Consider the following 72,089-nt stretch of genomic DNA (forward strand, 5'->3'; position numbering starts at 1 on the left):
CAGGTGTACCAGGTTCTTATATGTAGCTTCATTTGATAAAACTCTACCTGTAGAGATAGTTCTCACTCTTCCTTCACTGTTCCTCATGTTGTCGGCCCGGTAGAGATAGTCCCCGCTCTTCCTTCACTGTTCCTCATGCTACCGGTCTAAATTCCCGATTTGGACATCCTGACCTAGCATTAACTGATTAGCGGCCTCTAACAGTTATAGCCCATCTGGTGAATGACATACCCCCTTGACTTCTGACTGTCACGTCCCCTTGACTTCTGACTGTCACGTCCCCTTGACTTCTGACTACCACATCCTCATTACTTCTGACTGTTACATCCCCTTGACTTTTGACTGCTACGTCCCCTTAACTTCTGACTGCCCTGACTTCTGACTACCCCATCCCTTTGACTTCTAACTGCCACGTACCCTTGATTTCTGACCGTTACATTCTCTGAATCAGACCCTACCATTATGCACCGTATCACTCATGTATATGTGAACCCTTACTTTCAGTCCAATATTAACTTGACTCTGGAAGGGATCACACCGACGTCCTCTGACACTTATTGACTAGTAAGATTCAGACGCTTGACTAGTATAAAGTAGGATTCGGATGCTTGACTAGATGGATGGACACAGTGAATTTCAACCTACTTGTAAAAGCAGTGCTCCCACCTCTCACATTAGGATGATAGAATCAACTGATCTTGTATAGACCCACCATCCTAATATAAGAAATAAGGGCACTATCTATATATAAATAAGATCGAACCAGCACGGTGGACACAACCACAACACCGGAAGAGCAATCCACTAAAATTACAGCGGTCTCTAATTTCATCGAACAAATGTTAGAAGCATTTGTGATCGTACGACACAAATGAGACTCTGGCACTGTGACAAATATGAGATGAGATCAATGTTGATTTTGGCCACTAGAAACTTAACATGCTTCATTGATAAAAAAAAAAAAATATATAGGATCGCGCGGATGGAGGAGCTAAGGGCTCAGCTCGCGCCTGGCCACTTGCCTTGACTCAACCACGTTGCGCTCGTGCGAGTCGCACACCTGCGTGCTAAACCGGCAACGGAACCGACTCCTGTCACGTCGCTGCCGACGTCGCTCGCGTTCCTCCCTCTCAACCCCCGGCGCCCCCTCGCTGTCACTATCCAGTTTCGCCAAATCCTTCTTCATGCTCGAGCACTCCCGCTCAAGCTCCTGCACTCGGTTCCGCATGCTGTCCATGTCCAGCCGCAGCACTTGGTTCTCACGCATAGCCGCCCGCCACACGCCGCCCTCTTCTCCGCTCCCCCTGTTCCCTGCCGCCACTGCTGACGCCTCTGTCGGTGCCGCGGCCTCTTCCATCTCGTCCTCTTCCGGCGCCAGCAGCGTCCCTGCAATCACCCTCCGGAGCTGCAGCTGCTCGAAGAAGAGCACCTGCACCACCGCCCGCAAGGGCAGCCGCTCGTTCTGCGCCGCGTGCATGCATGCCTCCAGCGTCAGCTTCCGGTAGTCCATCACGCCGCACAGCCTCTCCTTCTCTTCCTCCTTCATCCGCAGGTGTGTCTGCCCAGGGGGTTAAACGGCGAATCAACATGGAAGAAGAAAACAAACAGAAAACGCTTGATTTTTTTTTAAAAAAAATTATTTTACCTTGAGATAGATGTCGATGGCGCGATAAAGGCCGTCGTGGTAAACTCGGGCTTCGTCCGGGAGTGCAACCGCCAGGTCGCACAATTTGTCCACCTTAAGATTCGCGTCGGATGCTATCTCTGCCAGGTACGCATCCACTAGCTTCCCGACAAGCTTAAGCAAACCGGTCTGAGACGCCCTTTCCGCCACCGCCGCAGCCCTTTCCGCCTCTTCCCCTTCCTCTTTGCCATGTGGTGCGCCTCGCTCGGCCTCTATGCCGGCAAGGTAGTAGCGGAGGATCCGTTCGACGCAGTCAACGTCATATAGCGTCTCGGCCAGGTAGGAATAACTTGGGATCAGGAGGTCGTCCAGCGTCGCCATCTCCAGCTGCGACGCAATTTTGCGCTCGAGAGCAGTTCGCGCGGTCTCGGAGGCGCGGAGAATGTGGGCGGTACGGAGGAGGCCGAAGAGGAACTTTGTGGCGGAGGCGGAGGCGGAGGAGGCCGTCGCCGCCGAGTTCTTTCCCACAGGAAGGTTGGCGATCACCGTCTCCAATAGCTCCCGCTGCTCCGTTTCGGACGCGACCGGCGCAGAGGAGTGCCTACGCCTGGAGCGGGACAGCCCCGGGATGGACAGCTGAGCGTAGGAGATTAGGGATCCTTCGATGGCATCGGAGTTCAGTTCGCGCGTCTTCATTGCAGCGATCACGCGCTTATACATCGGGAGGCTCAGGATCGCAAGATCCTCCAACCAGGAACCGGCACCGGCGGCGAAAGAGGATGACCGGGGCCCATTTCTCCGGCGGAGCATCCCAGTTTCTATCCCGTTCCAGAGGATCTGTTCGCCGCTGCCACTGCCCACGCGGAACCCTTCGTTGGCAGACCATCCGAAGAGGGAGTTCGTGTCCACGGCAGATGCGCCGGCCGCGATGGCGTCGACGCACTGTTGTGTGATGCCAATGTCGTCGGCGAGCGGAAGGATATCCTCACACGACTTGAGGGTTTTGATGGCCAGACGGATGCTGGGCAGCACGGTTTGAGCGATGAACTTCTGTGTCCGAGCGACGAGGTTGTCCTCGAACAATTCTTCGGTCATCTCGAGGTACTCCGCTGCACAGCGGAGTGGCGCCACGTTCCAAGGGTTGAGGTCGACCTTCACGCCGTAGCAGAACTTGGCAGCCATCTCGAATGCTTCACAACTGGCCGGGAAATCCTCAAGTGTGATGTGTCGATGAGCCTCCGCCTCCTCTTCCCCTTCTTCTTCTTCCTCCTCCTCGATCTCTACTCCTTCATCGCCCTCTCGCGGCTCCCCTGCTTTAACTCCTTCGTTCTGCCTTCTTCTCGGGGTCTTTTTAGGGTTCTCCTCCATCTCCGTGATCAGCCGCTGAATCCTCCCACTCCTCGCCATCAAAGGAAACTGTTCGAAGGAATGAAAACTAAAACTTTTTCTAGCAAAATTCTCAACCAATTCAACAAACAACCAAGTCGAGGATCACCTTATGGAGATGGAAACTCATTCCATCTACTTCGATCGCGATGTCACTCGGCAATCCAGTGGTGAAACAGTACCTACAAAGACCAACATTTCTTTTTCATTCCAACCAAAACAAGAAATAGAAAAGAGAAATCGCAATGGAGCACAAAATTCACCAAGCCTGTCCCTTGGAACCGGGTTCCTCCTTCCCCATCGCCGCCTCTCTCCTTCTGCCTAACCAGGCCCCTACTCCGAGAGCTGCAGCTTAAATCCCTAATTTCCCCCGAGCGTCGGATCCGAAGACCGTCAGAGGCAAATTCCTGCGTCCGGAAGTGGCATCTCTTTCGACGTTTGTTTCCACTCCGCCATCGTCTTGTCCGCTAACGCGACGGGCTGGTTCGACAAGGGCCGATCGACAAGGATGGGTTTTAAAGCAGGGAACAAAAGATAAAGGCGAGAATGAGCAGTGCGCATCAAAAGCCTGCTTCCTTCCGCCTGGGACAAGCACGCTCTGCTTGGCCATTAAAGTACGGTATGCAAGCGAGCCCCTCTGAGGCTGAGCGGGGCTCAATAATTAACTTGCAACGACAATAATGGTGGTAAATCCCTAACCAATAGGGAACAACAATAATACCAGCGAAGGTGGCTGCAGTCACGCAGTTTATTTTAATCTATCTCCCACGCAACTCGACTCCACGATCTCCACCTCTTCAAGTCCGAGTCATGAGATTTTTGAGGTCTCGCAGTTCAGGCTCATCAATTCCCCCCAGCTACCTCCGTTTCAGAGTGCATTCCGCCATTAATGCAGAAGCCTCGGACGCTGCATGCATTCACTCCACAAACACCATGTCTGCTATTTTTCTACAAAATGCCGCGTGGTTCATTATTACGATCCATTCTGGCGAATGCTCTTTGGATCGGAACGGATGCTCTCCTTAAATTGCAGTGATGCTAATAAATGGTTTGTTAAATAATTGTGTGTTATGGATCGTCAATAAAGTTAAAATTCTTTTTTTTTTAAAAAAAATGTCTTTTTTGTTTATTAGTTTCTCCGACAATTTTTTTTCTTTGCTACTATTCTTTTAAGGAAGAAAAAAATCTTGACGCCCAATCTTTCATAACAAGCATTTAGGTTTGTCTTTGGAACTAGAAAACATGGTTACAATGTTTAGCAAGATAATAGGGTGGTTTTAGTTTATCTCAAGCTTACTAATCTTGTTAATTGAAATTTGCAAAGGAATGACCTATTAGGTTTCAACACCATTGTGCCTAATTTTCATTGGTTGTTATTAGTATGTGTATATATGTTTAACCTCTCCTATAGAAATTAAATTATTTGGGAATAAAAATGGTCGGTGTGCATGTAGTTTATATGAATATTATTACTCAAGTAAGGCAGCCCTTTATTAGATTTAATTTGACCAAACTTTTAATTTTTTAAATGATCCGAGCTACCATGTATAATGTGTGTTGTTTCCTTTACTAGTTGTCTTGTACCACGGAGCTTTATAATAGGGGTAATCTTTTAATCAAATTTTCTAGAACGATCCTTTTATTAAGAGACTTTCTAATTTTTATAAAGAAATATCTACTTTAAATTCAGAGGGTGTTTATAAATTAATATTAGAAATTGAGTTGTGTAATCTAAAGATATATAACCAGAAAGTCATATTGATCCGGTGGTGAAGGAGGGGTCCGGCTGTACAGTGGTTAATGATACGTGGAAGTTAAAGTCAAGATGGTCAGCCCAAGGGTTTTACCGATCGGAGGGGTCACCTAGCCGATCGGCTTGGATAGTGCCCGGGCCGGCGCGAAAACATTTCGACCGCAGGTCGGGTTTCCAATGCTCATGGGTTCTCGTATAAAAGAGCCGATACGCCGAGCCGCTTTGTCCGCTCAGCTGAGTTACGAGCAACCACGGCTGCATGCCAGTTCGAGTATATGACCGAGCGGCTTTCTCGCTCGGCCCAGTATGTTTTTCACTCCGCCTAGTAACGAACAAGAGACACAAAAGAGGACAAAATGGGCAGCTGGCGATATCCTTCTCGAGACATGCGTCACCGACGGACAGCATGGTCAGCGGTCGGACCGGACAGAAGATCGTACGGTGGAAGTTTCCACTATCATGTCAAAGATATGATCGGACGGTTGCGGTATAGCGTCAGACACACTTTTCTGACACGTCCCTTCTGAGGTATGTTTTGGGAAGCGTGCACACCTCGAAGAGTGTGCACGTGCCTCCCCGGGATCCTATATAAGGGCCCCTAGACTTCAACGGAGGTATGCAATATTCTTCACTATAGCTACAATCTCGTTACTTTGCTTCTGCTTCATCTCACCATTGTCTGACTTGAGCGTCGGAGAGTCGTCGCCGGGAACCCCTTCCCGGCTCAGCTTTATTGCAGGTTCGCTGAAGGCCCACGTCGTCTTATAGGTCATCCGAAGGCAACAGAGAGCGCAACGTCCCCAGCATCCATCGACTCAACTCTCGGACAGGATCAAATTGGCGCCGTCTGTGGGAAGTCGCACGCCCGGCAGCTCAGGATCCACGCAGTTGGATGCAGTCATGAAAGGCCACAGGGGCCCGAGGTCAACTTCGGGCCCAGAGACTTAGAAGGGGTTGAAGTGTCGCACGACGACGCCCTCATCATCCGAGCGGTAATAGCAAATTATACTATTCACCGCATATTCATTGATATAGATAGTTCGGTCAACATTATTTTCAAGAAGCCGAGCTGCTTCCAATGACAACTCCGTTATATGGATTCACCGGCAATGAGGTTATGCCGGTCGGCCAGACCCGGTTGGCTATATCGCTAGGCGAGGAGCCGCTTCGGAGGACGCAGACCACAAACTTCATCGTGGTCGATGCCCCCTCCGCCTACAATGTGATATTAGGGTGACCGGCTCTCAACGAGTTCCGAGCAGTCGTCTCGACCTTTTGTCAGAAGATCAAGTTTCCCGTGGAGGACAAGGTGGGGGAGGTCCGAGGAGATCAGCTTGCCGCCCGGCGATGTTATGTGGAGATGGTCCGAGCAGAGTCAGGGTCTGCTCGGAAAGCGCCGCGCCTGGAGGTAAACACCATAACCGAAAAGCCTCCAACTTTAGTTTATGAAGAGAAAGAGGAGGTGCAGATCCAGGCTGGCCGACGGGATGCCACCACGTTCGTTGCATCCGACCTGGAAGCAAGCCAGAAGGAAGAATTGATTAGATGTCTGCGGCTCAACCACGACGTCTTTGCGTGGTTAACCCACGAGCTACCGGGCATCTCGTCGAGCGTCGCGCAGCACGAACTCCATATCCGGCGGGGCGCTCGCCCGGTAAGGCAGAGGAAGAGGGACTTCAGTGCCGAATAGAACGTCATCATCAGGGTAGAAGTCGAGAAGCTCCTGGAGTCCGACCATATACGGGAGGTGCAATTCCCGAGTTGCCTCGCGAATGTGGTGCTGGTCTCCAAGCCTGGTAACAAGTGGAGGGTCTGCATTGACTTTCGGGATCTGAATAAGGCGTGCCCAAAAGACTTTTACCCTCTGCCCCAAAACGACCAAATGGTGGACTCGACCGCTGAATGCGAGCTAATATGCATGCTGGATGCCTATCAGGGATACCACCAAGTGCCACTCACCCAGGACGATCAGGAGAAAGTGAGCTTCATTACGGCGGCCGGCACCTACTACTACAACGTGATGTCATTCGGACTGAAAAATGTCGGTGCCACATATTAGCGGCTCATGAACAAGGTGTTCCGAAAGCAGATCGGACGGAACCTCGAGGTATATGTTGATGATATACTCATTAAATCACTCTGAGCGACTGACCTTTGTGCAAATATAGAGGAAACCTTCCAGACGTTGAGGACGTACGGTGTCAAGTTGAACTCTTAGAAGTGTCTGTTCAGAGTGAAAAGTGGATGCTTCTTGGGCTACATTGTCACCGAGTGGGGCATAGAGGCGAAGCCCAGCAAAGTAAAGGCATTATAGGACATGTCGCCCCCCAGAAATTTGAAGGAAGTACAACGCCTTACCGGTCGGATATGTCCTTGTCGCGGTTCATCTCCAAAACGGCCTATCAGAGCCTGTCTTTTTTCAAGATCCTGCGCCGAGCCACCAAATTCCAGTGGGACAGAGAATGTGATCAAGCGTTCGAAGAATTGAAGGTTTATCTAAACTCTTTACATGTATTAACTAAGCCAACTACTGGCGAGCCACTCCGCGTCTACTTATCCTCGACTAAGCATGTTGTTGGTGTTGGTTGCTACTCGGAAAGCCTATAGGTTCCACTGTACAAAAATTTTGTACAAAGGTCTGAACCTTTTCCTAGCTACCATGTGTTCTTTTAAATTAAATTTTGGATCTCCTGCGGAACTTAACACGTTTGATCCAAAACTTAATCTATTTGTTCTTTTAGGTTTTGACTTGGATCTCCTGCGGAACTTAACACGTTCGACCCAAGTCTCCTTAAGTTATTAATTCCATTAAATATTAATTTCCATAAAAGGTTCCCAGTACTGACGTGGCGAGGCACATGGCCTTCTTGGATATGGGAGCAACCACCACCGACTAGACAAAACCTTTAATAGAAAGCTAATATTTAATTTCCTAAAATAACTTTAGGTTAACCAAAGAGAACAATCAAATCACAAGGAAAAGAAAGAAACAAAAGAACACAACTTCGAAAAAACATATTCGAAATACTAGAACGTAAGCCTCTTGTATTTGGTATTATTTCCATAAATAACTAGCATGATGCGGAAATAGAAATTACTAGTTATACCTTGTAGAAAAACCTCTTGATCTTCTACCGTATTCCTCTTCTAACCTTGGACGTTGTGTGGGCAACAATCTTCCAAGATGAGAAACCACCAACCACCTTCTTCTTCTCCAAGCAAGGTTCGGCCACAAAAGAAAAGCTTCACCAAGGAGAAAAACCAAAATACTAACCAAGCTCCAAGAGATGCTAGCTTTCTCTCCTTCTTCTTCTTCTTCTCCAAGTAGTATCCGGCCACCACAAGAGCTCCAAGGAGGGGAGAGAGGTTCGGCCACCACAAGAGGAAGAGAGGGAGAGGATGGACCGGCCACCACAAGGAACAAGAGAGGGAGAGGAATAATAGATGTTGTGTCTTGAGAAGGCACCCTCACCTTTTATATTCCTTGGCCTAGGTAAATTAGGAAATAAATTTTCCTTAATTTCCTTGACATGATTTAATTGAGAGAAATAAAATAAAATTTCCCTAATTAATTTGTGATGGCCGGCCACATCATTGGAAGGCAAATAGGACAAGTTTCAATCAACAATTAAAACTTCCTAATTTGTTTCCGGAAATTTTAAAAAATAAAATTTCTCTTTAAAATCTCTTCATGGTTAATAAAAGGAAATTTCTATAATTTTAATTTTATCAATCATGTGGATAATTTTAAAAAGAAAATAAAATATCTTACCAATCTACAAATTAGGAAAGAGATCTAATCTCTTTCTTAATCTTTTGTAGATCTTTTACAAGAGAGATATTTTAATTTTAATTCTCTTTAATAAATTATTTCTTCCACATAATAAAAACTAAAATTAAAATCCCTTTTTAATTTTATTTGGCCGGCCCTACTAGCTTGGGTTCAAGCTAGGGCCGGCCACCCCAAAATATACCTAGGCCGGCCCTAGCTTGTTCCCAAGCTAGCTTGGCCGGCCCCCATTGGGTGGGTATAGAAGGTGGGTATAGGTGGGTATAGAACTATAAATAAGAGGCTACGATAGGGACCGAGAGGAGGAATTGGTTTTGGTCTCCCGATAAAATTAAGCATCCCGTGTTCGCCCCGAACACACAACTTAACTTTATCAATGATAATTCATTCCACTAGAGAACTATCATTGAACTACCGCACCAATCCCAAATTACATTTTTGGGCTCCTTCTTATTATGAGTGTGTTAGTCTCCCTGTGTTTAAGATATCGAACGTCCACTAATTAAGTGAGTTACTGACAACTCATTTAATTAATATCTAAGTCCAAGAGTAGTACCACTCAACCTTATTATCATGTCGGACTAAGTCCACCTGCAGGGTTTAACATGACAATCTTTATGAGCTCCTCTTGAGGACATTATCAACCTAGTATCACTAGGACACGCTTCCTTCTATAATCAACAACACACACTATGAGTGATACCATTTCCCAATTTATCGGGTTTATTGATTCATCGAACTAAATCTCACCCATTGATAAATTAAAGAAATAAATATCAAACATATGTGCTTGTTATTATATTAGGATTAAGAGCACACACTTCCATAATAACTGAGGTCTTTGTTCCTTTATAAAGTCAGTATAAAAGGAACGACCTCAAATGGTCCTACTCAATACACTCTGAGTGTACTAGTGTAATTATATAGTCAAGATAAGCTAATACCTAATTACACTACGACCTTCTAATGGTTTGTTCCTTTCCATTCTGGTCGTGAGCTACTGTTTATAATTTATAAGGTACTGATAACATCATCTTCTGTATGTGACACCACATACTATGTTATCTACAATATAAATTAAATGAACAACTACAAACAAATGTAGATAATTAGACCAAATGTGATTCTTTATTCATAATGAATGTTTACAAAGCTTAGGCTTTCAGTATACACTCCAACAGTTGGCTCGGCATTAGTACGGCAAGACGACGAAGAGCAGCCTGTGTATTTTCTGAGTCACATTCTAAAGGATGCCGAGTCCTGATACACTGGTCTAGAAAAGCTTGCCTTTACGTTAGTCCTCACCGCTCGAAGGCTCCGGCCATATTTCCTAGCGCACACGATAATCGTCATGACGAACAGTCCTCTAGGAAGAGTTCTCCTTAACCCGGAGGCGTCCGAGCGGTTGATTAAGTGGACAACTGAGCTCGGTGAATTCGATATCCAGTATCAGCCCCGCACGGCAATCAAGGCGCAATCCTTGGCAGATTTCGTCACCGAAGTGCATAATCTCGAGTCCGAATCTTTATGGAAAGTATTTGTGGACGAGTCCTCCACTCCGCTCGGGAGCGGTATTGGTATTTTATTGATTTCTCCCTAAGAAGAACGGGTGCAACTGTCCGTCCGGTTGGATTATCGGGCAACCAATAATGAAGCAGAATATGAAGCCCTCATCGCTGGATTGAAGGCTGCTCGGCATGTAGGAGCAAGCCGAGTGATGATCTACTCAGATTCTCAGCTTGCTGCTTTGCAACTCTCAGGAACTTTCGAGATAAACAATGCAAGACTCAAGCTCTACGTGGAGGCCTTCAAAAAGCTCAAGGCCAACTTCAGCGATGTGGTCATACAAAAGATCCCTCGAGCGGAGAACCAGGCGGCGGATGAGTTGGCTAAGCTTGCAAGTTCGATATCTCCGATCGTCATACAACAACCGATTGAGCAGGTATCATTAGTGGCTCGCATTGATAGGATGGAGGGCCTCACGTTCCCGAGTGACTGGAGAACAGCCATAGTGGAATTTTTACGATCGGGAGCTACGCCGTCCGATCCAGAAGAGATTCAGTTGCTAAGGAAGAGAGCGGGTCGGTTCACCCTCATCGGGGATCAGCTCTACAAGAAGGTGTTCTCCCGGGCGTTACTCAAGTGTGTCAACTCGGAGGACGCAGAGTATATACTAAAGGAAGTGCATCAAGGATCTTGCGGAGGTCATCCGGGCAGCCGCTCGTTGGCGAGAAAGATTCTGCTGGCCGGGTACTTTTGGCCGACTCTCCAGGAAGATGTTGCTCGGACTGTCACTACCTGCCTGTCCTGTCAAAGATATCATAACTTCTCCCATCGGCCAATGGAGGAAATGAAGGCGTCCACAATGTCCTGCCCGTTCGACCAGTGGGGCATGGATATTGTGGGACCTTTCCCTATGGCGACCGGGCAGCGGAAGTTTTTACTCGTGGCGGTGGAATATTTCTCCAAATGGGTCGAGGCCGAGCCATTGGCAAAAATAACCGAGCAGATGGTCAAGAAGTTCATTTGGCAGCACATAATATGTCGGTTCGGCATTCCACGTGGCTCGTGTCCGACAATGGGCGGCAGTTTGCCGGCCAGCATCTTCGAGAATGGTGTGAGGGGTACGACATTCAGCAGCACTTCACCTCCGTGACCTACTTGCAAAGCAACGGACAAGTCAAAATCACCAATCGGGAGATCCTTCGGATTCTTCGAGTTCGGCTCGACCATGTCGGAGGCAACTGGGTGGACGAGCTCCCAGGCGTATTATGGGCGATCCACAAGACCCCTAAGGAGGGAACGGGGGTCACGCCTTTCCACTTGGTATACGGAGGGGAGGCTGTCATTCCTGTGGAGGTCGGAATAGAATCCGATTGGGTGCAATAGTACGACGCGGATAACGCTGGGCGGAGGCAGCTGGAGCTGGACTTGATAGATATGGCGCGAGCCAAAGCAGCCGTCCGGCTATTGGCGTACCAACAAAGAATGAAGCAGAATTACAGCAGACGAGTAATTCCCAGAGTGTTCCAGGTCGACGACCTAGTATGGATGAAAGTCGGTCGGCGACGTAAGCAAGCTGGAGGCTCCCTGGGCTGGACCCTTCAGGATCATCGAAAAGTTCCGATCGGGCACCTATTACCTTGAAGATGAAGACGGACGGTGGCTAGAATGACCATGGAGCGCTAACCATCTCCAGTCATACCGAGATGGGTGAAAGGTGCCCCAATTTAATTCATTATGTGTACTTTCCGTTCTTTGGCACCTTTAAATACAGGAATGAAATCAAGAAACAAGATACCAAGTCAGCGCTGAACGACCAAGCTCCATTTACCCGTCGAGCGACGATGTTAAACGCCAGAGTCAGACCGGCGACTATAAACCTCCCGGCCTAAAGACCGTCGAGCGGCGACGTTAAACGCCAGAGTCGGACCGGCGACTATAAACCTCCCAGCCTGAAGACCGTCGGGCGGCGACGTTAAATGCCAGAGTCGGGCTGACGACTATAAACCTCCCGGCCTGAAGACCGTCGAGCGGCGACATTAAACGCCAGAGTCAGACCGACGACTATAAACTGCCCGGCCTGAAGACCGTTGAGCGACGACGTCCGACCGGCGACTATAAACCCCCCGACCGGGTTGAAACCATAAATCCCAAGGACAAGGAGGGAACCATGACCTACTGGCACGACACCCGTTCGAGCCACTCGATTATCTTCGCTGACTAGAGAAAACAAGCAAACAAGAGCAAAAAGTAGAGTTCCATTGAAAATACGATTCGCTGGCCAAACAACCGAATTACAACAACACTTAAACCTCACTCGAGAAAGTTAAAGAGATGTTTAGGCATGTTGCTAAGGAGTGCGGCATGTTCCCGGACGAGGATGGTCAGGGACTCCGGGAGGTGACCCTTGGCCTTCAGATAATCCGTCATGGCAGTAATGGCCAGCTCAAAAGCGAGGACGAGCCGGTCGCAAACCTTCTGAACGAATTCGTCCGAGCGAATGTAGTTCTGCATCATTACAGCGAAGCGGCTCGTCTCAACCTCTTGGTACTCTTTGAAAGCAGCATGAGAGGCCTCGAGAGCCTCCTGAAGGGCCTTCATTTCATCCTTGAGAGCTGTCACCTCCGCCGAGTGGCCTTTTTTCTCAGCATCCTGCAGGTCGGTCAACTCCTTCACCCGTTGCTCCAGAGCTCGAGCTTCCACGTTCTTGGCGTCTAGATCGACGATGGCACGATTCTTCCGAGTGGTCGCTAGCTCTATCTTGTGGTCAAAGTAATGTGCGTAGATTATATACTCTTTTATGCATATTTTTACGCACATTTACATACTTTGAGCATGCTTGATCTATGCATTTTTATACTTCCAGCTTTCCTTTTAGCATATTTACTCTTTTGGTTCGGAGATCTGCTTTTTGTGCATTTTCTGTACACAGGAGTCGAAATTTGTGAAGATTATGCGTCCTCGGGCAAGCTTGGAAGTAATTGAAGGGAGAGAGCATCAGGCCGTGTACTACACATGGCCGTGTAGTCTTAACAGGAAGGAAAGAGGACATGGCCGTGCGAATCTCACACGGCCGTGTCTTAATTTGAAGAAATCAGAACAGATGCCTTACATGGCCGTGTGGATCTACACGGCCGTGTGAGGTTTCCAGAGGCCAAGCAGGTGGTGGCCGTGTGCATCACACGGCAGTGTGAAGTTTCCAGAGACCAAGCAGGTGGTGGCCGTGTGCACCACACGGCCGTGTAACATTTCCAGAGAGCAGGAGGGTCTTGGCCGTGTGCACCACACGGCCGTGCAGTTTCGGCAGAGAAGGAAGAGGACATGGCCGTGTGAATCTCACACGGCCGTGTCACGGGGCCGTGTGGCGCCCGATTTCCTCCTCTATTTAAACCCTCCTTCATGAATTGAAAGGGGATCTCTCCCCCTTTGGGAGAAGGCAAGATTTGGTGGTTTCCTCCCATTCTTGGGAGGATTTCTGGGCGATTCTAAGGGAGTTCTTGACGATTTCGACTCCGGAGCGAGGATTGGATCCGAAGACGAGGCTTCTTCGTAGATAAGTTTTCTCTTTCCCCCTTTTCTTGGTTTCTTGGATTGAGGATTTAAGAAATGCTTGTAATCTTCATTTCTTCGGATATTCTTCCTCGATTCATGGAGTAGATCTTGTATTCTAGGATTAAGGGAGTATTTGTATGATGGATTGATGTAATCTCTTATGGATTTGCCATTTTCTTGTTTCAATGACATTGTCTTGCTTGTATCAATTAGATCTTGAATGATTAATGGTGGTTTGTGCTTAATTCTCATTCTTGATTGATTGTTTGGATTTCTTGTGGACTTTGTAAAGATAAACTCTCACTCGATCATCCGAGGGATCCACATGACAGGTGCAAGCCCGTGTAAGGACGTTTGAGAGATAATCTTGAAGAGGAAATAGGAATTTTCAAGAGAGTAGGATGGATCTTGTGATTAGTTTCTTGTATCTTGATAGATTAATAAGTTGTGGGCTTCTATGTTGATATCCGAGGAAGGCATAGTAATAGGTGCGCTTCTGTGTAAGGACAACGTAGGTTCACGTCTAATTGATCATATTTAGATACATTTCTCAGTCCTTAGCCGATTATCTATTGCAAGAGAGAACCGGCAACTTTCTACAAGTGTTAGGCAATTGAGGGATAAGAAGTGGTGAACCATTTACATTCAAGAAATCCTACAAAGAAACCGAAACTCCTAGAATCTCCCTTTATCATAACCCAAACCACTAAATTCTTGTTTGTTGATCTATAATATTAGATTTGTTTACCTTCACTTTGCATTTGAAACGATTGGATAGTTGTTTAGCTAATTTGCATTGAGACATTCCTAGTACTTATTCCAGTCCCTGTGGATACGATAATCTTTTATATTACTTGCGACATTTCCGTACACTTGCGGAGCGTGACAAGTTTTTGGCGCCGTTGTCGGGGACTGCGCTATAACATTAGGAATTATCAATTGAGTTAGACTAAACAATAACATTTGTTTTCCTTTCATATTGCATAGTTGTAACTAATCATTAGATTTCTGTTTTTACTTTCTTGTATAACTTTTACTTCTTGTTAATTCTTTTTGTACAAATTTAATTCTGCATTTTTTATTCTTTTATTTTTCTTTTTCTGTTGAACTGTCATTTGCTATCTTGTTCTTGTGTATACGAAGATCTAACTTTGCAGGAGAATTCTTTCTTTTTGACCCTGAGATTGACAGAACTTTCCATAAAAGAAGAATTCTACAAAGGCAAATTGAAGAACAGGAACATTTGAACATGGCGAATAGACCACTCAAGGATTATGCAGCACCTTATGCAAGAGGTTTTCGATCTAGTATTTCAAGACCTTCAGTGGAAGCTAATAACTTTGAGATCAAACCCGCAATTATATCTATGGTGCAGCAGAACCAATTTGGTGGAGGACCTCATGAAGACCCCAATCAACACTTAGAGGGCTTTTATGAAATATGTGGTACCATGAAAATGAATGGAGTTCCTTCAGATGCAGTTAGATTATTATTATTTGGGTTTTCTCTAAGAGATAGGGCAAAGCAATGGCTGAATTCTTTGGCCCCTAATAGCATCACCACTTGGGAGCAGTGTGAGCAACAGTTTCTTGATAAATTCTATCCACCAAGCAAAATAGCTCATATGAGGAATTTAATTGCAAGCTTCAAGCAGACTGACTCAGAATCTCTTTTTGAAGCATGGGATAGATACAATAGTATGCTCAGACAATGCCCACATCATGGGTTGGAAAGATGGTTAGTGTTGCACACTTTTTATAATGGTATCAACTATCATACCAAAGTGTCCCTTGATTCAGCTGCTGGAGGGGCACTTATGAACAAAAGTTTAGATGAAGCTGAAGAAATTATTGACAGTGTAGCACAAAATCATCATTAATGGGAAAACGAAAGAAGTGGTGGCTATTCTTCTGTAAACCCAACAATTAAAGCATCAGGGAAGTTTGATGTAGATGCAGTCACTCTTTTGTCTGCAAAATTGGACGCTCTTACAAAGAAATTTGAGAATATGGGGACTAGTTCTAATATGGTCAATGCTATTAGTACATCTTGTGAAGTATGTGGGAGTTCAGAGCATTCAAATGACTCATGTCCATTGGGAGCTATCACTGCACAAATCAATCAACTGGAACAATGTGATGCAATCATGAGTTACAATCAAAGGCAGAACAACCCATACTCAAATACTTATAACCCTGGATGGAAGAGTCATCCCAATTTTTCTTACAGAAATAATCAAGATCAAGGACCATCTGTGGGGGCAAGACCAAATTTTCAAGCTGGGCAACAAATTTTTCAACATCTATCTTCTCAAGGCTTACCAAAGTCAAATATTGAAAAGATGCTTGAAGAAATTATCTCAAGTCAGAATGAAATGAAGCAAGATTTAGCAAAGCTCATTCAGAGAATGGATAATTCTGAAAAGCATCAAAAGATCCAGGATAGTCAAATTGCCCAACTAGCTTCCTCATCACCCAGAGCACCAGGACAACTTCCAGGAAAACTTGATGTGAATCCTAAGGAGCATTGCAATAGAATTGAGCTTAGGAGCGGGCGGACCTTGGGAGACTCCCAAGTGACTGCTCAAAAAGGGATACAAAAAGAAGAGCTCTCTCCTCTTATACCAAATCAGATTCAAGCTAATGAGGAGAGTACCATTGAGGTTGAAGAGACTCTTCCACTGAACCATCAGAGCAAAGCTGTCCCTTTTCCTCAGAGACTTACAATGCTCAAGAAAGATGAAGAATTTGGCAAGTTTTTAGAAAAAGTTAAGGAAATTTGTGTAGAGGTACCTCTTATTGATGCTATTCTTCAAATGCCTAGATTTGCCAAATTCCTGAAGGATCTCATGTCAAACAAGAGAAGAAGAGGAGAGGTTGAGACCATTGCGCTTAGTGAGGAATGTAGTGCTATTTTGGAGAAGAACACTTCCCCGAAACTAAAGGACCCAGGGAGCTTTTATATTCCTTGCAACATAGGAAAAAAAAATTTTGAAAAAGCTTTTTGTGATTTGGGGGCAAGTGTTAGCCTCATTCCCTATTCAATTTGTAATAAATTAGGTCTCAAAAACATTAAACTTACTACTATGGCACTTCAACTTGCCGATCATTCCTGCAGGTACCCTTTGGGTATTATAGAAGATGTGCCAGTAGAGGTGGATGGGAATGTTATTCCCATAGATTTTGTCGTGTTGGACATGGAAGAGGACACTCGGATTCCTATCATATTAGGAAGACCTTTCCTTGCTACAGCTGGAGCTATTATCGATGTCAAAAATCATAAGCTTTCTTTGGTAATTGGTAAGGAAAGGTTGGAATATGATTTATCTAATATCTCTAACCATGTCTCGTCTCTTTCAAATGCTTGTAGCAGGACAAGCATTTATAAACTTGAGGAATGGAATTTCCACCCTCATGGAAGGCCACCAAACGAAGGAGACAATGTGGTGGAAGATGTTGGGAGAAGATCTCCCAACAAAAATGAAAAGTATATCTGTCCTCCAAAGGCGAGGAAAAGAAGCGAATGATCAAGTTTGGTCGAGCTAAAGACCTTAAACAAGCGCTTCTTGGGAGGCAACCCAAGGGTTCTTTTAGTTAGTTTTGATTTGTATCTTAATTTCTTTTAGTTTGATGCATTCTTTTGATTTTGTTTTCAGGTTAGGTGCAAAACTGAGCTCGGCCGTGTGCTGTACACGGCCAGGCAAAAGTTGCAGAGCAGGGGAGTGCTTGGGCTGTGTCATCCAGACACGACCGTGTAGGATTTCCCGAGGAGAAAAGGATCTAGGCCGTATCTCAAACACGGCCGTGTAAAGAATCCCGAGAAGAAAGATGGAGAGGCCGTGTCCCAGACACGGCCGTGCGAGGAAACCAGTGGAAGAAGGGGGGAGGCCATGTGGATCTGCACGGCCCGTGTAGGGGAGCTATTAAAGTCTTCTTTCTACCTCACACGGCCAGATATTGGACGTGTTCCGCACACCCCTAACTCTCCAAAACATCTCTTTCTCTCCCAATCTCTTAAAAACTCCTCTGTAATCTCTCAAGATCTCTTAGATCTGGATTCTCTTCCTCTCTAAGACTTGGACTTTTCATTCTCCTAACCTAAGATCTTTGCTCTTTGAAGTTTTGTTCTTTAAGTTTCATTCTTCCAACCCTAGATAATTCTTCCTCTATCTAAACTCATCAAGATGTCCAACATTTTGAAGAAACTTCGCAAAGGAGGTGGTGTATCCAGTGGAGACAAAGAGAAGGAGCCATCAAGGGACAAAGGAAAACAACCAGTAAGGGGCAAAGGCAAAAGGACTTCACGCAACGAAGGTAATGACAATGAATTCAATATTGTGTTTAGAAATGATGATCAAGTAACTAGATTTGCAATTCTTGTCAATAGAAAGATAGTGTGTACTAGATATATGGACCTAACCGTTCTTGATATGCTTGGAATTAGGGAAGATGTAGATTTGATGATTGGGTTTTTGGATTGGAGTGATATTATGTACACACATTTGCCTACATATCCTCGTCTTGTTTTGGAATTTTTAAGTTCATTAGATGTCCATTTTAATAATGAAGATGATTATTTTGGAAAAATCTCATTTAGACTAATGAATCAAGAATTTCTATGGGTATTTAGTGACTTTAATTCTTGTTTTGGATTAACCACCGGTAGCCCTCGTAGGTTTGATCCAAGGTTTAATTGGAATCATTTTTGGAATGCAATAACTGGATTAGGTCAACCTTATGAGCCTTCAAGAGCTAAGGCTTCCAATATGCAAAACCCCATCTTTAGGTATCTACATAGAGTCATGAGTAAAACTATTTTTGGTAGAGGAGAGAGTGATGGGGTGGTTAAAAAGATTGAGTTTTATGCTTTATGGGCTATGCTTTATAAGGTTGAGTTTGATTCTAGTTTTCATTTTGTTCAAACCTTATTAAGATCGGCTAGGGCATCATCGGGATCAATTGTTTTTGGTGGTTTGATTACCCGAATAGCTTATAATTTAAATCTTGATGTTGATGGGTTGGAAATAATTCATGGTAATGATATGATTGACATTGATGCATGTCTTGCTATGAAAATGATCGTTCGGGATGAGAATGGGTTTGCGTTTCCTAGGAGGAGTGGTTCTCCTTTACCCCTTCCTTTTCCTGAACGAACTACTATTCGTAACCTGGCTAATTGGGTAATTTCTGAGTTAGAGTTTGAGGATAACCCTTCTATACCTGGAGACACTGAGCCACATCATGAGCCCTCGTCATATGGACACCCGCAGCCTTCTAGTTTTATGGAGCCCGCTAGACATTCTTTTGCATATGGCACGGGATCTTCTAGGTTTGATTTTTCAGATTTTCGTACGTCTCTAGAATCACTTCATGAGAAGCAAGATTCCCAACGGAAAATGTTGGAGGGGCGCTTCTCTTTATCTGATGATCAGTTTAGGGAGGTACAAAATCATTTTCAGTTTACGAGGAATTTTCAAGGTCAAGTGGCTGAGTTTGTGCAGGATTATGATACTGATCAGGCTAGGATGAGAGATTTTATGCAGAGTATGATGCTTACTAGCCAACAAGTAGATGCTTTATATGACTATCATAGATCCTTGGGTGAGATTCCAGGTTTTCCTAGTTTTCCTATTGGCCAACCACGTCGTAGACCTCCTTTCCCTCGTCCACCTCCACCTCCTCCACCGTTTTGATTTCATCGGGACGATGAAAAGTTTAAGTCTGGGGGGGTGTTATGTACTGTTTAGTTTGGTTTTCAGTTTTTTTTTTGTTTTTGTTAGTTTTTCATGTTGGTTCTTATTTTCATTGCTTGTTGCTTTATTGTGCTTGTTTTTGAAATAATCATGGCAAAAAAATTTTTGAGAACATCAAATCTTCACTTATATACTTTCTTGGATTCAAGTGAAATGTTAGCATGATTATTGTCTTGATTCATGATGTTCGAATGATGCTAGTAGTAAATTTTGTGTAGTTCTTTTTTCTATCTTGGGAAGCATTAATAAGCTAAGAATCTTATGGTGATGAGTTTTAGTTTTGGTTCAACCTTAAGGATTTTATCTTCACTACACTTGTGCTTGATGCTTGAATAGTTGATGTCATTGAAATAGTCATGATTCATCTTGTTTGCTTAGTACTTGGTTTCCATGGTGATTTCTCAACTTTCATTTTGGTTACTGGATGAGGCTCAAATCATTAAAGCTCATTTGAAAAAATCAAAATATCCCAACATGTGTGCTAAAAGTACATTTGTGAATAAGTTTTGCACAATACAAACACTTAAAAAATAATAATAATAATAATAAGGGATATAAAAAATAGTTGTCATGAGTGGAATCTAGCAAGTCACCCCTTTGAGATCGAGTTAGGTTACTGGGGAAATGACTGCTTAGCTTCCCTTGAGATTGAGCACACCTTTGAGACCTTGGGTTAGTTGAGAAATATGAACCAAGTGAATGGTGAGTAAGTGCCTATCACTGGTTACTTGTCTTTCACTGGAAACACTAGGAATTCAAATTTGATGACGACTTGACTAGGACATGGATTGAAACTTGAAGGGTGTTGAGTTACCTTTACACTGTGCACAAGATTCTTATGCTTGAACCATACTTTACTTGTTTCCATGATCATGCTTGTTAATGAAACTTTTTGATAGAATTAGGAAAGTGCACTAGGTTTTATGAATGTGTTGTAGAACATATGAATTTAGACTGCAGCATTTTGCTTGAGGACAAGCAAAGGTTTAAGTCTGGGGGTGTGATGTGCGTAGATTATATACTCTTTTATGCATGTTTTTACGCACATTTACATACTTTGAGCATGCTTGATCTATGCATTTTTATACTTCCAGCTTTCCTTTTAGCATATTTACTCTTTTGGTTCGGAGATCTGCTTTTTGTGCATTTTCTGTACACAGGAGTCGAAATTTGTGAAGATTATGCGTCCTCGGGCAAGCTTGGAAGTAATTGAAGGGAGAGAGCATCAGGCCGTGTACTACACATGGCCGTGTAGTCTTAACAGGAAGGAAAGAGGACATGGCCGTGCGAATCTCACACGGCCGTGTCTTAATTTGAAGAAATCAGAACAGATGCCTTACATGGCCGTGTGGATCTACACGGCCGTGTGAGGTTTCCAGAGGCCAAGCAGGTGACGGCCGTGTGCATCACACGGCAGTGTGAAGTTTCCAGAGACCAAGCAGGTGGTGGCCGTGTGCACCACACGGCCGTGTAACATTTCCAGAGAGCAGGAGGGTCTTGGCCGTGTGCACCACACGGCCGTGCAGTTTCGGCAGAGAAGGAAGAGGACATGGCCGTGTGAATCTCACACGGCCGTGTCACGGGGTCGTGTGGCGCCCGATTTCCTCCTCTATTTAAACCCTCCTTCATGAATTGAAAGGGGATCTCTCCCCCTTTGGGAGAAGGCAAGATTTGGTGGTTTCCTCCCATTCTTGGGAGGATTTCTGGGCGATTCTAAGGGAGTTCTTGACGATTTCGACTCCGGAGCAAGGATTGGATCCGAAGACGAGGCTTCTTCGTAGATAAGTTTTCTCTTTCCCCCTTTTCTTGGTTTCTTGGATTGAGGATTTAAGAAATGCTTGTAATCTTCATTTCTTCGGATATTCTTCCTCGATTCATGGAGTAGATATTGTATTCTAGGATTAAGGGAGTATTTGTATGATGGATTGATGTAATCTCTTATGGATTTGCCATTTTCTTGTTTCAATGACATTGTCTTGCTTGTATCAATTAGATCTTGAATGATTAATGGTGGTTTGTGCTTAATTCTCATTCTTGATTGATTGTTTGGATTTCTTGTGGACTTTGTAAAGATAAACTCTCACTCGATCATCCGAGGGATCCACGTGACAGGTGCAAGCCCGTGTAAGGACGTTTGAGAGATAATCTTGAAGAGGAAATAGGAATTTTCAAGAGAGTAGGATGGATCTTGTGATTAGTTTCTTGTATCTTGATAGATTAATAAGTTGTGGGCTTCTATGTTGATATCCGAGGAAGGCATAGTAATAGGTGCGCTTCTGTGTAAGGACAACGTAGGTTCACGTCTAATTGATCATATTTAGATACATTTCTCAGTCCTTAGCCGATTATCTATTGCAAGAGAGAACCGGCAACTTTCTACAAGTGTTAGGCAATTGAGGGATAAGAAGTGGTGAACCATTTACATTCAAGAAATCCTACAAAGAAACCGAAACTCCTAGAATCTCCCTTTATCATAACCCAAAACACTAAATTCTTGTTTGTTGATCTATAATATTAGATTTGTTTACCTTCACTTTGCATTTGAAACGATTGGATAGTTGTTTAGCTAATTCGCATTGAGACATTCCTAGTGCTTATTCCAGTCCTTGTGGATACGATAATCTTTTATATTACTTGCGACATTTCCGTACACTTGCGGAGCGTGACACAAAGGTTTTGACCTGCTTCTCAAACTGGCCGAGCATGTACGCCTGATCAGCCGATTTCTTCCGCTCGGCCTCCAGCATTGCCTTAGTTTTGGTCAGCTCCTTCTGCAGCTCGGCGTATGATGGTCCTTGAGAGGAGGACGACCCGCCAAACTTTTGAGCTGCTTCAGCTCTTCTTCTAACATCGCCATATGATTGGCGGCGACCACGCTTTCCACCCAGTTCTGAGAAATATGAAGCTGTTAAGTACCGATCGAAAAGGTAGCACGAATAAGTTCTGACAAAAAACTTACACCGGTGGCGTGCTGTAGGTAGCTGTTGGCCAGTAAACCGGGAGGCATGGTAGCAACGCGAGCGCGGGCGTCCTCCCATACTTTGGCGAGCGGCCCTCGGATGATGATAACGTGTTCAAGGGTCGTCGGTCGATCGGATTCAGCCACGAAGGCCTCAGTTGGAAGGTGAAGAACAACCTTTATGGTATGGCGCCCGCCGGGCGTGGTGTGAGCAGACGCCGAGGGACCAGATGGTTGGTCGGCAAGTGCAAAGAGTATGCCCAAGTGACGGAGCCTCTGGCGGGCTAGGGCAAGGAGCTGACCGGCTGCGCCGCAATAGGGTCCGTTGGCAGATCTAGCTGGGAAGGGGTCCAATCGGAGGAGAGGACCTCAACAGAGGGAGGGTTGTCTCTGGGGGAGACCGAGCCCGTCTGTTCAGACGATTGGACTACCGAGGCGGCCGATCGCAGAGGCGTCCCCGATCTGCGTCGTTTCTGTCTGATAAGGGGAAGATCGTCTCCCGACTCAGAGTCGTTGCCCTGAGCGGCAGACTGTTTGCTAGAAGTTGCGCCCATCTCAACGGGAGAGGTCCAAGCGGCGGGCTCCCCCACGGCCGTTTGGCTCTTACCCTCATGAGAGTCGAGCGGAGCGATGTCAAGTCGCTCCATTTCCTTGGCCGCTGCCGCCTCGATCGCGTCGGCTTTCTTCTTCAGGATGCCGAACAGCGCGGACTCCATCACAATGTTCGCTGCGAAAGCAAAAGAAGAAAATCAGTTAGACTCAAAGTAAAGACACAAGTAAACTCCTTACCAAGGCTGCTCGGGAGCTTCGTTCGGCTCGGACTCAGGCCAAACATGTACATCACCCCTTTGGTAGCAGCTTATGGATATCGAGCTTCAGGCCGGCTAGCATATTTGCAGCTTAGAGATAGTCCGGTCGAGTCTTATATCTTTTCAATGCGGGAGGAGTAGAAAGTCCGACCTGCCACTTTATTCGGAAAGGAGGCAGCTCGGGGAGTCGCAGGAAGAAGAAGTAATCCTTCCAGTATTTATTAGAGGAGGGCATCTTATCAAAAAAAACTAGGCCGATCCGAGACTGAAATAGATAAGTGCCCAGCTTGGATTGCTTGGGATAATAAAAGTAGTAAAAAACCTCTGAGCGGAGAGGTATGTTATGGATTTTGAATATCACGACAACCCCACACAAAAGGCGAAAGGAATTAGGGTCGAGTTGGGCGAGCGGAATGCAAAAGAAGTTACAAACTTCGATAATGAAAGGGTGGATGGGAAACCGCAGCCCAACCACAAACTAATCTCGGAAGAAACAGATCGTGTCACGCGGCGGCATGTGTGGCCAGTCGGAAGGCGAAGCCAGAATGAGTTCAAAATCAGAAGGAATGTCAAAGGCATTGATCAGGTTCTCCGTGTCACTCGCATCTTACTGTGACTCCATGGTCGTATACTATGGGCCAGGAGCAAGTTCAGAGGGCTGAGAGGTACTGGCCATCACCAGAATAGTACAATGAACGAGAAAACAGATTGCGATGAAAAAGGTAAGCGGAGAACACTAGTGGACGTGGAAAAAACATTGACTGAAGGAGAAGCGAGCCACGAAAAAGTAAAAAGGAGAGCAAAGGAGCTTACTAAACAAGAGGATGAGCGAAGAAAGAACGGAGGATCACCGGAAGGCCGAAAAGTCGGGTCGCCGGAGCACTGAGCGCAGGCAAAGATGTTGAACGCGAGCATAATGATGCAAAGCGGCGGAGGAAGAAGAAACGACCTTATAAGGGTTGGGCTCGACTGACCGGAGCCATCCGATCCAGGTCACGGGATCCGAGGAGTGAATCTGACTGTCGAATTCAATGGGCCAAGAGTCACATCAGCCCTGACAGCTCGAGCAGGCACGACTGCATGCCCACGTGGCAGCAACTCATAGGGAGCATTTAATGAACTCCATTGCACAGGCGTGGTCACGTGCTCGGCCTTAATGGCAAGGATTTGCATGAATTCTGAAGATGTCCTAAAAACGTCGGCATTAACTGCCCTCGGGTAGACATTAACCGCCCTCGGGTCGGCAAGGCAATTAGCGACAAACAAAACTTTTCAAGTCCCAGCGGGTGGGACGCTGAGCGGCTGTGGGGCACCTTCACAGTGCCCCGTGGAGAGGCACTCACATCAGTGGCCGAGTGGCCGTTACGCCACCAAGTTAATAGTCTAGTCAGTCGGACTTACCGCCTCCTTCAACTAGACTTGAGGGGAAGGCACACGATCTGCTGGTAAAGGAGGGGGCTCGGCCGTACAATGGTCAACGACACGTGGAAGTCAAAGTCAAGATGGTCAGCCCAAGGGTCTTGCCGATCGGAGGGGTCACCTAGCCGATCGGCTTGGATAGCACCCGGGCCGGCGCGAAGACATCTCGACCGCAGGTCGGGTTTCCGATGCTCAGGGGTTCTTGTATAAAAGAGTTGATACGCCGAGCTGCTCTGTCCGTCCGACTGAGTTACGAACACCCATAGCTGCATGACCGTTCGAGTATATGACCGAGCGGCTTTCTTGCTCGGCCTAGTACGTTTTTCACTCCCGAACGCCAAGGAGGCCTAGCACCCCCCCCTTCGGTCGGCCTAATAACGGACAAGAGACACAAAAGAGGACAAAATGGACAGCTAGCGATATCCTTCTTGAGACATGCACCGCCGACAGACAGCATGGTCGTCGGGCCGAATCGGACAGAAGATCGTATGGTGGAAGTTTCCACTGTCATGTCAGAGATATGCTCGGATGGTTGCGGTATAGCGTCAGACACATTTTTCTGACATGTCCATTCTAAGGTATGCTTTGGGAAGCGTGCACGCCTCGAAGAGCGTGCACGTGCCTCCTCGGGATCCTATATAATGACTCCTAGACTTCGACGGAGGTATGCAATATTCTTCACTGTAGCTACAGTCTCGTTACTCTGCTTCTGCTTTATCTCACCATTGCCTGACTTGAGCGTCGGAGGGTCGTCGCCAGAAACCCCTTCCCAGCTCGGCTTTGTTGCTGGTTCGCTGAAGGTCCACGTCGTCTTGGAGGTCATCCGAAGGCAACAGAGAGTGTCACGTCCCCAGCGTCCATCGACTCGACTCTCGGATAGGATCACATGTAATAAAGGATAACTCTTGAACCGGACTTTTTATATTACTTCTCCTACTTAGTTGCATTAATTTATCATTATGAAGTAACTCGAATAACTCTAGAATTGTATACCCGGGGAGCCTAAGGATAATCTTTTAACCAGACTTTCTAGAGTTATTTCTTTACTTAATAATATTAGAAATTGGGTGAACTCTTCGATGCAATCTTCATAAGGTTGGGCCAAACCTTAGTTAGAAATCTTACAAAAGTGTAGGCATGAAGTTAAGGAGATGAATAATACATAGAAACATTAACTAACATCATAATGAAACTAAACTCCTAGAATCATTCCCCTAAACCAACTCTTCTCTCTTGATCACTTGCTTTCCTCTCTCTCTCTTGCTCTCTTTCCTCTCTCTAGCTCTCCCCCCCCTCTCTCTCAATCTCTAGCTTACAAGCTCTCAACCAACCTTTGATTGTCTAGATAATTCATTATGCGGACTCAACTAGTGCTTAATTAACAATCTTTATGGGATCAATATTTTTATTACTTGACAACATAGTCGCGCACTTGCGGTCATACATCAATAGTTGAGTACAATCTAGGACAGGTAGGTTTTACCCTTTGAACATTTCCTTATGAAGATCTATTTGCTTATTAACTGACAGTAGACACGATGTCATTGAACTGTTCTGCCATTTGTGTAAGCATTGACATATCTCACCTAGGACTCGCCCTGATACAACTAAATTCTCATGAGTGTATTCGTTTTTTGCCACGAACACGTCTAGTTTTGTGAGAAGTTCTACGAATTGTGCCTCTAATTCTCTTCGAAGATGCCCCCACTTCTTTCTCACATAAGTGATACTCTTAAGAGTATTCCACATTACTCTATTATATCATTAAAAGTTGTATGGTTAATTTGAATCCTTCACTGTTCCATTGGATCATTCCTCTATAGTGAACAACTTTGTCGGTGCAGTTAGGTTATTCCTTTGAACCTAGTTCTTGGGATATCCAGTCTGTATAGGTTGAATTTCCTTTGCACTAATATTTCTCATCGACATCAAGTACATCCCTCATGATAAGCTTGTAACTAACTCTCTATTTAACCTTTTTGTTAACGGATCTGCTAGGTTATCTTTTAACTTCACATAATCAACAGTGATAATTCCCATTGAGAACAGTTGTCTAATGATATTATGTCTATGATGTGCATGTCTAGATTTACCATTATATAGATAGCTCTATATCCAGCCAATTGTTGATTGATTATCGTGTTGGTGCAATTTCTCCTGGGTCAAAATTGACCAGGTTGACTAAACTTGAGTTGGCTCAAGCTTGAGTCTTGATGCTTGACAATGTATGAAGATTACAGGTGCAATTCTCCATATGAGATATTGACAGTCAAAGGTTGACTAGAAGAGTCAAGTAAGTCAAGGTTGACTGGATACTTGACTGGAAAGTCCTAACTGAATGTTAGGTAAGGACAAAACTAATGGGAAGGTTGGAAGAATGAAAAAAAAAAAAAAAATCAAAGTGACCCAGTGTTGACTGGACACTTGGTTTGGAAAGTACCGGTGAGCAAAGTCAGGCAAGTAAAAAGTCCTGGTGATTGAAGTCAGGTAGTTTGGAAAACTCTTGATGAGTGAAGTCAGGCAGTTGAGAAAAGTTCTAGTAGGTGAAGCCAGACAATTGGGAAATCCTAGTGAGTGAAGCTAGGTGATAAAAAGTCTTGGTGAGTAAAGCCAGACAGTTAGTAAAAGTCTTAGTGAGTGAAGCTAGACAGTTATGAAATCTTAGTGAGTGAAGTTAGGCAAATGAAAATCCTGGTGAGTGAAACCAAGTGGGAAAAGTCCATATGATGCGGTGATGATGAGGGGCCCCACCCCCGCGGAGGATAGCGACCACGGTGGTGGTCAAAGTCAAGACGGTCAACGCGCATATATCATCGGTCGGTCGGGAGAGCACGCCTGACCGGGGGGGGGGGGGGGGAGGTCCCGATCTGATCCCACCTTCGACACGGGGAGGTCAAAATGACTGACGCCTAATGGAGTATCGGACGCCGGACAGAAGAAGAAATGGTGTGCAGGAACTTCGGCCGAGTGGCTACCCTGCTCGGCTAGGCAACAGGTCTGGCATTTGGCGGAGCGGGACTTCGGTCGAGCGGCTACCCCGCTCGGCCAAGCAGTAAACCTCAGCATTCAGCCGAGCAACTACCCCGCTCGGCCACACAGCAGGTCTCGGCATTAGCGGAGCGAAACTTCGGCCGAGCAACTACCCTCGCTCGGCCAGGCAGCAGGTCTCGGCATTAGCGGAGAGAAACTTCGGGCGAGGAACTACCCTCGCTCGGCCAAGCAGCAGGTCTCGGCACTAGCGGAGCGGAACTTCGGCCAAGCGGAAGAAATGCATGAACAGCGGAGTTACGGCCGAGCGGACGAGGTACGGGGCAGCAAAATTCCGGCCGAGCGGCCAACCTGCTCAGCCTAGCAGTACACTCCCTCTGATATCCATCGACATCCTTTTAGGAGTTGGTGCCACCGACACCAAGCATGGATAACCAGAAGATCGTACGACGGAAGCTTCCACTGTCACTTCAGAGATATGCTCGGGCTGTTAAGATACTGTGTCAGAGACACTTTACTGACAAATGTTTTCAGGGAAATTTTTGGGAAGTGTGCTCACCTCGGGGAGTGTGCACGCGCGCTATAATATAAAAAAGGGTCCAAGCATCGACGGAGGTATGCAATATGCGATAGACACTGTTCTCGCTACTATTCATTTTGTTGTTCTGCCTTCTATTTTATCGTCGGTGACTGATTTGAGCGTTGGAGGACCAACGTCGAGGACCCCTTCCCTGGCTCGGCACTGACATAATTTGTGTTGTAGGTCCGAACGAAGTCTACAGATGATCAACTAGAGCGCCACATTCTAAATTTTCCATCCCATCGTCTTCCGGAAAGAACATTATAATTAGTCAATAAAATTATAGTAAATAAATTTAATAGAAATAAATATATTTAAATATTTGCACATCTGACGGTCGATATGCATCAATCTTTCGCCTCAAGAAATCCATCGGACGAGATATACCTATCACCCAGCCGTTAAAAAATGGAAACCCTAAAATCCATCGATTCCTTTCTTCACCCGCCGCAAATGTTCGGAACCCGTGAATCTAATTCCATCGCTATAAATTCTTGGGCGTTTTATATACGGAGCATGTCCAGGATCCGCCTCCGCCTCCTTCGTTGATTCATGGTTCGATGGCCCTCAGGTCTGGCTCACCTCTCCGGTGAATTTTTCGTTGTTTCTTCTTCGTGGCGGTAGGTGTTTTTAGTTTAAGGTTTTTTTCTCATCGTGTTAGGGATTTCGACTTCTGCTCGAGATTTTCTGGCTGATGATGAGTGATCTTTAAGATCTTAGCGGATTTCAGTGAGGCTTTCTGGTCTATGATCTTACCACTGTTGTTACACCCTGCTTACTCTCTTTCACAGCAAAATGATTGCTTTCTACCCTGTTGGGGTTCAGATCAATTTTGGTGCAATGGTTGATTTTCTCTTTACTGATTCATGGATTTTCTATGTGTTTTATGCTTTATTCGGCAAATGAGGGATCGGATGTAGCGATGATGAGTTTATAGTTTGGTGTGGGCAGTGGACAATGGTGATAGTATATTGTTTGTTATCTCCGTGAGCCTTTCTCACCATTATTACAACTTTTCCTTCCACTGAGCTTACAATTTTTTTTCTTCTACGAAGTGATGAATGTTTTTTTTTTTTGTTAAAAGTGTTTTTAAAATATTTATTTATATTACACTAATTATCAATCTCGACCTTCAATTTCATTCAATTAATCAATACATTGTTGTTTTTGGTTTCATTCAGCATGCATGTATTTTTGTTAACAATATAACTAATTCTTCAGCATATGGTTTGATGTTATCTTGTTGACATTCTTATCTTCTACTCAACATGTTTTGCTTGGAAGAAACCTTCATTCATTCATTGAGACATTTATTTTCATATGTTATCCTTGGTTAGTTTTCTCAAGTAATATGATATAAATTGCTGGAAGCTTCAATATTAACTGGTGTCAAATGCGATATACGCTTGGATAGTATGTCTCATTTCAGTTTGATTAGTATCAAAGACTACTTGTTTATATGAATTTATTAATTAGGCCTTACTATTTGTTTTTGATTTAACCTATGCATATTTTTTAGACCACATTGTGATCCTATGATAATAGTGGCATATTTTGAAATAGTCATTTGGGGTGCTTTTTAATTGAAGGAGATTCCCTATCCTATATTATAATTTCACTACTAGAAAAGTTTATAGACTTATATATGTAAGTTGTGCATTTAGAAAAGTTTATGATTGCAGGATACCGAATCATAAATTTTCATGTATGTGCTAATATTCATGGGTATAGTACAATTAGTTGATTGAAAGTTAAACTTAGACCAAGGCACAGGTACTGAGGTTCCTTGCAAAATCAATTATTCGGTTGCTTACCTTTTTTGTGCAAGAATAATTATGGGATGAGCATTGCAGCACAAATAGATTGATGTTTGTGTTGCCCTTTATCACTTAACACTGCTATATATCATTGCTTTTGCATCTGCTAATCTGATTGGTTACAATGTTTTGAGCTGTTATTGTAAATTTAAATTATTTGGTATAGGAGACATGGTTGACAATAGGAAAACTAAACTGTAAACTTGATAGATGATTTGATGCACAAGTACTGAATCTTTTTTTAATATCAGTATCTTGATGTGTAAACTCTGTGCGAGAATAGATTAAGGTACGCGCTTTGCAGCACAAATGAACTTGTGTTTATGCTGCCTGTATTTAACCAACACTATTACATATTTATACTTTTAGACCTCAATTTCACAAGTACGTTCTGGTAACATGAGCAAGATATTTATATTTCTTTGTTCTTTATATCTGTTTCTTTTCTTATAATCATTTACACTGAAAAGAAAATTTATACATTAGATGAGTGAATTTTGTTAATTCTGAAGTGCTATGGCTCTCAATATGGTTCACAGCCAATCTTACACCAACCCTTTCATTTGCTTGTTTTCCGGTAGTTCATTGATTCTTTCTCTTCGAGAATTATTTATATACAATTGATAAAACGCCTCTTGAATAACTGGATGCAAGATTTGCATTTATGTGCATACAGTTCAGACGGAGGCGCAAAACAACATGAATCATTTTGATGGAATGGAATTGTTTTATCTAATCGTTCCTTTCTTAGATTGATTCAAATATTTATTATGAATCCTGGAAATGCTTTTTGTAAACAGTAACAGTAAGGTAAAGTTATGTATAATAGATTTTTCTTTGGGACTTTGTATGACGGGAGTTTTGTGCACAGGATTATCCTTTTTTTAAGTAAATATTATTCTTATTTCATTATCCATGAAAATTATTTATCTGATTTATATAAATTATCAGTTGCTTTTAACACCTATAGCTGTTATTTCATTCTTGTTTTTTAAATTAAGATATTTTTGAAAGCCTAGTACATACTGATGCCCTAAATCATATTATCTATGCTATTTTCCTTTTTTGTTTTTATTAGTTTGATTACTGTATTATTTGTGAATCTAGTCGACTCCACGTAGTGAGATAAGACTTGATTATTATTGTATTAGTTGTGAATCAAATAGATAATGTTCGGTACTTTAAATTCTTCTAGTTAATTATTTTATTGTCTTACGATCAATTACTCATGTTATTGACAATCAACCTCTAGAGTTTCGATGCTTGATAATGTATTTAAGTCTGGTCAGTTTGATCAAGGGTTGATCCAAATAAAATTTAATGTTTGAAAGAGAAAAGTCTAGTCAGGATGACTAGCTAGGGAAGTCCTAATTGGAGGTTAGGTAAGTTAAATTATAGGCAAGTTTGTAGGACCATATGTTTGGCAAGAGCAAGTCCTAATTGTAGGTTAGGCAAAGTAAAATTTAGATTTGTAGGATCGGATGTCTGGCAAGGATAATTCCTAACTGGTGGTTAGGCAAGACAAAATAAAATGCAAGTTTTTAAAACTATTAAAACTTATAAAATATTTTTATATATTTAATTATAAAATTTAATTTCAAAACTTATAAAATATTTTTATATATTTAAGTAAAAAATTTAAAATTAAATTTTACCTAAGTGATGTGGATATAGGTTAAGGGCAGGGAGGGAATTAGAGAGAAAAGGAAGGGTATTTTTGTCATTACATTATGTAGGGCTTTAATTGGAGAGTAGCACTGTTCACATGAGGGGGGTTTTTTCTTGCTTCTTCGTGTTTCTCGGCCGTCGCCAACAGAAAGGAGGAGGGCAGTTTCCTCTCTTATCGCCACCCTCGAGCGACGGACGTCGGTGACGATCGCCTCCTTCCTCTTCCTTCTTCCCCTTGCGACGTCGGCAATGATCGCCTCCTTCCTTTTCCTTCTTCTCCTTGTGATGTCGGTCACAACTTCTCCTCTTCCTTCTCCTCTAGGATGTCGATGTCATCCTTCTTCTCCTCCTCCTCTCTTCCTGCGGCTAGCACTGTCGCTAGTCATCTGTCAACTCCTCTCACGCACAACGTCGCCCTTGTTGACGCCCACGCACATCGACTTTGTTGGCGTTGCACGTGCCTATGGTAGCATGTTTATCGCTTCTGACCATCGTCGCCTCGTAGCTCTCACTATTGTCGTCGACGTTGCGAGCAGTAACGATCATACCTCATCATCGCCTCATGCCAACGACCCACTGCTACCATGGACCCCTTGTGGTGCTTCACGTAGGCTTCGCCCCTTCCGGTTGTCTACCCCAGCAGCAACTATCGACTTACCTATGACTTCTGTTGGCCTCATTGACGGGCGCCACCTGCCGCAACCCCCTTTGTTGATAGCCTCCATGTGTCGGCTCGTTGTCATGGCTGAGTTCCGACCTTCGAATCGATTAGGCATTTATGCCTTTGCGCCATTATTATTATCTGGCTTGGGAGTCATTATTATGTGTTGTGTTTCGGCATCCACGTTGATATTGCATTCCTGATTGTGTGCTTTGTGTCTAGCCTTCGAATTATTGTTATAGTCGATCTGTGTGTTGATATTTTCTTCTGGTCTACGTGTTGAGATCTTATTCCGGCTTACGTGTTGATATTTTATTTCGGCCTGCGTATCGATGTTATAGCTCGGCCTGCGCGTCGAGGTTGCATTCGGTTTTGTGCCACCGCACTCGGCTCCTCGTCGTCAGATCCAGTTCTCCAGCTTGATCAGAGTCATCTGCTCTTTCGGGTTACGATAACTCGAGTAGCGTCCCATCCGAGGGCGTCCCCTGGGCCAGGGTATGCTTTCCGTACTCACTCTATATTTATTTCATTATTATACGTCTTAATTTGTACTTATATATTTGTTGGATCTGCCTCGAGTCTCGGGGTACCAGAGTTCGGGGTTATCTGGTCGCTGGTTGCATGTAGCGTTGACCAGAGGACTTCTGAAGACTTGGTCAACATAGAAGCCATTTCAGCATACCCCCCTCTAGTACATTGTGACTCGGTTAATATTCTCGCCACCTCATCCGGCGGTCCGTCTTGTTAGGACCGATGATCGCGGCTAGAGAGGGGGGTGTGAATAGCCGCCCCAAATCGTTCGTTTCTTTCTACAAATCAAGGTTAGCGCAGCGGAAAATAAAACAAAGAAACAAAGATAAGAAGATCAAACCTCAACACGCGTCGATGTAACGAGGTTCGGAGATATACTTCTACTCCTCGGCGTGTCCGTAAGGTGGACGAAGCCTATCAATCTGTCGGTGGATGAGTCCTCGGAGAACCGGCTAATATATATACTCCTTCTGGGTGGAGAAACCTCGCCACAATCTTTCTTGCACCAGCAAGAATAGGAGTACAAGAATACACAAGAAGAAGCAACAATATGAATGTAAAAACAAACAATCTTGCCTTCTCGTCGGCTGTTGATGAAGCAGCAACTTCACGAGCCAAATACAGCAACAACTGTTGGAGACCCCAGCCGAGGAAGCTCATGCGAAGCTTCAGAGAAGAGCTCCACAAAGCTCAAGAAGAAAATACTTCAGCAGTCAGTAGGAGCAAGAGGAAGAAGAAGCTCTGTAATGCCTCTCGATCCTTTTATAACCTCTGATATCCTGAGCCAACCTGCGAACCTGCAAGGCAAAAAGACCAGAATACGTAAATAGCCTAGTCCGTTGAGTCATTAACGGTTCGACCGATCAGCTCCACCGATCGGTCCAGGTGCCGACGGTCACGGGACCGATCGAAGTTCTCCGATCGGTCCAGGACCGATCGCCTTCCTTTCTCCCGAACTTCGCCTTCGATCATTAGCTCGACGGCCCGCATCGAGATAACACCAAGAGGTTACTGTTGTTACCGATCGGTCACCGCACCGATCCGTATACTCAGATCACCGATCGATCCATCGACGATCCGAGCTTGATTTTGCCCAAACCAAGTCCCAAACCTTCCAAACCAACATCCGTCAACCTTGACCTGTTGGTACATCATGCTTAGCATCCGATCACCCTCGACCGCTAAGACTCCCACCAAGTGTCCGGCCAATCCTTTGACCCACTTGACTTTTCTCTCGTGTCAAGTATCCGGCCACCCTCGACCTACTGACCTTCTCAACACCGATGTCCGATCACCCTTGATCCATCTGGATTTTTTTTCCTGACTTTACTCACAAGGACTTTCACCTAGCTTCACTCACTAGGGTTTTCACCGCTTCACTCACCATGATTTAATTCCTCCCACTCACCAGACTTTCCAACCGCCCGGCTTCACTCACGGGACTTCCAACCGCCTGGCTTCACCCACTGTGACTTTCCCACCGCCTGCTTCACTCACCGTGACTTTCACCTAGCTTCACTCACTGGGTTTTTCCTCACCTGGCTTCACTCACCAGACTTTCCACATCCGGTCCGGAGAATGAGCCACCGAGCCCTCTCCAACTACGTTGGAACGAGATATGAGCCCTCTCCGACTTCCATCCGGCCCGCAGAACGAGCTCCCGAGCCCTCTCTCACCCAGTCCGGAGAACGAGCCACCGAGTCCTCCCACTTCCCATGCCAAGCTTCCATACTTAAGACTTCTGTGCAAAGTCTCCATACTTGGACTTTTCCCTGCCAAGCTCCCTGCTTGGACTTTTCACCATGCCAAACTCCCTGCTTGAACTTTTCCCATGCCAAGCTCCCTGCTGACTTTTCCCGCCAAGCTCCCCGCTGACTTTTCCGAGTCAGTCAACTCACCCGGTCAATCAGTCACCGACCACGGTTGCACCCACAATCTCCCAAGGTTTCCCGAATCAAGTCGACTCAACTCGAGTCAACCAGGTCAACCTTGACCAAACGTCACTCGATCAGGTCAACTCATCAACTTTTCTATCTCGTCAAACATCAAAATACAACTCGAGTCAGGTCAACTCGAGTCGGGTCAACCAGGTCAACCTTGACCTAAGGTTGCACTAACAATCTCCCCCTTTTTGATTTTTGACAAAACCCATAATCAAACCCATAATCAAGTTAGGTTAACCCGATAACCTAACTTAGGTTTTATAATGTTCTTCCTTGAACATTCTCCCCAAACCTACACTCTCTCCCTTTTTGACACACATCAAAAAGAGTGAATCAAGGTCAAGAATTTCTTCCTAATGAAAGTTCCATACCTTTTATTGAAACTCTTAATTTCCCCCTTGCTTGATACTAAGGTCCAACAATTAACTTAGTGATAATCCCATATCACTCAAGTTTTTAGGAGTAAAAACTCCCCCTAAAAGTCAACTCCCCCTTGACTAATAGGTAAAACTCCCCCTAAAGGTCAACTCCCCCTTGACCATTGCACCAACAATGTCTTGGAGAGTTTCAACTCTTTAGAAATCCAAAACACCACTTCCATAACTGCAATTTCAGACAAACAGTCGAAATTCAACAACTTGGCACGCCCTGATCGGTCACCAGACCGATCAGGGATTCCCTGGATCGGTCACGGTGACCGATCCAGGCACCCCTGGACCGATCAGACTCCCCTCTGATCGGTCCACAACACTGATTTTTGATTTCTGAATTTTTCTTCTCCCGAAATTCAGAAACCTTTAGAAAATTACAGAAAATGCCAAAAATTGTAAAATTTTGAGGATACATTCCTCATAACATATACTATCATGGAAAATTAGTTTTCTATGAAAATAAGTTCCATTTTTCAATCTTGATACAAAGTTCAAAAGACTTTGAAATAACTCAAAGTTAAGTCATCTTTGTATCAACTTGTTTAATGATGAATGCTATCACTAGAAAAGCTTCATCAAGGTTTTTAAATCATTTAATTTAGGACCACAATCTTAGGGCTAAATGTACATGACTTGTACATAAGCTTTCCCTATGATTCCCAATTTTGAATTAGGCTCATCTAGGTACAAGAATCATGCACCTTGATCCTAACTCATCATCCTAATATCTCACATACATCTAAGGTGTATCAAACACATCCAAGTCAATTTTGATGTGAGATATGAGTTTAGGTTATCTTAGGCAAAGGTCTCATGCATTTTCTAAACATCAATTTGATCTCCATATCAAATTGTGTTTTTAACCTTAAATCAATTTCATTGATCCTAAATGCAAGAATGATGACATGGCATAAAATGATATCATACATAATAACATGTGCCAATGTCATGATGTCATGGCATAAAGTATGAAACTTAAATAAATCATGACATTTAATTAACCTAAACATTATCATGACATTTCAAATGATCATAAATTAAATATGATGTCATGACATGGCATATGTCAAACAATACATGGCAAATAGCATATAAAGGTATAGAAAATACCTAATTCTAGCTTTAGTTGTCATTTTTGATAATTTTGATCATTTTGCCATAAAATCCATATTTCTAAGTGTATTAGACCTAAAATCATATCCTCACGACTTTTAGATCACTATGTGCCAATTAGATTGACTCTAGACAACTCCTCAAATTTGATTGGCACATACTAATCACCTTAGGAATAATTTTCACTTTCATTTTCAAGGCTTGATTGCACCTTGAAAATTCCTAAAGTGCCACCTTTTGCCATGATTAGGTTAACTACCTATTCAAGTAAGGTTGGCACACCCTAAACCATCTAGCGTGATGAAATCACGCTCCTAGGAACCCAATACCTATTGGAGCTCATTGGGTTCACTAAGTATTCACTAGGGATGACTTCCCTAGCAACCCTCCTAATGACCCTCCTAGGCTTTAAAGCCTTGGTCATTTGGGACTCATCAAGATCAACTCTATGGGTGACTCCCCTTGTGACCTTGGTGATGGTCTTCCTAACCCTAGATTTTGTTCCATAATCGAATGGAACATTGTGATAAGTGGGCTTGACCACTTGGGACTTAGGTTTGTGACCCAAATCTTTCATGTCCTTGGACTTGGGTTTTTGACCCTTAGACCCTAGAGTTGACTTCTCCAAATTCTTAAGGGTCTTTTCTAGAATGTCAAGTCTTGACCTCAAGACTTGATTTTCCTTCCTTAATACCTCAAGACTTGATTTGTCATTTTTCTTTGAGGCATTCCTAGGCATGTGTCTAGTTGATTTGGGATTTCTACCTAGGTTCTCCTTAGCCTTAAATGAGTTAGTCCTAGGGTTGACTTTCGTAGTGTTATCCTTATCTAGGCTCACATGTTTGGCACCTAAGCATGTGTATCGATTTCTATAATTATCATGCTTATCATTATTGTCAATTGCAATCAAACTACTAGCATGCATCTTACTATTATTGCAATAATGTGCCTTAGAGATTACCTTAGAGTTTGCCTTAGCTCCCCCTATCGATGTGCTCGGTCTCTTGTCCTTGTGAGATTGCCTCCCCCTCGGACATTGGCTCCGATAATGTCCCCTTCACTTGCATTGGAAGCACACCACGTGCTCCTTGCTCTTGCGTATCGGGACTCCGGCTTCCTTGATCTTTGGCGCCGATGGAGTCTTCCTAACCCTCTTTGGACATTTACTCTTGTAATGTCCAAATTCCCTACACTCAAAGTACATTATGTGTAATTTGCTAGAAATTAAATGGCTTGAGTTACCTAGAGTTGAGGATGGGTGAACGCCCTCTCCTTCATCCCTTCCGGAGGTAGAAGCTTCTTCTTCTTGCTCCGAACTTGAAGAACTCTTCTCCTCTTCTTCTTTAGATGTTGAGTGACCCTCAACTTCTAAATCCATTCCTCCATGAAGTGAACTCCTTGGCTCACTTGACTCCTCTTCATGGCTTGAAGTGGAGTTCCCCTCATGGAACTTAGCCAAGTTGTTCCACAACTCCTTGGCATTGTTATATCCACCTATCCTACACAAAACATCATTAGGTAAAGAAAATTCAAAAATTTTCAATACCTCATCGTTGACTAGGGATTGGTGGACTTGTTCCTTGGTCCACTCCTTCTCTAGGGTTTCTCCTTTCTTGTCCATCGGAGGCTTGAAACCTAATTGAACACAACTCCAATTTTCAAGGTTAGTCATAAGAAAATACCTCATTCTTACCTTCCAATACGCGAAGTCTTCGCGATCGTAGAAGGGTGGAATGGTGATGTCTGTTGATACAGTCTGACCTGGATGTTGTTTTGCTGTTGACACTGATTTAAGTTTGTATCAGATAATTAACTCAGATTAATTACTAATTCAGGTTGACTAGGTTGACCTGATTGAAGCAGTTGGAAAGTCCTGGTGAGTGAAGCCAGGTGAAAATCCTAGTGAGTGAAGCTAGGTGCAAGTCCTGGTGAGTGAAGCCAGGTGAAAACCCTAGTGAGTGAAGCTAGGTGCAAGTCCTGGTGAGTGAAGCCGGGCAAGGGAAAATCCAGATGGATCAAGGGTGATCGGACATCTGGTGTTGAAAAGTCCAAGAAGGAAACTTGGCATGCGGAGTCAGAGAGGGCTCGACCCGGTGGTCAACAGACCGATCGGCCGCTCAGTAGCATCCTTGTTGATACTGATCGGTCCGCCGACCGATCGTGAATTGATCGCTGGCTATCGACGCATCGACGGCCGCACCGATCGAATCGATCGAGCCCATCGGATTTTACCGACGGTCATGGACCGATCGTAAATCAACCGTAGCTCATCGAGATTTTATTGATCGGCCCGAGACCGATCGAGGCTTTAAGCATCGACGGCGACATCCGATCGTCCGGGACCGATCGATAGTTCTCGATCGGTCCGCAGATCGAAGTCGCGCACCTCGAAAGAGCGACGCCGACGGTCCGGGACCATCGATAGTTCCGATCGGTCCGCACCGATCAGCGATGATTCGAAGCGTGGTTCGGTCTGCAGACCGACCCACGGTATTGTTTGCTTTGCATGCACTTTTTCTGATTGCCGTATTTGTATTCACCTATCTGTTTTTAACCATTTGCTGTGAGTCTTTCTAGCTTGCAGGTTGCAGGTCACATTCTCATGTTTGGATTCAAATTAAGCTTCATTAAGAGAAGGAGACAAGTACCCTTTTCACTGTAATTTGCTGCAACAAATACATTTGGGGCATCAACGTTCACTGGCGAAATCCGATTACGATTGGGCTGCTCAGTTTGACTTCTTCCCATTGGTTGGTATCCAGAGACGCCAGTGATTTCCATTGGCATGTGTTCAGAGAATCAGAAGAGGAGGAGAGGTGATTGGCTACGCCTGGCTGGCAGCAGCGATTCTGCAGACGGCGGTGATTCGAGCCAGTGAAGCAGAGAGACATAAGAAGGAAGAAGAGGAGTTCAGAAAGGATAATTCTGAATTCTCTGTCTTTTGTGATCAAGCCTTCGAGAAAGCAAGTTGGTGAAGCTGTGAGCTCTTTGCTGAGAAGGTTGATTGTGCGCTCTCTGCTCTGTTCTCTTCTCCGCGTGGCTGTAAGCTCATCTTAATATTTTTCTCAGCCACTGTAAGTCTTGTGCTTAAATCTATAATCATCTGAGACTTTGTTGAGAGGTTGCTCCACCGAGAAGGAGACATCTTTAGCCGGATCTTGTCCGGGGTGTGATCTACCGAAAGATCAAGGAGTCGTCCTCCTTACGGACACGCCGAGGAGTAGGGGCAAGTTATCCCCGAACCTCGTATATTCTTGTGTCTGCTGTGTGTTTGTTTTCTTTCGTTTTAGTTTTTCTACTTCCGCTGTGCTGTGCTAACAAAGTTCTTGAAGAAATTTCTGTTTAGTGTTTTTCAAAGAGGCTATTCACCCCCCCTCTAGCCATCTAAGATCCCAACAAGTGGTATCAGAGCCTGGTGCTCTTCATTACGGCTTAACAACCCAAAGAGCTAAATAATGGCCATGAAAGAGGGACTCAGCACCAACCGTCCACCTTATTTCGATGGAGCAGATTTTCAATACTGGAAAAGCCGCATGGAGTATTACCTCAAGACCGATATCTCCATGTGGTTCTCCGTCAAGGAGGGATTCTCACCTCCAAAGGATGAAGAAGGTAAGGAACTTGACTCATCGAGATGGTCAACCGAGCAAACTCGCAAGGGACAAGCCGATGCCAAGGCGGTTGTCACTTTGCAATGTGGGATAGCCAAGGATCAACTTGTCAAGGTTGGTCCTTTCACAAGTGCGAAGGATCTATGGAACAAGCTCATCGAGCTCCAAGAAGGGACTCGAGACTCTCGGATCGCCAAGAGGGATTTGTTCCTAAACCAACTACAGAACCTTGTCATGAAGGAAAATGAAACTGTAAGTGAGATACATGGAAGGTTCAAGGAGATCATCAATGGTCTCCATTTGGTGGATGAACGAGTAGAAAATCGTGACCTCGTAAGGTATGCTCTAAAAGCTTTTCCTAGGAATGCCTTGTGGTCATCTATGGTGGATGCCTATAAGGTATCCAAGGATCTTTCCATTGTTAAGTTAGATGAATTTTTTTGTGAAATGGAATTACATGAACTTGCTAACAAAGGGCAAAAAGAGAAAGGTATTGCTTTGGTTGCAGAAGAAAAGAGCAAGGAGGGAAGAAGGAAGAAAGAAAAGAAGAAGGAGAAAGAAATTGTTTCATCTTCATCCTCCTCCGAGTCCGATGATGAAGGTGAATCATCATCAAGCGAGATGGCCAACTTCGTGAGAAGAATCATGAGAAGGAGCAGAAGATACAAAGGGAAAGGTAAACCTAGTGAACAAAATATTGACAAAACTAATGTTACATGTTATGAGTGCAACAAAAAGGGACACTATCGGAGCGAGTGTCCGAAATTAAAAAGGAAGGAGGAACGAGCCAAAAAGAAGGAGGAAAGAGTCAAGAAGAAGAAGGCTCTAAAAGCTACATGGGATGAGTCTTCTTCAAGTTCATCTGAGGAAGAGAAGAGGGAGAAGAGTACACGGCAGTTAGCCCTCATGGCAAGAGAGGAGTCCGAGTCCGAGAGTGAGGACTCAAGCTCTTCAGCCGCGACTTCATCATCTTCGGATGATGAAGAGGTAACATCTCCCCATTTAGAAAAGTGTTATAAAACAATTGCACATTTGTCTACTTCCCTTAAAAAATCAAAAATAGAAACTAAACTGCTAAAAGATGAAATAGAGAAATTAAGGGCCCTTAGGGAAGATGAGGTCGATGACCTTTATCAAGAGGCCCTAGAGGATGAAAACAAAACCTTGAAGGGTGAAATTGAGAAGCTCAAGAAAATGCTTGAGAAATTCTCAACCAGCTCTAAGACCTTAGACATGATTCTAAATGCCCAAAGGGCGGTCTACAACAAGGCTGGATTAGGATACCAACCTAAGGAGTCTAGTTTTATTTCTTTAGTGTCAAGAACCCAATTTCATAGATCGCATGTTTCTAGGGTTCATGAGACTAGGAAGAAGGTAACAAAGGCATGGGTGCCTAAGTCTTTCATTGTAGATGCATTAGGTCCCAAGATTTGGGTACCTAAAACATCCATCTTTCGTGTCTTGTAGGCATTGGTAAAGGGGGAGCGTCTATCAACTTGGTTTGTTGATAGTGGATGCTCCAAACACATGACCGGGGACAAGTCACTATTTTCTACCATTCAAAATAAAAATAGAGGTAATGTGTCATTTGGTAACAATGGTAGTCTTAAGGTTGTAGGAGTTGGAGACATTCATATATCCGAATGTCTCCATATCAAGAATGTCCTTCTAGTCAAGGGGATGACTTTTAATCTCCTAAGTGTCAGTCAATTGTGTGATACGGGTTACACAATTGAATTTCATTCAAGTCAATGTTTGGTTAAACACATTGACACACTTGACACGGTACTAGTAGGCACAAGGGTTGATAATATTTATCAAGTATCGTTTAAAAGTGCTACTAATGCTTTGATTAAGTGTTTCATGTCAAAAGAAGAAGAGTCTTGGCTATGGCATAGAAGGATGGCACATGTCAATATGAAGAACATCCGGAAGTTGGCCAACCAAGGATTAGTGCGAGACTTACCCAGCATTAAGTACCACAAGACCAAACTATGTGATGCATGTCAAAAGGGTAAGCAAACAAAAGGTGTTCATAAAGGTAAAAGCATTGTAAGTACATCTACTGCTTTAGATTTATTGCACATGGACCTATTTGATTGCAGTAGTGTAATATCATTGAATGGAAGTAGATATTGCTTGGTAATCGTTGATGATTTTACTAGATACACATGGACTTTCTTTTTGAAACATAAGGACCAAACTATAGATATTTTTATTTCCTTTTGTAGAAGAACTGAAAATAAAAAATCAACAACAATTAAAACCATTAGAAGTGATCATGGTGGGGAATTTCAAAATCATAGGTTTTTAGAGTTTTGTCAAGAAAAGGGATATAGGCATGAGTTCTCTACTCCGAGGACCCCACAGCAAAATGGGGTTGTGGAGAGAAAAAACCGAGTCTTACAAGAGGCTGTACGAAGCATGCTCAATGAGTACTCACTACCGAGCTACTTATGGGCAAAATCGAGTTTTAATACATAGGTTTTTAGGAAAGACTTCCCATGAACTTTGGTTTGGGAAACCACCTACAATTAAACATCTTAGGGTGTTTGGTTGTAAGGTGTTTATTTTGAACACCAAGGACCATCTTGGAAAATTTTCGGCCAAGGCTGATGAGGGGATACTGGTTGGGTACTCGCTCACCAGCAAAGCCTATCGAGTCTACAAAAATAGGACTAAATTGATTGAAGAGTCCTCTGATGTAGTTTTTGAAGAAATCCCTAACTCAAATGATCAATCAAGGGCTATAGGAGAAATTCAATTTGAACTTAGAAATCTAAGTTTGAATGATCAAAATGAAGAACGAGTCGAAGTTGACTCTGATGTTGATGAGCAAAGGCAACAAAGAACTCAATCTGATCCTTTGCCAGATATTGAGTCCTTGCCTGTGCCTAGTGAGACCATTCATGAGGCACCATCAACACCAAGACAATCTAGGATAGCCTCTAGTCATCCCCAAGACCAAATTGTGGGAGACATTCAACAAGGGGTTAGGACTAGATCATTCTTCAGAAATGAGTCTAATGAAGTCGCATTGATTTCAGAGATTGAACCAAAATTAGTTGATGAGGCATTGCACGATCCTGATTGGATCATAGCTATGCAAGACGAATTAGGTCAATTTGAAAGGAGCCAAGTGTGGGACTTAGTTCCTAGACCTAAGAAGACCACCATTATTGGAACTAAATGGGTCTTCAAAAATAAGTTAAATCAAAAGGGAGAAGTTGTAAGAAACAAGGCAAGACTTGTAGCCAAGGGCTATAGTCAAGTCGAAGGTCTCGATTATGATGAGACTTATGCTCCCGTGGCCCGATTAGAGTCCATTCGCCTGATGCTAGCTTTTGCTGCACATAGAGGTTTCAAGCTCTATCAAATGGACGTTAAATCGGCTTTCTTAAACGGTCTCATCAAAGAAGAGGTATATGTTGAACAACCACCGGGGTTTGTGAGTACCGAAGCTCCAAACCACGTATACAAGCTCAAGAAAGCACTTTATGGGCTTAAACAAGCACCACGAGTTTGGTACGAAAGGTTGTCAACATATTTACTAGAAAAGGGTTTTGTGAGAGGCCAAATAGACCCAACACTATTTCTGCGTAGAGATGGTGAAAACATTTTCGTAGCCCAAGTGTATGTCGATGACATAATTTGTGGCTCAAATAACAAGGGCTATTTGAATGAATTTATTTCTCACATGGAAAGTGAGTTTGAGATGAGTCTAGTAGGAGAATTGACATTCTTCCTTGGACTTGAAATCAAACAAACTCGAGATGGAATTTATGTCCATCGAGCAAAATACACTCAAGAGATGCTTAGAAAATTCAATATGAGTGACTCTAAGGAAGTGTCCACTCCAATGGCGACAAGCACTCGCCTTGACAATGATGAGAGTGGAAAACCAATTGATCTAACGCAATATAGAAGCATGATTGGTAGTCTTCTATATCTCACAGCTAGTCGACCAGACATACTTTTTGCTGTGGGCATGTGCGCTAGATATCAAGTCTGTGCCAAGGAATCTCATTTAATTGCAGTTAAGAGAATATTGAGATACCTTAAGGGCACAATTCGAGTAGGTCTATGGTACCCTCGTACAGAGTCTTTTGACTTGATAGGCTATACCGATTCCGACTATGCTGGGTGCAAATTGGATCGGAAAAGCACTAGTGGGGGTTGCCAATTTTTAGGTTCATCTTTAGTTAGTTGGTCAAGTCGGAAGCAACATTGTGTTGCTCTCTCCACGACCGAGGCCGAATATATTGCCATGGGAGAGAGTGTATCGCAATTGTTGTGGATGATACACACCCTAGAGGATTATGGACTTTCTTATAAGGGTGTACAAGTGCTATGTGACAACATTAGCACGATCAACCTAACTAAAAATCCAGTCCATCATTCTAGGACCAAGCACATTGAAGTGCGTCATCACTTCATTAGAGATCACGTAGCTAGGGGTGACATTGTGCTCACATATGTGGAGTCAAAGTCAAACCTAGCCGACATTTTCACCAAACCCCTTCCAGAAAATGAATTTAGTCATTTAAGGAGGGAGTTGGGGATGTGTTTGGCTCCTTAGGTCATTAGAACCTCACCATGATCAATAAGGACTATTAAAATGACAAGAGTAATTGGGACAATATTTTGGGCAACTTGGGAACATCTCACACAAACTATAAGGTTTAACAAAATATTTTTGTTTGCTAGAAATGGGGTGAGATGCTAGGAACAACCAAATTATTCAAAATGTATCATGCATCTCTTGAATAATTAGGTTGAAGAGACATTAATTGAGTATGGGGAACACCATTACATAATTTATGTGTAATTGGTTCCTAGATCTTACTCATATATTCCAACCAAGGAATCTTGGTTGGACATTTGCCTAGAAATTTTTCTAATCATGGTTGATGGTTAATGTGTTGATTGGTATTGTTGTTTGGTTCATGTCATGACTTTTTATTGATAAAACGATAGGTTATTAAAGGAAATAATAATAAATTGGATATATTTTGACAAACTTGAAACTAAACATAACAAGAATCAAGAATTTCAGCTTTCATGCCTTGATTGCAAATTAGGACAAGTTGTCTATTTTGACAAACTTGAAACTTGTCTGAAATCTCAGTGTTTGTAGTCGAATATGAAAGTCTCAAATTATAAACAAATTCACACCATAAGAGCCCATCGTTAGGACATAGTTATGCTTGTAGATTCTCAGGGTTCTAGATATTGATTTTGAAAGTTTTACTGGAGAAACTTCTACGAACTATCAAACATATCTAAGGATTTCGGTTACTGAAATCACTGAAAATTTCAGTATCAGACACTGATCGGGCTACAGCCCGATCAGGAGAAGATGGATCGGGCGACAGATCCCAAAACTCCAACTTTCTGTATCAGAATCTGATCGGTCCAGGACCGATCAGTGATTACTGTTCGTCTCCGATCGGTCCAGGACCGATCAGATAACTGACACGAAGGCTCCTCTCGATCGGTCCATAGACCGATCGGTGGTTCCATGGTTAAGTCCGTGACTTAGGGGCTCATCGATCGATCTCTCGATCGGCCACGGACCGATCAGAGTTCCCGACGGCCGGTGACCGATCGGGGCTTCACGAATGCTACCGATCACCTTCCGATCGGCCCATGCATCGTCAGAGGTTCCTGATCGGTCCGGTGACCGATCGGGGCTTCGGATACCTTCCGATCGGACAACCGTCCGATCATTTCTTCACTGTACACCCATCTAAACCCTTAAAATCTCCCGATCCTTTCTTTTCTTCGTTCACGCGAAACCCTAGCCGACTCTTCCCACCAGCCCACCCTTTCTCTTCTCTTTGCACGCCGAAGCTCCAGCCCTCGGAAGCCCTAGCCGAGAGTTCAATGGCTCCAAGGTAACTCCTACCTCTATAGAACTTGGCATTGTGTTTTCATTTCTCATCTTCTGTTGTTGTGTTTGTCTCGGTTCTTATTTGTTGGTGGCTCCGGTGCTCACTCATTGCCCCATCTTACCCCATTGTGTCCCCTTAGGAAGAAACCAGTAGGAGAGGGTACTTCCAAGTCCAAAGATAAATCCAAAGCTCCTGCTGCTCCCTCTCGACCCCAACCAGCTAGTTCCAGTAGATTCCCAAACCGCCAGTCTGAGCAAGCTTTTCAACAAAGGACATTCAAATTACTCCCTTGTAGGTCCGTGGATAGAAAATTCATGGACGAATTTTGCCCACAAGTGTCCGAAATCATAGCATACTACAAACTCGATTCACTAGTCTACTTGGAACGGGATATCAACTATGACTTGGTCTCTGAGTTCTATAATAACCTTCATGAGACTAATGATCAAGGTTTTAAAACAAGAGTTGCTAAGCGGACTCTTGATTTCAGTATCTCATCTTTCTTTGAGTATCTCAATTGTCGGAGGTGTTCCGGTGATGTCTTTTCGATATTTCCTGACTTACCAGATCAGTTACTTCCACCGTTTGATATCTCACCTGACGATATATATGAGTACTTCTTCAGACAGCCTAGACAAGGGCTAGATGAGCTAGATGTTGACTTCCCTACTTTTGCAGCCTTGAGATTATCTCCTCAAGATTACATTCTTTTTAAACTTGTCACGAACTGCCTTCTACCTATCACATCTAAACCATTATCTGAGATCCGATCATATCATTGTCTTATGCTTTATGGTTTGCGTTGGCGTCTCGATTTTGATATCATGTCGAGCATCTACTCCTCGATCATATCATATTCTCAGCCTAGCGGCTTCACTATTTATATGCCTTATGGGCATATAATTACTGATTGGCTTGAGACCCTTCAGATTGATGTCTCTAAGGGTAGAATAATCAAAATGGTCAGGCAGGATTGCCGACTTGGGAAACGGGCATTTTCCAAATCTGGAATCATAGGGCGAAATGGGGATGTTCAGTGGAAGGATGAGAGAGCTTTAGGTGAGTTACCACGACAGGCTGCAGCTGCTCCTGTTGCTGCTCCTCCTGCTGACATTGGCGAGGCGGATCCAGACCTGCGCTGGCAGATCGCTGAGTTGGAGAGCCGATTTGATCGTCACGAGGAGATGGTGGCTGCTGAGTTCGATGGACTACGCATACGGATTGACCAGCGCTACGATGACCTGCGCGGGCATATTGACCAGCGCTTCGGGTGGTGACACAGCAGTTGCTACTCGGATGGATGGCACGCTACCCGCCTCCGCAGTCTTACCCAGGCTATCCATCCTCCAGCGTGCCGCCTCAGGATTTCACCCTTCCTGCCGATGATGATGATGCTCCTCATGTTGAGGACGTTGATTGATATAGTCTGTGTGTCACCTTGTCTGTATGTATTTTGGATGTTATTTGTTAGTCTGATCTGGATGTTTGCACTTCTGATGCTACTCATATATTTATGCTACTCGGTTTTATATTTGCTTGCTCCTTATTATGCTTCATTTTCTATATTTTTTTTAATATGCTGTTCCTATGCCATGATTTGATTGTATCTTTTGTCTTTCTTACTGTCGTATTGTGACCTTAGAGGGAACTCTAGGTCAGTTAAAAGAAGGCAGTATGGATTAAGGGGGAGCCTTTTTAGTTTTTGTCACCTCATTTGCACCTTTTCGGTGTTTGACAAAGGGGGAGAGGATACCTAAGTTTAGAAATGTATGAAAGCTTGATTTTAGGGGAGAGGATAACGGGAAGGATCTTGATTCCCGTCCTTGACTTGGTGGTGTATCCGTCTTAGGGGGAGGATCCTGATTTTCTTAAAATTATGGGTATATGAGCATTTCTGATCTAAACTTAAATCGTGTTGTCAAACAACAAAAGGGGAGATTGTTGATACACCGACCGATGTTGTTTTGTTGTTGACATCGATTTAAGTTTGTATCGATAATTAACTCAGACAATTACTAATTCAGTTGACTAGGTTGACTGATCAAGCTTGGAAAGTCCCGTGAGTGAAGCGGTGAAACCCTAGTGAGTGAAGCTAGGTGCAAGTCCCGTGAGTGAAGCGAAGAGGAAAATCCAGATGGATCAAGGGTGATCGGACATCCGGTGTTGAAAAGTCCAAGAAGGAAACTTGGCATGCGGAGTCGAGAGGGCTCGACCCGATCGAAACAGAATCGGATCGGCCCGCACCGATCCAAAGGAAATTTTATACTGATCGGTCCGCCGACCGATCAGAATTGATCGGGCTATCGAACGCCATCGACGGCTCGCACCGATCGAAATCGATCGCAGCTCATCGAGATTTTATTGATCGGCCCGAGACCGATCGAGGCTTTAAGCATCGACGGCGACATCCGATCGGTCCGGGACCGATCAGATGTTCCCGATCGGCCCGCAGATCGACCGAAGTCGCGCACTTCGAAAGAGCGACGCCGATCGGTCCGGGACCGATCGATAGTTCCCGATCGGTCCGCAGCCGATCAGCGATGATTCGAAGCGTGGTTCGGCCGCACCACCTACGGTATTGTTTGCTTTGCATGCACTTTTTCTGATTGCCGTATTTGTATTCACCTATCTGTTTTTAACCATTTGCTGTGAGTCTTTCTAGCTTGCAGGTTGCAGGTCACATTCTCATGTTTGGATTCAAATTAAGCTTCATTAATAGAAGGAGACAAGTACCCTTTTCACTGTAATTTACTGCAACAGATGCATTTGAGGCATCAACGTTCTCTGACGAAATCTGATTACGATTGGGCTGCTCAGTTTGACCTCGAGCTATTGGTTCGTATCCAGAGACGCCAGTGATTTCCATTGGCATGGGTTCAGAGAATCAGAAGAGGAGGAGGTGTGATTGGCTACGCCTGGCTGGCAGCAGCGATTCTGCAGACGGCGGTGATTCGAGCCAGTGAAGCAGAGAGACATAAGAAGGAAGAAGAGGAGTTCAGAAAGGATAATTCTGAATTCTCTGTCTTTTGTGATCAAGCCTTCGAAAAAGCAAGTTGGTGAAGCTGTGAGCTCTTTGCTGAGAAGGTTGATTGTGCGCTCTCTGCTCTGTTCTCTTCTCCGCGTGGCTGTAAGCTCATCTTAATATTTTTCTCAGCCACTGTAAGTCTTGTGCTTAAATCTATAATCATCTGAGACTTTGTTGAGAGGTTGCTCCACCGAGAAGGAGACATCTTTAGCCGGATCTTGTCCGGGGTGTGATCTACCGAAAGATCAAGGATTCGTCCTCCTTACGGACACGCCGAGGAGTAGGGGCAAGTTATCCCCGAACCTCGTATATTCTTGTGTCTGCTGTGTGTTTGTTTTCTTTCGTTTTAGTTTTTCTACTTCCGCTGTGCTGTGCTAACAAAGTTCTTGAAGAAATTTCTGTTTAGTGTTTTTCAAAGAGGCTATTCACCCCCTCTAGCCATCTAAGATCCCAACAATGTCTTCTCCGAGTTGATGCATCTCTAGCTTGTGCTCCCTTGGGTGTTAATCCGGCGAAGAGCGACCTGGCTCTGATACCACTTGTTAAGACCGATGATCGCGGCTAGAGAGGGGGGGTGTGAATAGCCGCCCCAAATCGTTCGTTTCTTTCTACAAATCAAGGTTAGTGCAGCGGAAAATAAAACAAAGAAACAAAGACAAGAAGATCAAACCTCAACACGCGTTGATGTAACGAGGTTCGGAGATATACTCCTACTCCTCGGCGTGTCCGTAAGGTGGACGAAGCCTATCAATTCGTCGGTGGATGAGTCCCCGGAGAACCGGCTAATATATATACTCCTTCTGGGTGGAGAAACCTCGCCACAATCTTTCTTGCACCAGCAAGAATAGGAGTACAAGAATACACAAGAAGAAGCAACAATATGAATGTAAAAACAAACAATCTTGCCTTCTCGTCGGCTGTTGATGAAGCAGCAACTTCACGGGCCAAATACAGCAGCAACTGTTGGAGACCCCAGCTGAGGAAGCTCACGCGAAGCTTCAGAGAAGAGCTCAACAAAGCTTAAGAAGAAAATACTTCAGCAGTCAGTAGGAGCAAGAGGAAGAAGAAGCTCTGTAATGCCTCTCGATCCTTTTATAACCTCTGATATCCTGAGCCAACCTGCGAATCTGCAAGGCAAAAAGACCAGAACACAGAAGCCCGAAATAGCCTAGCCGTTGAGTCACAACGGCTCGACCGATCAGCTCCACCGATCGGTCCAGGCCGCCGATCGGTCACGGGACCGATCGCCTTCCTTTCTCCCGAACTTGCCTTCGATCAAGAGCGATCGGTCCGCACCGATCGATAACACTCAAGAGGGTTACCGTTTGTTACCGATCGGTCACCGCACCGATCCGGATAACTGTATCACCGATCGATCCACCGATCGATCCGGAGCTTGGTTTTGCCCAAACCAAGTCCCAAACCTTCCAAACCAACATCCGTCAACCTTGACCTGTTGGTACATCATGCTTAGCATCCGATCACCCTTGACCGCTAAGACTCCCACCAAGTGTCCGGTCAATCCTTTGACCCACTTGGACTTTTCTCTTCGTGTCAAGTATCCGGTCACCCTTGACCTACTTGACCTTCTCAACACAAGATGTCCGATCACCCTTGATCCATCTGGATTTTCCTTGCCCGGCTTCACTCACCGGGACTTTCACCTAGCTTCACTCACTAGGTTTTCACCGCTTCACTCACCGTGATTTCCAACCGCCACTCACCAGGACTTTCCAACTGCCTTGCTTCACTCACCAGGACTTTCACCTAGCTTCACCCACTAGGGTTTATCCGTCTGCCTGGCTTCACTCACCAGGACTTTCCACATCCGGTCCAGAGAACGAGCTACCGAGTCTCTCTGACCACAGTTCGGAGAACGAGCTACAGAGTCCTCTCCGACTTCCATCCGGTCCAGAGAACGAACTCCCGAGCCCTCTCTGACCACAGTCCGGAGAACGAGCTACCGAGCCCTCTCCGACTTCCCATGTGCCAAGCTTCCATACTTGGACTTCTCCGTGCCAAGTCTCCATACTTGGACTTTTCCCGTGCCAAGCTCCCTGCTTGGACTTTTCACCATGCCAAACTCCCTACTTGGACTTTTCCCATGCCAAGCTCCCTACTTGGACTTTTCCCGTGCCAAGCTCCCTGCTTGGACTTTTCCGAGTCAGGTCAACTCACCTCGGGTCAATCAGGTCAGCCTTGACCACGGGTTGCACCCACAATCTCCCAAGCTTGTTCTCGTCAAACATCAAAATACAACTCGAGTCAAGTCAACTCGAGTCTGGTCAACCAGGTCAACCTTGACCTAAGGTTGCACCAACAATCTCCCATCATGTTCTCGTCAAACATCAAAATACAACTCGAGTCAGGTCAACTCGAGTCAGGTCAACCAGGTCAACCAGGTCAACCTTGACCTAAGGTTGCACCAACACGTCTGACTCAGATTCCGAATAGGATTAATTTGACGTCGTCTGTAGGAATCTTCTCCACTTGTTCTTGAACGTGAAGATGGATGACATTGGGAGGTTCTCTGCTATTATCACAGTCCCGGAGGATCCCAATAAACATATTATCTTCTGCCCTCACTCCACGGGTATTCGGGAGTCGAGGGATTAATATGGAGCTTCAGCTTGCCGACATGTTAGTTTTTTCATTATGTTTTTCCTTGACTCCATGGGTATTCGGGTGTCAAGGGACCGAAACAAACCCTTAGCCGGTTGGTACGACTTCCTGATCAAGTACGTTACAGGCTTTGCTCCGTTTTTACAGTTATAGGAGCTGCTATAACTCCTTGATAAGAGAGTAAAATTCTAGTTCCTTGATCTAAGAATAGGGTCTTCGATTTTTAATCGGATACTAGGGGTCCGGCTCCCCGCTCATACACTAGGGACACAACTCCTCGCTCATACACTAGGGACACAACTCCTTGCTCATATTCTAGGGACACAATTCCTCACTCATACACTAGGGACACAGCTCCTCGATCATTGACTCGCAGTACGATTTTCCAATCAGAATCTAGGGGTTTCGCTCTTTGATTACAGGTTAGGGGCTTTACTCTCCGATCAGGGGCCAGGGGCTCAGCTCTCCGATCAGGTGTGTTATAGGCTCTGCATCCTTCACCATGGAGCTCTGCATCTTCTTACTGCTATAGATATTTCACTCTATTATTACTATATGCTCTGCATCCTCCACCTGTCTTGCATCCTCTTACGTCTACAGGCTCTGCTTCCTTCACTCGTGGTGCTTTGCTTCCTTCTATTGTTATGGACTATGCTCCCTTATATGGCTATGAGCTCCACTCCCTCTGACGGTGAAGGCTCAGAGTATTCTCTCCCGATTCCGCAAACATTTATGAGTCAAGGGATCGATACTATTTCTCTCATCGACTTCATGGTCACTTCGCGATCATGTATGATAAAGGGGTTGTCCTCTCATATTGCTACGGGCTCCACTTCTATGGACTTCAAGGCTTATCCTCCCCCGTTTAGGGTCGAGATATCGTCACTGGTCTCGGACCAAAGTATCACTACCAATCTCGGATTGGAGTATCGCTAACGATCTTTCGATCAAGCTTCCAAATTAATTCTTGGTCGAGCTTCCAGACTAATTCCTGATTAGGTCTCCAGATCAAGTCCTGGTCAGACATTTAGAGCAATTCTTGGTTAGGCCTCCAGATTGCTTCTTTGTCAGGCCTTCATATTGCTTATTTGTCAGGCCTTCAGATTGTTTCCTGGTCAGGTCTCCAGATCAATTCCTGGTCAGGTCCCCAGATCAAGTCCTGGTCAGACCTCCAGAGCAATTCCTGGTCAGCCTTCAGATTGCTTCTTTGTCAGGCATCCATATTGCTTCTTGGTCAGACCTTCAAATTGTTTCATGGTTAGGTCTTCAGATTAATTCCTGGTCAGGTCTCCAGATCAAGTCCTGGTCAGACCTCCAGAGCAATTCCTGGTCAGGCCTCCAGATTGCTTATTTGTCAGACCTCCATATTGCTTCTTGGTCAGGCCTTCAGATTGTTTCCTGTTCATGTCTCCAGATCAATTCTTGGTTAGGTCTCCATATCATGTCCTGGTCAGACCTTCAGATCAATTCCTAGGCAGGCCTCCAGATTTCTTCTTTGTCAATTCTCCATATTGTTTCATAGTCAGGTCTCCATATCAAGGCCTGGTCAGATCTCCAGATCAATTCCTGGTCAGGTCTTCAGATTAAGTACTGGTCAGGCCTCCGGATCATCTCCCAGTCGGGATTCCAGACTCTCACCCTAATGCGAGTTATAAGTGAGCATACTCTCACGCCCAACGACTTCTCGGTCGGTGTTCCAGACTCGCCCCAGTGCGAGTTATAAGTGAGCATGCTCTCACGCCTTCAGACTCTCGTCCCAATGCGAGTTATAAGTGAGCATGCTCTCACGCTCAACGACATCCCGGTCGGTGTTCCAGACTCTCGCCTCAGTGCGAGTTATAAGTGAGCATGCTCTCAAGTCCAACGACATCCCGGTCCGTGTTCCACTCTCGTCTCAGTGCGATTTATAAGTGAGCATGCTCTCACGCCCAACGACCTTCCAGTCGGTGTTCCAGACTCTCGTCTCTGTGCGAGTTATAAGTGAGCATGATCTCACACCCAACGACCTCTTGGTCGGGTTCCAGACTCTCGTTCCAACGCGAGTTATAAGTGAGTTTACTCTCACGCTTTCATACTCTCGCCCCAGCGCGAGTTATAAGTGAGCATGTTCTCACGCTTCCAGACTCTCGCTCAGCGTGAGTTATAAGTGAGCTTGCTCTCACGACCAACGACTTCTCGGTCGGGATTCCAGACTTTCGCTCCAGCGCGAGTTATAAGTGAGCATGCTCTTACTCTTCTAGACTCTCGCTCACCGCGAGTTATAAATGAGCTTGCTCTCACAATCAATGACCTCTTGGTCGGGATTCCAGACTCTCACTCCAGCGCGAGTTATAAGTGAGATTGCTCTCACGCTTCCAGACTCTCGCCCTAGTGCGAGTTATAAGTGAGCATGCTCTCACGCTTCCAGACTCTCGTCCCAGGGCGAGTTATAAGTGATATTGCTCTCACGACCAATGACCTCTCAGTCGAGATTCCAGACTCTCGTCCCAGCGGGAGTTATAAATGAGCTTGCTCTCACGACCAACGACCTCTCGGTCGAGATTCCAGACTCTCGCCTTAGCACAAATTATAAGTGAGCATTCTCTCACGTCCAACGATCTCTCGGTCGGCGCTCACCTCACTCGCCGCTTTGCCCGGCACGCATCACACTCGCTCCATTCGCTGCTCTGCCTCGCACTCATCGTTCGTTATTTACTTGCTGTTTTGCTTGGCACCCACCATTCACATTTCAATCATCGTTATGCCTGACACTCACCGCTCTTGCCTCCCTTGCCGCTTTGCTCGGAACTCATCCCTCGCGTCTCACTCATCGCTTTGCCTCGCATTTGCTGCTCGGTCGGTACCCACTTTTCTCCTTGCTTGGCATTCGCATGACCACCTGATTGTTCTACTCCTGTTCACGCTCCATCCACAGGATCTGCTCATGTTCGCACTCGGTCCACAGGTTCTACTCTCGATCAGCATTTTCTCGGTCGCGTGTTTGATACTGCTTGCTCATTATCTTTCGACTCGCTCAGTATTTTTTAATTGCTAGGTTAACATTTTTTGATTGCCAAGTCGACATTATTCGATTGTCCGATCGCGATTTACCGTCGTTCGATCAACATTTTTCTCGGTCGCAATTTATTGTCGCTTGGTTGACATTTTCTTGTTCGTGCGTTTGATACCGCTCGCCCATCATCTTTCGACCCGTTCGGCATTCTTCCGACTGCCTGGTCAGCATTTTTTGATCGCTAGGGCTGCATTATGCGATTGCCCTGTCATGATTTACTCTCGTTCGGTCGACATTTTTTTGGTCGCACATTTGATATCGCTCGTTCATCATCTTTCGACCCGTTCGACATTTTTTTGACTGCCTGGTCAGCATTTTTCGATCGCCAAGACTACATTATTCGATTGTCCGGTCCCAATTTACTGTCGCTCAGTCGGTACTTTCTTGGTCGTGCTTACGGCTTTGCTCGTCCATCAGTCTCTCTATTTCCCGGTCATGATTTACTGTCGTTCGGACGACATTTTCTCGGTTGCGCGCTTGATACCGCTCGCCCATCGTTTTTTGACCCGCTCGGCAGTCATCCTATCGTCCGGTTAGCATTTTTGCTCATGTCTCACTCCTTGCTTTGCCCTGCATTCGTCGCTCGGTCGGCACTTGTTTTTTGCTTCTCGCTTGGCATTTGCATAATCACTCGGTTGCTTTGCTCAGCATCGCCCGACTGTCTTCTCGCTCAGCTCGACATTTCGTATGACGTTCAGCTTGACACACTTTTATTCGGTTGATCGCTCCTTAAGCATTCGCTCGGTCATCAGCTCGACATTCCGTACGATGTTCAACTCGACACACTTTTATTCGGTCGATCGCTCCTTAAGCATTCGCTCGGTCACCTGCTTGGCTTTCCATCCCCCGTTCAGCTCGGCATCGTCACAACTACTTGTTTGACGTTATGTGACAAGTTTTGCGATATTACTCTGCATTCAGTAGCGATTCTGTTTTTCATTTGGCTGAGTCTAGTCAGTCGGACTTGCGCCTCCTTCAACTACACTTGAGGAGGAGGCTTGTGATGTGGATATAGGTTAAGGGCAGGGAGGGAATTAGAGAGAAAAGGAGGGGTATTTTCTGTTGGGTTTTTCGGGCCGCGAAAACCGCTTTTCGCGTCGCGGAAACCCCGAATCACCCAAAGCCGTAGATCCGTGCAAGGAAAAACCGAATGAAATACAAGTACGAGTTTCAAAACCTTTAGATCTACTCCTAGATCTACATGTTAAGAATTTTATCCTTGAAGCGTGCCCTCGCAATTCCCGCTCGTCCAACGGTACGCCGGATCTCGAGAGTGTCAACGTAGACACTCCTCTAATGATATCCACACGAACAAGGAGTGTCTCTCACACTCAAAGGATGGAGAAGAGAGCCCCAAGTGTGCTAGCACTTTCTAGAGCTCTCGGATGGGATTGGAAAGGAAGAAAAGAAGAAGATACAAAAAGGAAATCTTATACACTCACTAGTAGTATCTTCCTTTGTGCTCTTCAATTTCCTTTATTCTCTTGGAACACAACTCATACACCCTCTCCTCACCATGGAAGTCACGACAACAGCAAGGAGAAGCAAGCATCCAAGGAGGAAGAAGCTAGAATGAATGCAAATCAATTGCATTCATCCATCATCAAGTGTGTGGCCGGCCACACAAATGTAACCCCCTCATTTAATGTGGCTGGCCACATTAAAAGGAATGGGTGTGTAACCTCCATGAGGTGGCACACCATTATGAGGTGGTGATGATGTGGCAAGGATGTGTCATGCCTACATGATGTGGCAATGCATCAAGTCAAACTTGATGTTTCAACTTCCATTTGGTCAAGTCAAAATTGACCAATTTCTTCCTTGTTGAGTTAAATCCAACATTTGATTCAAGTCAATTTCAATTTAATGAATCTCAATTCATTAATATAAATTGACTCAATGAATCAAATTTAAATTAGACTCATTCAACAATTGAATCTAATTGAGTCTAACTCAATAAGTCTAATTTGAATCTTATATTTGGTGCATCATATGAACCTAATCCAATTGGTTCATCATATGAACCTAATCTCCATCCACTTATTATTTGTGTGTGACCCAATAGGTTCTTATAACGTTGGCAATGTTTCTAAACTCCTTTAGAAAAATAAGCAATGAGCGGCATCTAGCAATACATCATTGCTACCCAAGTTACAAGAATGTTGAGATCTAACATCACCTTGTGACTACTAATTGTGACTCCTCACAATATGTGACATTGTCCTTCTATCCTAGACATCTAGATTGATCAATATGAGGCATAGACTGTGTCATCCTCTAATCAATCTAAATCTTGAACTCCAAGTAGACTCACTCGATCAAATGAGCTCAACATCTCATGTTGACTCATTTGGGCATGGCCATGCACTTAGTGGTCTCACTCTATCAAGAATATTGATGTCGCTCCCGTCATATGGGAGGGATAGATCCCTTCTACATCACTCACATACCTCTGCATAATTTGTTACATACCCGGTAATCGCCTTTATAGTCCACCCAGTTATGGGTGACGTTTGACGAAACCAAAGTACATAACTCCTTATGTAGGGATCCATGGTGACTTCAGGTCTAAGGACTAATAGTCATACTAATAGCCACATGAGAAAGTATATGACACTCATATAACAATCCATGATACTTTCTCATGGCGGGTCATTCAGTATACATTCTCTAATGCATACCCATGTGTCAGCTTGATATCTCTATATCCATGACTTGTGAGATCAAGTCATCGAGCTGACCTACATACTAGTCTTATTGTATTAACATTGTCCCTGAATGTTAATACTCGACTAGGAATGATTTAGAGTAGTGTTCCCTATATCATCTCACTATCGATTCAACCAATCGATTGATATAGGTAAAAACGCTCTACTCAGGGACGTTATTATACTTAGTTTATTTGACACTAATACAAGTAAGTATAATAACCAAAATCAAATGTCTTTATTAATATACAAGAATATGATACAATGAGTCCATACAATCATCAAATGATTGGCTCTAGGGCTCTAACTAACATTTTCGTCATTACACTGTGTAGGGCTTTAATTGGAGAGGAGCACTGTTTACGTGAGGGGGGTTTTTTCTTGCTTCTTCGTGTTTCTCGGCCGCCGCCAACAGAAAGGAGGAGGGCAACTTCTTCTCTAGCCGCCACCCTCGAGTGACGGACGCCAACAACGACCGCCTCCTTCCTCTTCCTTCTTCCCCTCGCGATGCCGGCGACGACCGCCTCCTTCCTTTTCCTTCTTCTCCCCGTGACGTCGGCCACAACTTCTCTTCTTCCTTCTTCTCCTCAAGGACGCCGACGCTGACGCCATCCTTCTTCTTCTCCTCCTCTCTTCCTGAGGCCAGCACCACCACTAGTTATCCGTCAGCTCCTCTCACGCACACTGTCACCCTTGTCGGCGTCGATGCCCACACACAGCGACTTTGCTGTCATTGCATGCGCCCACGATAGCACGTTTATCGCCTCCGACCATCGCCGCCTCGTAGCTCTCACTACTGTCGCCGGTGCTGCGTACAGTAGCGGTCAGATCTCATCATCGCCTCATGCCAACAACCCGCTGCTACCATGGACCCCCTGTGGTGCTTTGCGCAGGCTTCGCCCCTTCCGGTTGTCGCCCCCGGTAGCAACTATCGGCTTACCCACGACTTCCGTCGGCCTCACCGGAGGGCGCCACCAGCCGCAACCCCCTTTGTTGATAGCCTCCATTTGTCGGCTCGTTGTCATGGCTGAGTTCCGACCTTCGAATCGATTGGGCATTTATGCCTTCGCGCCACTACTATTATCTGGCCTGGGAGTCATTATTATGTGTTGTGTTTCGGCATCCACGTTGCTATTGCATTCCTGATTGTGTGCTTTGTGTCTAGCCTTCGGATTGCTGTTATAGTCCGGCATGTGTGCCGATATTTTATTCTGGCATGCGTATCGAGATCCTATTCCGACTCGCGTGTCGATATTTTATTCTGGCCTGCGTGCCGATGTTATAGCCCGGTTTGCATGCCAAGGTCGCATTCGGTTTCGTGCCACCGCACTTGGCTCATTGTCGTCAGATCTAGCTCTCCGGCTTAATCAGAGTCATCTGCTCTTCCGGGTCACGACAACTCGAGCAGCGTCTCATCCGAGGGCGCCCCCTGGGCTAGGGTACGCTTTCCATACTCACTATATATTCATTTCATTATTATACGTCTTAATTTGTATTTATATATTCGTTGGATCTGCCTCGAGCATCGGGGTATCAAAGATCGGCGCGACCCGGTCGCTGGTTGCAGGTATCGTTGACCAGAGGACTTCTGAAGACTTGGTCAACATAGAAGTCATCTCAGCATACCCCTCCCCTCCGGGACATCCTGACTCGAACAACATTCTCGTCACCTCACCCGGCGGTCCGTCTGACTCATATTCCTGACAGGATACTAAGTTAATAAATAAGTTGTTTATAAGCACGATTAACAAATATTAACCAATCAAATTATTCATTAACAAATCAAAAATCAAACTTATTAGTGGTTAAATTCATAACCAAAGCTAATATTAATGATCATTATTAAATTTAACGAAAATCAAAGGTTTGTTTGATTAGGGATTTACTAACGAAAATTCTGTTTGGTTTAAGAAATCGATGATTTTTGAGTAATATTTTGTGTTTGACATGTAAGCGAAAGGGGTATGAAATATGGAATTGTAAAATTTTGATAAACTGAGTTTTTTTTTTAATTTCGGAGTTAATAAATTTTTTTATTCAAAATATATCTAATAAGAGAAAAATATGATAGAAAAACATAAAACTTAAAGAAAAAAAATGAAGAATATAAAAAATAAAATAAAAAAGTAAAAAACATAAAAAAATAATAAAAAATGTAAAAAATATAAAAATAAAAACAAAAAAAATGTAAAAAAACAAAAAACATAAAAATTTAAAAATAAAAAATGTAAAAAATATAAAAAAATTAAAAACGTAAAAAAAAAAAATAGAAAACATAGAAATATAAAAAAATAGAAAAATGTAAAAAAAATAGAAAAATGTAAAAAATATAAGAAATAAAAAAAATGTAAAAAATAGAAAAATGTAAAAAAATAAAAAATAAAAAAAAATAAAAAATAAAAAAAAACATAAAAACATAAAAAATAAAAAAAAAATAAAAAACATAAAAATAAAGAAAAATGTGAAAAAAGTAAAAAAAATATAGAGTATAAAATAATAATAATAATAATAATAATAATAATAATAATATTATTATTATTATTATTATTATGGTTGGTTTTATAACTAAGAATAATATAGTAAAATATTAAACTAAGTTATTCAATAAAATCTTTAAACAAATAAATTTTTATTGTATTACTTAGATTGAACCAAACAATATTTGGTTATATTTTATTTTTCATAATCTTGGTTATGTGATTACTTGGTAATCATATAACCAAGATTATATATGATAATGTGAACCAAACATACTCTAAAATTGTGTTTGATTTAAGACTTAAGTAATGTGATTATCAAGTAATCATATAATCAATGTTATGAAAAAGAAAATATAATTTAATATTATTTGGTTTAATTTCGATAATATAATAACAATTTATTTATTTGAAGATTTTAATATATAATTTAATTTAATATTCTATTGTAGTAACATTGGTTACAAAATCAATAATATATATTATTATATTTTTTTTTATTTTTGAACTTTAAGTTTTTTTTACTTTATTTTTTTTAACATCCCCTCTCTCTCTATATATAATATTTTCAAAAATACAAATTTATTTTTAAAATAAAATATCACATATTTTTTATTTAGTTTTCATAATTTAAAATAAAATTTTTGTTATAAAAATTTTAGAGGTATTTTGTCCTAAAGTATAAATATCAGAGGATATTTTTAGCTAAAAAATATCAAGAAATTTTTTTTCCGAGGTTTTTCGATTTTGGATTGTATGTTTTTTTTGTTGACGTGTCGATATGAATTATTACTTAGGAATTATCGATTATTTAAATTAAATAGGGGTTTTGTTGATAAATTTAGATGAATAATTAAGGTTATCACCTTTAATGAAATGAACTCTAAGACTTTGTTTATTTGGATGGAGAGAGTGATTGAAAGGAATCATCTATGGAAAAATTATCGTGCGTGAAGTATTAGTTAGAGCCCTAGAGCCAATCATATAATGATTGCTGTATGGACTCATTGTATCATATTCCTATGTATATAAAGATATTTCTTTTTGGTTATTATACTTACTTGTATTGGTGCCAAATAACTAAGTATAATAGTGTCCTTGAGTAGAAAGTTCTTATCTATATCATCGATTGGTTGAATCGATAGTGAGATGATATAGAGAACACTACTCTTAATCATTCCTAGTCAAGTATTAACATTCAGGGACAATGTTAATGCGACGAGACTAGCATGTAGGTCAACTCGATGACTTGATATCACAAGTCATGGATATAGAGATATCAAGTTGATACATGAGTATGCATTGGAGAATGTATACTGAATGACCCGCCATGAGAAAGTATCATGGATCGTTATATGAGTGTCATATACTTTCTCATGTGGCTATTAGTATGACTATTAGTCCTTGGACCTGAAGTCACCATAATTCCCTACATAAGGGGTTGCATACTTTGGCTTCGTCAAACGTCACCCGTAACTGGGTGGACTATAAAGGCGATTACTGAGTATGTAACAAATTATGTGGAGGGATATGAGTGATGTAGATGAGATCTATCCCTCCTATATAACGGGAGTGACATCGTTATTCTTGATAGAGTGAGACCACTAAGTGCATGATCATGCTCAAATGAGTCAATATGAGATATTGAGCTCATTTGATTATAGTGAGTCTATTTGGAGTTCAAGATTTAGATTGATTAGAGGATGACACGGTCTCTGCCTCACATTAATCAATCTAGATGTCAAGGATAGAAGGACATTGTCATATATTGTGAAGAGTCACAATTAGTAGTCACAAAGGTGATGTTGGATCTCAACATTCTTGTAACTTGGGTAGTAATGATGTGTTGCTAGATACCGCTCATTACTTATGCTTCTAAATGAGTTTAGGAGCATTGCCAACGTTACAAGAACCTATAGGGTCACACACAAAGGGCAATTAGATGGAGAATATGTTCATATGACGAACCAAGAGAATTAGGTTCATGTGATAAACCATATTGGATTAAGAGTAATCCAAATTAGACTAATTGAGTTGGACTCAATTTAATTCATGTGTCCAATGAGTCTAATTAGATTATGATTCATTGAGTCAATTTAATTCAATGAATGTAGATTCATTAAATTAAATTGGGTTAAATTAAATGGTTAGATTTGATCAACCATGAGAGAGAAGTGGTCAAGTTTGACTTGACTTGAGAAGGAAGATGAAAGGTCAAGTTTGACTTGACCAATGCCACATCATTTGTGACATGGCATGGGGCCAATCAATGATGATGTCCCACATCATCAAGTCTTGCTCATGTGCATGCCACCTCATGAGGGGAAACCAAGAGCCATGACTCTTGGTCTTCCTTGTGTGGCCGACCACTTAAAAAGGAGGAATTAGTGCATTTGTGTGCTAATTCACGGCAACCTTAATTTCATCTTCTTCCTCCTTTCATTCTCTTCTCTCCCTCTCCTCCTTGGCCGAAATGTCCAAGAGTGCTAGCACACTCTAGGTGTTTTTCTCCACCTCTTGTTCGTGTGGATACACATATAGGGGTGTTCACTTGACACCCTTAAGATCTGACGAACCTTGGACGAGCGGGATAAGCGAAGGACTTCGCATCAAAAGTATAAACTCCTTAACATGTAGATCTAGGTTAGAAAAGCATGTACACGTAATTTTCGTTCTTTTAATCTTCGCACGGATCCGCTGGCATGAGATTTCTGGGTTTCCGCAACGCAAAAAGCGGTTTTTGCGGCTCGAAAATCCCAACAGTGGTATCAGAGTCACTTGCAAAGCGTGTACGTGTTTTATTTTGGTTTTTATGAAAAACTACAGATCTGTAAGTTTCTGTAAATTTACGTTTTTTATAATTTTTATGAGTATTTTTCTTGGAGATGCAAAACAACAAGTGCTTGGTCACTTGTATGCTTCGTATACCGAGAAAAACCTTCCGAAACGACAAGGTTTTGCCCAAATAGTTTTGGGACAGCGACTTAAGGCACTGTAAGATCGTAGTAGGACACTCGTGAGACTCATTTCACGAGTAGGGGCGCTACCCCTAACCCCGCAATGGGCGTTGTCCCGCGATCGCGCCCGAAAATCGCTAAACGGGACCGTCGGAAAATTTTGACTCATAAAATTGTAAAAAAATAGTAGTAAAAATTATAGAAATTTATAGAAAATACATAATTTAGTATTATGTATAATTTTGTGATGGTCATGACCCAAAACTCTAATTAGATTAAAAAAAAAGTGTTGTAATTCATAATATGGCCTGCGTGCCATTTTGTGTGTTTGTGCGTGTTGTATATGATCGCGACCTGCGCGTCGTGCCTTCCTTTATTTTATATTCCTGTTGTAAATAGTTTAGATTCGAATGTAACTTGAGTTTCAAATTTGTAATGTACAAAAATTGAAGCGGTGGAAGGTCCACTCGAGGAGGAGTTACGAGGAGGGTGCGAGCAACACATGGCGGTCAAAGGGAGGAACTTGGAGAAGCTGTTGACCCTAAGTTGACCATCCGATCTTCTCATTGGCTTGAGAAGATTGTAGTAGGGCCATGACCTAACAAAATTTAATTAATTGCTTATGTGTGTATGTGATGCATGCTAGTGTAGAGTAATTAATTAGTGCTTTAACGATTAGATTAGATCTAAATCACGTATATGATGCACCACGATTAGATTAGATCTAAATCGCGTATATGATGCACCACGATTAGATTAGATCTAAATCGCGTATATGATACACATCAACGATTAGATTAGATCTTAATCACGACAACTCAAAATGCCTACCATGTCGTGATACCCATCACTACCTCGATCACATGTTGTTGTTGAATCTGCCAAAGCAGAGCAACACATATTATCTTGGTAGGGTGCGAAGGGACAATCTTGGTCCTGCCTATAAACGCATGGGTGAGTACAAACTCAATCAGATTGAGTAAAACTAGTTAAACTCAATTAGATCGGGTTTAACTATAGACATTTTCCAATGGTTGGTAGATAGGTCAAAATCACATTTATATTAATTATTGGGAGATTTAGCCAAAGCTAACTCAAGTTTTAATATATATGCGGATCTTGATCCTATAAACAAGAGTTGCATAGAGATGTAATTGGTAATTAGTTACCTACCGATCATATTAACTCTTGGGTGATTTAGCCAAAGCTAACTCAAGGCTTAGTATGATGTGGATCTTGTCCCGCAAAAATTATAGCTAGTTGGTTAGAATCTAGTAGGTGCGGTTTGACCACATCCATGACTTGATTCTACAAAAGTTCTATAATTCAGTGGGAGCATCATTTAGTTAAAGGCCTAATTAAATGATTAGTGGAATATGATTATTTATTTTCTGCATTTTCTGTTGTAGATTACCATGTCGTCAAACACGAACACCTTCTCCCTGCGTTCTGTCCTCGATAAGGACAAGCTTAATAGAGCTAACTTCCTGGACTGGTACAGGAACCTGAGAATTGTTCTCACACAGGAATGAAAACTGTACGTCTTGGAGCAGCCCATACCCGAGGCACCTCCTGCCACTGCCACGCAAGCTAACCGTGATGCTTATAAGAAGCATCAAGATGACACATTAGATGTGTCCTGTCTCATGCTCGTGACCATGAACTCTGAGCTTCAGAAGCAACACGAGTTGATGGGTGCTTATGATATGATTGATCATCTTCATCAACTATATCAAGGACAAGCTAGGCACAAGAGATTCGAGATCTCTAAGGCACTATTTCAGTGCAAGATGTAAGACGGGACTCCCGTAGGTCCATATGTACTCAAGATGATTGGGTACATAGAAAACCTATAGACGTTGGGATTCCCACTTAGCCAAATGCACCAGGTCGAAGCCATATCTTCCTAGACATGCATAGACTAAGCTTCCCTAACGTACTATCATCCAATACTTCACCAGTACCGTGGGTCAAGTTAAACTTAGCCCTTTTTATTCTAGTGCTAATTACCCTTCCGGGTAGGTTACGTTCGGTTACCCTGTCGGGTATATTCCTTTTGGAGGTGCCAACTATTCTGGAGCCTCCATTATTGATTTTCCTTTAATTATGTTCCTTTAAGATTAAAATAATTTTAATTTAACTAATTATTTATTAAAATGATTCAATTTAATTGTTTGTTACGATAATTTTTCTTTTTGCTCCCCCTGGATCATAGCCTCGATAAGGTCTATCAAGGTAATTGACTTCATCCTTGGGGACCCAAGATCGACCAAGTCCAACTTGATTGACCAAGTTGGACTTAGGTACCCATGCTTGTACTACCTTTTTATTTGATCTATTGACTAAGGTTAGATAGGATCGATATTTCTTTTTGGTCTTAAAACCTAATCCAGATTTGTTGTAAACGACTCTTTGTGTCCCAAGAATTAGGTCAAGATTCTTGGAGACTAAAGAAAATCATTCCAACATTTTCTTCAAGTCCTTAACCTGAGTTTTCAGACTGGAATTTTCGTCCTCAAGCTTTTGGACTTGAGTTGAGTTTCCAGTCTGAACTGGGTCAGGCAAGGATTCGAAGTTGGTCTCTTCTTTGAGGGCGGTTACCTCCTTTAGAAGTGACTTGATCCTAATGTTCGATTTTGCTAATTTTCGCATTAAGTAGTTTACTAAATTGTGTAATTGCGGGATACTTACAGCGGGGTCAGGCCCTTCGGAAACGGATACGGATCCATGGCTTCTCTCGTACTCAGCTTCCGATTCGTCCTCGCTTTCGGATTCTTGAATGTACTCCCGAGCTGTCATCGCGAGAAAACTCGTCTATTCGAGTTCTTCGTCGTCGGACTCTTCCGAGGATGACTCGTCCCAGGTCTCCTTCAGAGCCTTCTTTTTCCGTTGCTGCTTCTTTGCGTCCTTTTGATTTGGGCAATTGGCTTTGATGTGTCCCTTCTGATTGCAGCTGTAGCATGTCACTTTGAATTTTACTTTTGACTTTGGTTGAGTCTCCTTGGATTGAATTGCCTTCTTGAGATCCTTCTTGGTGAAGCCTTTCTTTTTCTTGTAGAGTGTCCTTACTAGGTTGATGAGCTCAGTCGTAAGTTCGTCATCTTCATGGTCAAAGTCAGGTTCTTCTTCTGACTCTTGTTCAGTTCTGCGCCTCGATCTCGATTCACGTGTTCTGCTAGTACCTGCAATGAGAGCTATACCCTTCTCGACTGGGCGTGCATTAGTCTGCTCATGCAGTTCAAATTCAGAGAAAAGTTCATCTAATTTAATAGAAGATAAATCTTTAGAAACCTTGTAGGCATCTACCATGGATGCCCACTGTTGGTTAGTCCTAAGAAAATCATACCGGTTCCACTGTATAAAATTTTTTGTACAAGTGTCGAACCTTTCCTTAAATAACCTATTGTATTCTTTAGAAGTTAAATTAGGAATCGCAGAGGGAACTTAACATCATTGATTCCAAATTTAACTTATCTGTTCTTAATGGTTTAGATTTGAATCGCAAGCGGAACTTAATGTTGGTGCAATCATGCCCTGAAAGTTTCAATGTGTTGACAATTATTTAAGTTTAGGTTAATACGGTGGAACTAACATGCATTGTGAGTTTGCAGGAGGAGTTTCTTGCAGGTCAGAAGACCAGATGCAAGAGAAGACCAAGAAGGTCGAGGACTGGATTCTTGGCAAAAAGAGTTCTTGCAGGTCAGAAGACCAGATGCAAGGCAAGAGAAGTCCAAGAAGGTCGGAGACCGGATTCTTGGCAAGAGAAGCTCCTGCAAGTCACAAGATTATGTGTGTGATAGGCTCACTGTCAGAGAACGACTGGAAAATCGATTCAGACATGGCTGTGCGGCAAATTGCCTCTGAATCGATCAGCCGATCGATTGAAGGTAAGGCAATCGATTGGCTGATCGATTGGTAAAGTTCTGCGCAGCACAGAATGCGTCTGGATCGATCAGCCGATCGATTCAAGTTACTGAATCGATCGGCCGATCGATCGAACATTCTGTGCGAATCACAGAATCGTTCTGAATCGATCAGCCGATCGATTCAAGGGATTGAATCGATCGGCCGATCGATCTGTGAACATTCTGTGCGAAGCACAGAATCGATCAGCCGATCGATTCAATGTATTGAATCGATCGGCCGATCGATTCAAGAAGCTGCGATTTCATGAGCAAGCGGCTGAATCGATTCAAACGCTGCCTCCAATCGATCCAAGTCAAATGGAAGAATCTGCACCGTCGATCTTGACGCGATGGCTTCCAACGGATAGTTGTGAATCGATTGGAATATGACCTCAATCGATCCACGGCGACGGCGGCGTGAGAAACGGCTAGTTTTCTCAACGTATAAAGCACGGAAAGAAACGGGAAAACATATACAACGAAAAACCTACTGTTTCATTGCTCTCCAAGCCTTTTGAAAGCTCTCAAGTGATCAAGATTCAAAGCAAAGGGTTCAAGCTCCTCTCCTCAACGTGCTGAAATCTCACCTGCAAAGAAGAAGCTGATTAAAGCTTGTAATCCTTCTCTACTTCTTCTTTGTAGCGTTTGTGATATTTATTTTGAAGAAAAGGGAGAGGTGTATTTCTGTTAAGGTTTCTCCACCTTCGGTGTGATTCCGAGAAGGAGGGTTTTCGATAGTGAAAGAGTGTGAGTGGTGTGGATCCTTGGATTAGTCACCTCCTTGAGGAGGTGGATACCAAGTAAATACCGGTGTTAGCATTGCCTTCAGATTTCCGCTGTGCAAAACAAAGTTGGTAAACAAAAGAAGTGAGCCATTCACCCCCCCTCTAGCTCAACCGATCCTAACAAGTGGTATCAGAGCGTTGGTTTGCTTTTGAGGATTCATCGTCAAGAAAGCACAAGTTAAAGAGCTACAAGATGTCAATGAAGGAGGGACATAGTACTTCACGACCACCATTCTATGAAGGCAGCAATTTTGCTTATTGGAAGAGCCGCATGGAACACTATCTCATGACCGAAATTGATATGTGGTTCTCAATCACGGAGGGATTCATGGCGCCAACTGAAAATGGAAAAATGCTTGAGTCATCCAAGTGGACTGTTGAACAAAAAATGAAGGCTCAAGCAAATGCAAAGGCGATTGTGACTCTTCAATGTGGATTAAGCTCGGAACAACTCAACAAAGTTGGACCCTTTAAGAGTGCCAAGGATTTGTGGGATAAGCTTATTGAACTAAATGAAGGCACTAAGGATTCAAGAATTGCAAAGAGGGATTTGTTGATAAATCAACTTCAAAACTTCACCATGAAGGATGGAGAAACGGTAAGCTCACTACATGGGAGATTCAAGGAACTCCTAAATGGTCTTCATTCAGTTGGAGAGAGTGTGGAGAACCGAGATCTCATAAGGTATGCTTTAAAATCTTTCCCAAGAAACTCTTTATGGTCATCCATGGTGGATGCTTATAAGGTTTCAAGGGATTTGTCAATAGTGAAATTGGATGAATTATTTTGTGAACTTGAATTACATGAGCAAGCTAACACAAGCCATAAGGAGAAAGGTATAGCATTGGTTGCAGGTGAAAAGAGCAAAAAGAAGCACAAGGAAAAGAAAAAGGAGAAGAAGGAGTCATCTTCAGAATCCGAACAAGATAGTGATAGTGATAGTGATGAAGAGTTATCATCAAGTGAAATGGCAAACTTCGTTCGAAGAATGATGAGACATTCAAGGAAGTTTGACAAAAAGGATGTTAAGAAAATCTTCAATGATGAGAAAAGAAAAGGTAAATCTCTTGTGGATTCTAAGAATAAAACTGATGTAATTTGCTATGAATGTAAGAAAAAGGGGCACTACAAAACGGAGTGTCCAAAGTTGAAGAAGCAAGAGGAAAAGATCAAGAAAAAGAAGAAGGCGTTGAAAGCCACATGGGATGACTCATCATCAAGCTCATCGGAAGAAGATGAAAGGAAGAGCTCAAAGCACATGGCTCTCATGGCCTTAAGCCATGTAGAAGATAGTGAAGATGAAGATAGTCATGAAGAAGATGTGGAGTCTTCAAGTGAGTCATCTTCTAGTGATGATGAGGTAATTTCTCCCAAGCTTGATAAGATGTATGCCACCATTGCATGCTTAACCAATGCACTAGCTAAATCAAAAGGGAAGGTCAAAAGATTGCAAAATGAATTGAAATCACTCAAAAATGAAATTGTGCCATGTGAAAGTTGCATGCTTCATGAAAATGACAAAAATGATGTTGATGATCTTGAAAAAGAAAATGTATCATTGAAATCACAAGTTGATGATCTTAGATGTGCTCTAGTAAAATTTACTTCAAGCTCAAAATACTTAGACATGATTCTAGGAGCTCAAAGAGGCGTGTACAATAAAGCGGGACTAGGTTTCAAATCTCAAGATAAGGAAGTTAAATTCATGTCCCTAATTAGTAGAAACCATGCTTCAAGGGTTAAGGTTGTTCAAGCTTGGGTACCCAAGCAATTTGTTATTGATGCTATCGGACCCAAAGTGTGGGTACCAAAACATTTGGTTCATCGTGTTTAAACAGGCATGCGCGAAGGGGGAGCATCCAACAACATGGTTCGTAGATAGTGGATGCTCTAAGCATATGACGGGAGACTCATCAAAATTTTCATCATTTAGACACAAAAGTAAAGGTACCGTTTCTTTTGGTAATAGTGGTGAGCTAAAAGTTATAGGAATTGGAGATATTAGAATTTCCGAGAAATTTGTAATAAAAAATGTGTTACTAGTAAAAGGCATGGCTTTTAATCTCTTGAGTGTTAGCCAACTATGTGACTCGGGGTATAGAGTTGAGTTCAACTCATCTCAATGCCTAGTCAAACATAGTGAACTAAATACCAATGTTCTCATAGGCCATAGAAAAGAAAATATTTATCAAGTTGAACTATTTGGTGCTACTAATGTGTTTGCTAAGTGTCTCATGTCCAAAGAAGAGGAGACGTGGCTTTGGCACCGGAGACTCGCTCACACCAACATGAAGAATATCAAAAATCTCTCAAGGAAGGAGTTGGTGCACGGATTGCCAAAGTTGAAGTTTCAAAAGGACAAAATATGTGATGCATGTCAAATGGGTAAGCAAACCAAAGCTACTCATAAAGGTAAAAATGTTGTAAGTACTTCAAATGCTTTAGAGCTCATTCACATGGATTTATTTGATAGTAGCAAATATAGTTCTTTAAATGGTAGTAGATATTGCTTTGTAATTGTGGATGATTACACTAGATATACATGGGTGTTTTTCTTGAAACATAAGGACCAAACTCTAGATACCTTGATTGCTTTTTGTAATAGAGTAGAAAATGAAAAGGCTCATAAGATAAACAAAATAAGAAGTGATCATGGAGGTGAGTTTGAAAATGATAGATTCACAAGTTTTTGTATGGAAAAAGGCTACAAACATGAGTTTTCAACCCCTAGAACACCTCAACAAAATGGAGTTGTTGAGAGGAAAAATAGGGTGTTACAAGAGGCCGCTAGGAGCATGTTAAATGAATATTCGCTACATAGTTTCCTATGGGCCGAAGCAATCAATACGGCTTGTTATGTCCAAAATCGAACTTTAATACATAGGTTTCTAGGAAAAACACCTCATGAATTGTGGTTTGGTAAACAACCTACAATTAAGCATCTTAGAGTATTTGGGTGTAAGGTCTATATTCTAAACACCAAGGATCACTTGGGAAAGTTTTCCGCTAAGGCGGATGAGGGGATTCTTGTAGGATACTCAAGTCATAGCAAGGCATACCGAATTTACAACAAAAGATCAAAACTAGTTGAAGAATCACTAAATGTTGTATTTGAAGAAAATCCCTCTTTAAACGCTATAAGAACAAACAATGAAGAATTACAATTTGAGTTAGAGAAACTAACACTAAATGAGGTAAATCATCAAGGAGAAGAAAATCAAGAAAGTGATGGTGAGAAAAATGAACCTTTGCCACTTGAACCCGAAATTATAATAAATCAAGACTCAAGACCTATTAGGACTCATGTAAATCATCCCTTAGATCAAGTAGTAGGAGACATTACTCAAGGAGTGAGAACTCGATCTTACTTTAGAAATGAAGGAAGTCAAGTTGCCCTAATATCTCAAATAGAACCAAAAACCATTGATGATGCCTTGTTTGATCCGGATTGGATTTTAGCAATGCAAGATGAATTATCTCAATTTGAGAGAAGTTAAGTTTGGGATTTAGTTCCTAGGCCTAACAACAAATCAATTATTGATACAAAATGGGTTTTTAGGAACAAACTTGATGATAAAGGGATAGTGGTGAGAAACAAAGCTAGATTGGTCGCTAGGGGTTTCAATCAAGTAGAAGGGTTGGACTATGATGAAACTTATGCACCCGTAGCAAGATTGGAGTCAATTAGAATGATGTTGGCCTTTGCCGCCCACAAGGGCTTCAAATTGTACCAAATGGATGTAAAATCAGCATTTTTAAATGGTGTAATAAAGGAAGAAGTATATGTTGAGCAACCACCGGGATTTGAAAATTTGGAGTGTCCAACCCATGTATATAAACTTAAAAAGGCCTTATATGGACTAAAACAAGCTCCTCGGGCTTGGTATGAACGATTATCAACATTTCTAGTATCAAAAGGGTTTCATAGAGGAAAAATTGATCCTACTTTATTCTTGAAAAATAATGGTAATGATTTGTTTGTGGCCCAAGTATATGTAGATGACATTATTTGTGGTTCCACAAATAAAGATTTTTTAAATGAATTCATTAATCACATGGAGAGTGAATTCGAAATGAGTTTGGTTGGTGAGTTGACATTTTTCCTAGGATTACAAATTAAGCAAACAAAAGAAGGCATTTACATTCATCAATCCAAATATGTCAAAGAGCTATTTAAGAAATTTGGAATGGAAAATGCAAAGGAAATATCTACCCCCATGGCCACAAATACTAAGTTGGATAAAGACATTGAGGGGAAAGAAGTTGACTCCAAAGTGTATCGTAGTGCTATAGGAAGTCTTCTCTATCTCACGGCTAGTAGACCGGATATACTTTTCGCCGTAGGTATGTGTGCTAGGTATCAATCTTGTGCCAAGGAGTCACATTTGAGTGCCGTTAAGCGAATTCTTCGTTATCTCAAGGGACTCAAAATGTTGGTCTTTGGTATCCTAGAACCGAAACTTTTGACCTAGTGGGCTATACCGATTCCGATTATGCCGGATGCAAGTTGGATCGCAAAAGCACTAGTGGTAGTTGTCAATTTCTAGGGTCCTCTTTAGTAAGTTGGTCAAGTAGAAAACAACATTGTGTAGCTCTCTCCACAACCGAAGCGGAATATATTGCCATGGGAGAGTGTGTATCGCAATTATTGTGGATGACTCATACTCTAGAAGACTATAAACTTACCTATAACAATGTTCAAGTACTTTGTGATAATGTGAGCACAATCAACTTAACAAAAAATCCCGTTCATCATTCAAGAACGAAACACATA

At 43.2% G+C, this 72,089-nt stretch overlaps 1 protein-coding gene, 1 long non-coding RNA gene, 3 other non-coding genes and 1 pseudogene across 5 annotated transcripts; 4 read left to right on the plus strand and 2 right to left on the minus strand.

The window, feature by feature from the left end:
• Nucleotides 1-861: 861 nt before the first annotated feature.
• On the minus strand, nucleotides 862-3,671 carry LOC122017098 (BTB/POZ domain-containing protein At5g66560-like). The gene is made up of 4 exons (XM_042574597.1): nucleotides 3,274-3,671; nucleotides 3,120-3,192; nucleotides 1,646-3,040; nucleotides 862-1,558 (listed from the first exon to the last, which is right to left on the minus strand). The coding sequence occupies exons 1-4, from the start codon at nucleotides 3,309-3,311 to the stop codon at nucleotides 992-994; spliced, it is 2,073 nt and encodes a 690-aa protein (XP_042430531.1). The 5' UTR covers nucleotides 3,312-3,671; the 3' UTR covers nucleotides 862-991.
• An 11,559-nt stretch (nucleotides 3,672-15,230) lies between these two features.
• On the minus strand, nucleotides 15,231-15,336 carry LOC122018276. The gene has a single exon (XR_006121701.1). It is a non-coding gene; the product is annotated as a small nucleolar RNA R71 (small nucleolar RNA).
• A 13,197-nt stretch (nucleotides 15,337-28,533) lies between these two features.
• LOC122014520 lies at nucleotides 28,534-29,143 on the plus strand. Its single transcript, XR_006120696.1, has 2 exons — nucleotides 28,534-28,686; nucleotides 28,777-29,143. It is a non-coding gene; the product is annotated as an uncharacterized LOC122014520 (long non-coding RNA).
• On the plus strand, nucleotides 28,804-28,892 carry LOC122018335 (annotated as a pseudogene).
• Nucleotides 29,032-29,148, plus strand: LOC122018336. Its single transcript, XR_006121748.1, has one exon. It is a non-coding gene; the product is annotated as a small nucleolar RNA Z152/R70/R12 (small nucleolar RNA).
• A 1,411-nt stretch (nucleotides 29,149-30,559) lies between these two features.
• Nucleotides 30,560-30,699, plus strand: LOC122018351. The gene has a single exon (XR_006121762.1). It is a non-coding gene; the product is annotated as a small nucleolar RNA snoR138 (small nucleolar RNA).
• Nucleotides 30,700-72,089: the final 41,390 nt, after the last annotated feature.

This window comes from Zingiber officinale, chromosome 8B (assembly GCF_018446385.1).
Source record: "Zingiber officinale cultivar Zhangliang chromosome 8B, Zo_v1.1, whole genome shotgun sequence".
Taxonomy (NCBI): domain Eukaryota; kingdom Viridiplantae; phylum Streptophyta; class Magnoliopsida; order Zingiberales; family Zingiberaceae; genus Zingiber; species Zingiber officinale.

Coding starts and splice junctions, on each gene's coding strand:
- LOC122017098 (XM_042574597.1), bottom strand. CDS start 3,311: ATGGGGAAGGAGGAACCCGGTTCCAAGGGACAGGCTTG. Junction 3,041..3,119: donor TGAGTTTCCATCTCCATAAG/GTGATCCTCGAC, acceptor TCCTTCGAACAG/TTTCCTTTGATGGCGAGGAG. Junction 1,559..1,645: donor CCATCGACATCTATCTCAAG/GTAAAATAATTT, acceptor CCCCCTGGGCAG/ACACACCTGCGGATGAAGGA.